The sequence below is a fragment of the Platichthys flesus genome, chromosome 21 (genome assembly GCF_949316205.1).
Source record: "Platichthys flesus chromosome 21, fPlaFle2.1, whole genome shotgun sequence".
In the NCBI taxonomy this organism is placed as follows: domain Eukaryota; kingdom Metazoa; phylum Chordata; class Actinopteri; order Pleuronectiformes; family Pleuronectidae; genus Platichthys; species Platichthys flesus.
Genome location: NC_084965.1, coordinates 16244293 through 16304760, shown reverse-complemented (window position 1 = coordinate 16304760; position 60468 = coordinate 16244293). Strand labels below are relative to the sequence as shown.

The 60468-nt window shown below is 42.6% G+C and overlaps 1 protein-coding gene across 1 annotated transcript; it reads left to right on the top strand.

Moving 5' to 3' along the window:
* The first annotated feature begins 6547 nt into the window (after positions 1-6547).
* Positions 6548-56172, top strand: znf438 (zinc finger protein 438). Its single transcript, XM_062379573.1, has 4 exons — positions 6548-6644; positions 39077-39177; positions 51414-53204; positions 53361-56172. Exons 3-4 carry the CDS (start codon positions 51442-51444, stop codon positions 53947-53949), a joined length of 2352 nt encoding a protein of 783 aa, XP_062235557.1. The 5' UTR covers positions 6548-6644; positions 39077-39177; positions 51414-51441; the 3' UTR covers positions 53950-56172.
* Positions 56173-60468: the final 4296 nt, after the last annotated feature.

Sequence of the window (60468 nt, the reverse complement as noted above, 5' to 3'; positions counted from 1 at the left end):
GGCAGCACAGTGAATATAAGAGAGACATTGTTTTTATCTGGCTCACTTTCCATTGATGAATCTAATTAATATACACCATCCCCCTGTGCGCAGATATGAATCTATACATGTCATTTCCATTACAAAGAATCAAATCTAAGGCTGTGTGGTTACATAGGCCCAATGGTGAGGCTTTGTGAGTGAATGGCATGTGGGTGGTATATGTTTGTGTGTGTGCTTGTGTTTCACTCTGTGATTGGCCACTGCTGTTTTCACTGGATGAATATGAATACCACACACCTACTCTTTTCCCACACACACATACACTTCCAGAACATCATAAAATCTTTCTCCGCACATGAATAGTGGCGGAGCACTAGAAATGAACATCGAAAATGCCAGACAATTACGAAGGTGCCCCTTTACTCAACCCCTCCATATTGAGCCCCGGTTGTCAAACAGATTGTCTCCGGTGCTCCGAGCAGCCAGTGCTGTGAAACAGTTTTCATTAAGGAAGGATTGCCATGGGCCTTAGGCTGGCGGCTTAATGTAATTTCACAGCTCAGTGTCCATGTGGCCACTGCGGGGTCCAACCACGGCCACCCACACCCTTACAAGAGCCAATGAGAGGTGTTGAAAGGGTGACGGGCCACTAGTAAGTTTTAGGAGTGGAAAGGGAGCCCCAAAATGAAATTCCAGCATGGGAAATGACTGCAATAATAACATAACAGCCAGTAAGGCTTTGGAAATAAACATGTGTAGAGATGGTGCTTATTTAGTGTTTGTAATGAAGTGTTCAGGAAGAGGAGGACACACTCAGTAGTGGGCACATTCAGTTACCAAATCAAGTGGGACTGACATATTTATATTATGGAAATTATCAGTGATGCAGCTAAAGATTTGGTTGAACATGAATTCTTCTAAAGCCTTTCCTGGCATTGTTTAAAACATCTGTATTATGTAAATGATTCAGCATAAATCTCACACCCTGAATCTAAGAACTCTGAGAGAACGTCTTTGTTGAGTAAAATTATACATGATTAGAGGATTGGAAAGATGTTTATCTAGCACAGAACTTGGTTTACATGACCAAATCACATGGTAGGATCTAACTCGGCCAACCCGTGTATGCTTATGTGTGGGCACATACGTTTTGTACACGTGTATCGTAGCCTAACTGTTTGACCCTGACCATCTCTTGAGTATTCACCCCCAAAATTCGGAGCCAAGTGTGCACCAGAAGCCCCTATTAGAAACATGTGGCGAGCATCGCACATCAAAACCCAATGTGACCTCTGGTCAAAAGTGAAAGTGAGATAGCTTAGTGTTTCATTTTTATGTTTTACAACTTGGAGAGTGCGAGAGGTCCTTGACCTCATGGCTCAGACAGGAGAGGAGGTCCAAAGAGCAACACAGCCAGCTTGAGTTTGACTGTTACAAACCATACCAATGCTGGGACACACACATACTTAACACAGCCTGAAAATCCAGCCAGAAGTAGAAAAGTGTAATTTATACCATATTAGAGTCAACACAATCTTTTACAAATATCTTCATCCCTCATACCCTGGGATCGGTCATTTTAAGGAATCTTTGTTCTAAAAAGAGTTAGATAAGAAGCTTGATACCACTCTCATGTTTGTATTGTAAATATGAGGCAAGTTTCAGGATATCATTAGGGGGCTAATGTTCTGGATTAGGCTGGGAGCACTGGATACCTGGAGTTATGTTGTCACTGTAAGGATGCCCGACAAACAGCAGAGACTACAGAACTTTAAAAAAGTTACGGGTCCATATGTAATCCTTAACAAAACCTCTTTTCAAAAAACTTGCTGTTTCCCCCTGGTCACAGTCCTTATGCTAAGGTAATAATGGTCAGTCCTTTGCAAAAAAAGTTGGATATATCTCCCCAAATATCAAAGTATTCTAATGGAAAATGTGATCTTTGTTATTTTGCCATGGGTTGAATGAAAATATCACATCTGCCACTTGAGGGTGGTAAACTATTCTAAAATTAGCGCAAAAAACAAATGACAAAAACAGAACAGAACCGCAAAACTATTTCCCTCATCTCCATTCTTTATGCTAATTTGATAGACAAAGGTTCATATTTTCTTCACAGACATTTTTAATCTCACTTTCTTTTTGAGTGTTTTCCAAAATGGTGAACTATTCCTTTTGAAAATCCCCCCCGAGTTTGACCAGATGATTAATAATGTGAGCACAAGGCCACACACACGGTGACATATGACTTTCATGATGTCAGGAAAATTACACCTGAGGCAACTCTACCATCTGCTCTTAAACCAAAGCACTAACTCATTATAATCACGGTTTGAACAAGGTCTTTTTAAATAAAAGAACACACAGTACAGGTAGGCCTATACGCTCTTAATCTACATAAAAAAAAAGTCTGGGTTAAAACAATGGATGACGCAGTAAATGAGTCAAAAACGAGATCAGCCCAACCTTCACATTATGAATCACCCACATAATGCTCATGCTTATTCAGTGTGTCCACTGAGGTGTGCAGCCTCTTCATTTAATATTTCCATAAGGTTGCATATGAGTGTATTGCAGGCAATCCCCGTAATAAGGAGGTAATGTATTCTGCGCCAGTGGCAAAAAGGTACGCTTGAAACATCCCTCACAGGAGCAGCAGTTTTCAACTTGACAGTGGACACATACATAATTAAGCCAACTAAAAAAATGAATATTTCATCTCGAAGCATTTTCATCTCCAAACATCAAAACACCTCAACGTCTCACACAATGAGAGCAAGGTAAATTACTTTTATTCACAGAGGGAATACGCAAGAAGGAATGCTCACTCAAAGTACCTTGCTTAAAAAATGTATCGGCACCGGGAAGGGACTGGAGGGCTACATCTTATACCACTTATTCAGGATTTTGCAATCATTTTTTTGTTTCTTAAGATGAACTGTTGTTTTAACAGGCAAAAAGAGCTGACTCTTTCGTATTATTGTTTCACCTAACCCTTTTTTCTGAACTGTAATTGTGCCATTATGTTATATTACAGTGTCAGATGTAATGCTTTGTAGCCTTATCTTGCTATAACTCATATCGACGTGTAATTCATGACATGTCATCCAAGAGTCGCCTGAGGACTTTTGGGGTTTCGGATATGTGGGCACATGCCAATGGAGAGGATAAATTATTCTATAACCTTGCAGTAGTTGAATTTTACTGCTGTGGTCTTTGCAAGTGCAGCTTTTGCCAACCTTTCTCCATTTCTGCGATGGCAAAGAGACTCTCAAATGTCTTACTTTCCAAAGAATAGGTCATAAATTATATTGCAGTTGCTTAAAATGCCTGTGTGGTGGGGGGGGGGGGGCTGCGTGCTGGAGAGAATTACTTTGACCGTCAAAGCTGACTCCAACTGGCTCCCTTTACACCTTCATAGATGGGAATTAACCTGCCACAGCCTGAAACGCTTTACTGAGCGCTGGTCGATACTGTCATTATCCTAAAGCAATTCTTAATTCTATTTGGCCCTAAGCTAAAGATCCTTGTATTGATCACAGAGTAGGGATGGCACAACTACTTTTTCTATAGCTAAGACCTACTTGTGCTGCTTATGCGGTCCCGAGCTCAATGCAACGCCACGCATATGCTACTGTTATTTGTAAACATATGTTTCAGAGTGATACCTGAAGATCTTATCAAGCGTTACAGGGGACAGATCACAAATGCTAGTGAGTGGCACCTTAGTGTTTCACCAAGGGTTACAGAAAGAAAGAAAAAAGCAGCTCTCTTTCATTTCCTGTTTTTGGGAGATTAGAAATATTGATATATTACTCGCTGAGCACTATCAGCATGAAACAGAGCCTCTCAGAGCAGCTGCAGTGACAAACACCTGTACTGAAGTTCCTGATTACACGTCTTTGTTCTCGAGGCGTGTGTCAGAGCTGCCGCTACCCGGTCTCCGCGTGAGTGTGTGTACGTGTGTGTTCGTGTGTGACAAACAGAGCGACAGAAAAAGAAGGAGAAATCCTGAGTAGCATGTATGTGAATGCGTCCTTTTCCGTCTATGTGTGTTTTTCCGTCTGTCATTCACTCACACACACACAAACAAAACACAGGGGCTGAGAGCATTGCCACGTGCCACAAACGATACGCCGTGGCCTGTGACAGTAGTTAACAGAACAGGACATGTGTAGCCCCAGGTGACTCAAATTGCAAAACTAACAACACCATGCTTCATTGCACCAGGAGCGTGGTGTGAAACACCAGCAGAAACGCTGTGTGTATGTGTGTGTCAGTTCACATGCATGTCTAGATGTGTGTGTTTATTGGTGTGCATTTGACTCAACTTTGCAATACATAATGCATTGCAATAATTAATGTGAACGTCATTATGATTCCCAAGGTTTCCTGAAGCATAAACAAGAACAAAACAATAAGAGAAAAAACTCTGCTTTGAGGGATAATCTACACAATGGGGTCTTGCTTAAAATCTTTAAATACCTTGATATATGAGGATGAGGTTAACACATGATTCATACATCTGTAGCACCTCCTGATCATGAACACTGTGACCAGGGTTTAGCTTCATCTATTGGACTGCTGATGAGAAGCAAATACCATACTTATTATTTTTCTGTATATGTCAGCCTTGCAATAGATGGATAGGCGGACAGAGGCGGCCTGTCAAGGGTATATCCTGCATCTTGCCTAATGTCAGGGATTGGCTCAATGCTCAAAGGATTAGCGGTATAGCAAATGGAAGGATGGATTTCAATTTCATGCTACTTATGCTTTTACCACATTTGTATGAAAAATATGTATACTTTTTACTTCACTACATAAATTGTAATGTATATGTCCCCGTTTGCCCCCAAGTTCAGTGTATGGCAACAGCACTGCTGTGCTGAATTATCTTGTGTTTAACTAAACTGTGTTTGGGAACATTCACTGTGAGCATTAATACAATTATAAAGCTCTTGAAGTTAGATTTTGACAAAAAACAATATCACATTGTATGGAGGAGGGTCCGCAGTGGCAGGAGTTTTGATCCTAAAAATAATAAACCCTATTGTATACTATGTATACAGTAGATATGTATGCGGGACATGTGTACAAACTCCATGTATGTAAGAAAGTGTATAGACACAATCAATCATGTATATATGTGTACATAATGTACTGTACTTATTTGAATAATGTAACTTTCTATCTTGCAACAATAAAGACCACCTATAAGTAAGACATAATTCAAATCAATATAAACAATGCTTGAAATTCTAGATGCATAGATCTGGTACCATCAGTGCCAATAACCATCTATTAAAGGATCAGGTGTCAGTCATGTTTTAACGTAATAAGTTGAGGTATGTCAAGAGAGGAAATATTTTGATGGTGCAGTTTAAATGTGCTCTACCTCAATTATTATACAAGAAATAAACTTGCTAAGTGGTAATTATCTGAAATAATAATAATCAAGTTTGTAATGTGTAATAACACAGGCCATTTCTCCATCAGTGATTAAAGATGCTCAGAATCTGTGCAGCAAAAGCAAAAGACTATATCCATTTGGTCTTTTTTTAGCGATTACAGCATTAATGTACAAATACAACATACATAAAAAAAATAAAAAAAATAAAGAATACATTCTCATACTAGGGGGTAACTCAAAATAAAATTCGAAATATGTATATCCCCAAAATCCCATTTGTTATGAACTGTTATAGTTTAGTAGAACATCCCTGACTCAAGCTGGATCCTACAATTCCCATAATGCAACATAATAGCATCATTTATCAGACCCTCCTTTCCATTTAGATGTCATTATCCTCAAAACCACAGGTTCCCTGGTGTATAATTCATTTGTCAATATTTATAACTTGTGAGCCTGACTGTAAAGTGTCAAACTGCCATACATGTGTAAATTCAGTGGAGTATGCCTTTAATTGGAAATTTGAATTCAAGATGTAATAAGATAAGAGAAAATAATTAAATATCAAACTTTATTTATCCACACACCAGGAAAATGCAGTTGTTACAGCAGCAGACAAGTCAGATTGAGGTAGACAAGAGCATGCCATGCTATAAAGTAAAGTGCAGTGGCACAGGATGATTGAACCATCAAGTAAAAAACAGTTTGAATACAAAACTTAACTGAATTCTGGTCATTTGGATATTGATGCTTCTTTAAGGTGAATTCTTTATTGTCGGTTTTTTGTATTTCTCTGACAACGTTACAGTAACGCGTTACTGAGCTTCTCTGACTCTGACAGCGCTGCTACAGGTTCCCACTCAGCGGCTCTTCTGATTGGCTGATCTGACCGAGAACAGTAGTCCCCGGGACTTGACGAGCCGTACCATTTCTGACAACAGGGGTGTAACGATATACTAACCACCGCTGGATGTTACTTCCTCGCCCGTTTAAAACACACGTTGTTCACTAAAACGAAAAATTGAAGCATACCACACACAATTGAATCCCGGTGGTTCTCATGCCTCGAGCAATGTAATTTGAAAATAAGTCGGTCATGTCCGTGTGCCCCTCACTGCATGAAGTCGACGGTTTGGTTCAAAATGGCTGAAGAGTAACAGATATGAGGATCGACGGCTTTGCCAGGTATTTGGGGGAAATGAGCCTGTGTTTAGTCTGAAGGCGTCCCTCCACATAACTGGGGATCCAGGTGAGACATGTTTAAAGTTAATCCCACATTTCCACCCAGCCCACCGCTTTTACACCGAGGAAACGAGGCCAAACACGACTGGTTTGCAGTGTTGTTACGGTAGCCTCTCCATGCAGCAGGAAGCATCTGTGGCTTTAACTCTTTACTAACAGAACGAACAACAGCTTCAAACTCGAATAGCAGTCGCCTCGAAGCGTAGGGGTCGAGGCAGGATGCACACGCAACACGCAGCAGGTACATGCATGTGGCTAACGTGTCACTCAGTGTGTGTGGAGCTAATGTAGAGCAGGCCTGTGGCTAACCCTGCAGCTGTGCAGCGAGTAAACAACGTCATTACTGTTAGATTCCCCGCGGTCAGTGCACAAACACACTCGAGCTGAAATATGTGCAAACACACGCACTGAACTGTCTTCAGCAACTTCCGCCATCAACTCATCTCCAAGACGTGCACCTGAGCATATTTACGTTGTGGATCTGTGCACCTCCGTGGAGGAGGAGTTTCGGAAGGGGTGTAGAAGTTAGTGATTCTCACTGAGCAATGCAGACTTGGATTGAGCACATGTCTCTACCTTAAACATAGTTTGAATCAGTATTCAACGTTTTTGGTTGCTGTTGTTTTCGTAGCATGAGCTAAAAGCAGCGAGGAAGCTGTTCCCCATGTTGGAGCACATGTGTAAACACATGGGCGTCACACCTGGTTCCATTCAGTTTTGTGCAGATCGGCAGAAGGTTTTGCGAAGCGTGAGAGATGATGCCTGGATATGTTCATTCCATGGTGTGTTTACTACTTATGGTCATTGTAGGACTTTGCAAGCAAGGTCTGTTTCCAGGGACTGTACTTACAGGTTTTCATCTAGTTTTATATAGCTTTCTCTACAACAGGTTATTCATTATCTATCTATCTATCTATTGTCAGGCGTGTTGGTTTATCCTAAATATGAGAAGAGCCGGACTGGTCCAATTTAAATATTTATTGAGATGCAATGAAAGTTGAACAACATAGCTATGGACAATTATCACAGCCTAGGCTAATTAAGTTAGCAATAGGTAGTTAATAATGGCCCCGAACAAAAGGGGTTTGATATAGTTATAACAGTAGATTTAATATGATTGGTTATGAAAGATTGAAGGGGAGTCACCGCAAATCAATTTGGTTCTCCCTTGTTGGTGCACAGGCATGTCCACGCCTCTTGGCACAGAAATCCAGGAAGTGACAAGAAGCCGCTCTCTGTGACGCTTCTACTACTCTGATAGTTGCTAAGCAAAATGTTCTCTTCATGAAAGGCCTTGACACAGCTGATGCCATGTGGGCCATTGGAGAAAGGAATATGATGTTCCTGCTATATTCAAACAATGTCCTGTTGATGTAAACATTAGGATCCTCGAAACCAAAACAACGAGACAAAACAATGTCAACAAAGTCACACTGTCCGACCTCCAGAACTTTATCAGACAGCTGCTTGAAATATATTTGGATAAGTCTAAGGGAATAATGGTTTAATACCAAAAGTTAGAATTCAGAACAATTATAAGATTCATTATTATCAATATGCAGCAAGGGTTATTTATAAATCATTTGAATAAAGGCCTTATATTTGGTTCAAACTGATCATGCTTCCCCCCCCCCTTTAGTTGCAAATAGTTTCAGTCAGACCCAAATACCAGCTAGAATTTGAAATCCTAACACTATCTATCTATCTATCTATCTATCTAGCTCTATCTAGCAATGTGAATATAGATTTTATCCATCTCAGTTTCTCTAACAAACCCTTATTTGAGTAATTGGCCTGAGGGTTGGGTTCTCTGAACCTTTCATCATCATAATTTTGTAATTGATGTTGCACAGCACTTAATTCTTTGGTAAATCACAAAAGATCGGATGTGCTACTTGCAAGTGTCCAACATGAACTATCAATTTTAAGGCAGGGGAGGCCAAGTGCATATTGTAAGCATTATAATAGCATAATATGTTTATATCTCTTTAACACCATTACAGAAAACCTTCCCAGCACCAGTCTGATGCACTTCGTTATCATCAGTGGACAATTAAATTGACTCATTATCAGCCACACTAAATAGTAGTGACTAAAGCCGTTTTCAGACATGACCTGTGGGTAAAGTCCAGAGAATTAGATACAGACTTTAACCGCAGTTGGTTTTTCACACAGGCACAACGCAAGCAGAGGTTCTCTGCACAGACGCTTTTACAACAGCATCAAATCCTCCGCAATAATCATTCAAGAGGTGGAGCAGCCGGGTAGAGGGGGGAAGTGACTGTTGTGTTAGAAACATCATGTGAGCGCAACTGTCCGAGTGAGACGCTCGGACTTTCCCTGCCTGACCTCCTAGTATAAAGTCCATAAGAAGTCAGTAGAATTCAATGTGTGAACACAGTGGGGGATCCCCTGCTGGATTCATCGCAAGTGATTGGGGGTGTGATGATGATGAAGATGTGGTGATAAGAGCTGAAGTCACTTCCTGCCACTGTTCGGCTGCTCTACCTCTCACATGAATAGTAAGGAGGATTTGTTGCTGTTGTGAACCTTTTGCTTGCATTGTGCATTTGTGAAAGACTGACTGTTGGTAAACTTCAAATCCAATTCTCTGGACCTTACCCGCAGGTCATGTTTGAAAACGGCCATAGTGTCAGCAAATATTTCAGGAATCAGAATCAGTGTTGGGTCGGTTTTACTCATGCCTCTCCACAGGAAGTAAACATTAGGGTTGAATGTTGTAGAACGAGCACAAGGAGCTTGGTGCATTTGTCTGGACAGTTGGAAAGCTTGCATAATATCACTTGGTCCGCTCTGACACTACGATTTAATGTGACTTGTAGAATTTGGGGTACTCCTCTACTCCTCAGTTTTAAGTATCACTGCCAGACTGAGATAAGTCAGTGGCCCTGCTGCGTTTCGTAAGAGAGTGAGACAATAACGATTGAACACCTACGATTTTAAAGGTTCAGTGTGTAAGATTTAGTGTCATCTAGTGGTGAAGTTTCATGTTGCAGCTGAATACCCCTCACATTACCCTTCCCTACCAAACATGAAAGAGATTCTGTGGAATCCTTTGAGTGACCATTAAAAACTCAAAAGGTATTTAGATTGTCCGGGTTTGGGCTACTGTAAAAATGGCAGCCTCCGTAGAGACGACCTACTGCTAATGTAAATATAAAGTATTTCAATATAAAGGGCCCATTCTAGGGTAAAGAAAACAACAATTTGGACAATTTAAATGAAACAGACTAGTTAAAACATATACGAATATTTTATATTCAATTACTGTCGATAGAACCCTTTCACATAAATCGCACACTGGACCTTTAAGTAATCTGGAATCTGATCAGCGGTGGTAAATTAAGATTGATTTTGGGGAGAGGTGAAAGAGAACAGTTCTCTATAGTCAGAGCCATCTCATTGGAACTAGAAATCTCTCTCTCTCTGTGGTAAAGGGTCTGTTCCAGAGAGTGTTCCTGGTTTTCCTTTCCAGATGCAACAATTTAGTATTTTCACTATCTTCAGTAGCCCAGTTTTTGTCACAGGAAAGGAACGTTAAAGGTCAGGAAACCTCATGTATCTTAGGTCCTAATGTGGGGAAAGTTGACGAAAGCAGTGTTTTGTTTTCATGAAAAGCTTCACTTTCACAGTTAACACTAGTTTACAATGGGCTGTTCGCACTAGAAAGACAGTTTCCATTAGTTTTCCGCTGTTGACTGAGGGTAATTCTATTTGCTGTGTGTCAGATCAGTTAAACAAAGGTCTGACTCGTATTAAGGAAACATTATTAAGACGTACGGAGAGAAAAACGGCTTTCACAGTATACAACTTTTTTCCTCTGTAGAAAAGTGCTGTCTCAGCAACATTTTGTGCTGATGATGTAAAGGGATTCACACCACACATATCAGCAGACACTTTTTAGAATTTGGTACAATGTTCACAAATCCTGCTCTAATAGACTACTATATAGATTACTAGTACTAACGTAGATACTTATTCAAGAAGGCCCCTTATTTACAGATTACTTTAAATATGAATGTAAAAAGTCAATTTAATTATATATGGATGGATGTTTTGCCAAGTACTTTTTGGTGCATACATTCTTCCAGTTAATCACCATGTGCTACTCGTCTCCCAGAAATATGTCTTTGCAAAGGGTGCTGACACCTTGGGGAGTCTTGCTAACCCTGGAGTAGGTACGTTTATGTTTAATCAGTGTTTCATAATTTAAACTACTTTCTTTATTCCTGACAGGATGGATATGTCATTAAAACTGCATGTAACCCTAACCCTAACCCTAACCCTATGAACTATCAAATATGGGAAATAAAATAAATATACATTATTACTAAAACGTTAACTGTATAAATAAATATGACATGTCCAAATTATGTTGAGAGCCTCTTTTTAGTTGATATAGCCCAATAATTCAGCCAGGCTGATTTAAAGTGGTTGCAGATATACTATTATAGGTGTCAGGCCTATATCTTGTCTGTTATGCTGTGTCATAACTTCACTAATTAGTCAATTGTCACTAATTTGATAATCTAATTTGATAATTAATTGCTAAATTAAATTTTTTGGGCAATATTATAAAAATGGGATAGTGTCAGATTCTTAAATGTGATCATTTGTTGCTTACACTGCTCAAATATCATAAAAGATATTTTTCACAGTTTTAGTACGTTTTGCAGACATAGCAGTTAATTGATTAGTTGAGAAAATAACCGCCAGATTAAATTCATAATGAAAATATTTGTAAATTGTCCTAAGGAAAACTTTATTGTCTGGATTACCAGAAGAGGTAGGGTATGCTGTAGGTGGATTTCTCGTTAGCTTCTGGTTAAATATAACCTGAACCATGCCACATGCCATGAGAGTGAAGTGGAAAAATATGGGTTCAGTTTTTTTTGGGGTGATCTCACCATTAAATGCTTTCAATGTTATAAAATGCCCCTCTACCTGTTGTGGCTGCTCTCTGTTAGTGAAGGTCAATTCAGGTAACCGGATGTCGTATGGTTCATTTAGGGATCAGCCTAATATGAATTAGTCGTCAGTTATGAAGCGTATAAAGCTTTGATACTGGCTCGGTTTCAACCGCTAACTTATGTTGCTGTTACCTTTTTGTTATTCCCTTCCAACATGCTTTTCACTTTCGTAAGGCAACACATTTTGTCAAGATTTTCTGCCGAGTCAGAACAGCTCCTTGCCTATAGATGAGACAGAAAGAGGAAGAGCCTTTCCACACACACACACACATACACAAACACTTACTACCCAGTAAAGGCCTTCTTCATCTTCCTGCTCACCGTGGGTAAACACCTCACACTTTTAAGGTTCATAGCATATGATTAAAAGAACAATTACACTGCATGATGATATTTATCAGCAGAATATGAGTTAGGCTGGCATGTAAACCTGGCATCCACTGTAAACACACACTATGCCGAATGACTGGAGCGTTTACTCTGGCTGCAGCAGCTCCAGTGTGGTTTCACATGTGGCGAGACATAGAGGGTGGAAGCAGGCAGAGGAAACTTAGATGCTTGTCTAACATTTCCGCTCAATCATAACCAAGATCATGTTACCATAACACACACACTCTCTCACAGACACACACATAAGGCGCCACTCATTGCCAGGCTTTGAAGTACTGATCTAAAGTCTGAAGCAAACTGAAAGTGTTCCCAAATCTTGTTGACATTTTACACTTGGGGTATGATGATGCAGCCAAACATTCAGTCACTCCGCATCAACTGTCTTGGACACTGTAGCTGCCACTGATTGTTTTTCTGGCTTAATTCTTGCTTAAAGGCATGCCCTACTTTTTCAATTATGGCTTCATTACTTCACGGGTGCAATATCGGCACTACACAGCTGAATTAAAATACAGTGCTCCCCTAAAACATTAGCACCCTGACTATTTCAGATCCTCTTTTGTGAGCTCTGGTGAAAAACATCAAGCTCCAGTCAATCAACCCATTTAGCCTAATTGATTAAAAGATTTTTTTTTTTGTTATGCCTAAATTCAAGCAGCTGATACATATCCCGTCTGTTAAGTGCTGCCCAAATATGTCAAGAGTGGAGAGTTGAAGAACAAGGAAAGTGCATCTCTAGTCTGAATAATGAATGGCGACCATATTGTGGATGGAAAAGGGAGGATGTGGTTCAGTAATAGTCTGGTGAATATTACTTTCTCTTCTAAATTGTTGGTCTTGCTAGACTCTTGTTTCCAAGAAAAGATAATGAAAATTACATGTGAAGCCTAATGACTGACTTTTACAGGATTTGTAGGCTGCAGGCAGCGAAGGCATGTTATTATATTAGGGTGCTCCTTGGAGAATTAGCATAGTTCCTGGCTGTGTTCCACTTCTAGCAAACCATTTTCTTTGCCGTGTTCTGGGTAATTTTTTTTCCTAGTGTGGTAACATCTTAAGAGGTTTATGTAGCATGGATATAACATTGCACAACGTATAGGCATTGTTACTGGCTGGTAGTGGTGAGATATGTTATTTTGCTTACTGTACTATGTATTTATGATACATGATACAGCAAGTCTCTTCTTAAAATGTTGTTCATTTTTTAGATGGAGTTAAGCAAAGGCCAGCATTTACAAATCAGTTTGTGGTGGAAGCACTTGCCCCTCCCTTGTTATCCCTGTCAAATTTCCCATGAGTAAGGCCCTTACCTCCAAACTGCTCCGTTAGCCAACAACAGATAGGACGATGGTTCCACTCGACCTTGTGCTCTGTGAATAAATTCTAAATAATATACAGGGTTTCCACTACGTTTATTTTGAAGTGGTGGCCTGCCGCTTCACAATTATAGCCGCCACTGCTTCAAGATTGGGGCAGACACACATTGGACGGACCCTTATGCAGTAACGGCTATAATCAGTTTTTCTCTTTTTAAGGCTTAGGTGTAGCACACAAGCTTTATGTGGAGAGCGTCAGAATTATCAAAATAACCAAATCACTATTGACTTTATTTGTCTATTCATTTATTGATATATTTATGAGGGGGTGTTGCTAAAACATTCTCGAGGAAACACTGATATAAAAAGTTCTGCCACTTGAGAGGTATTGCTGTCATGGCTTAGATATCATTTTCTATTTCAGTGCAACAGAGAGTTGATGATGTAATTGTTGGCAGCCGGAAAACATGCTGAGTGAAACCTATCAGTTAGCGTTTAGAAATGTGGCAGCACGCTGTTCGTAGGTTATCAGTGTATCCGCTGGTAATATTTATCAGAATCAATCCAATCAACATATAATCCAATGTATTAGCATTAAGATTACATCCATACTACCAGTTTTTGTTTTAAAACTAAAACAATCTATTTCCACATCGTTTTAGTTCTGTATTAGTAATAATCTCCATCGCCTCTAACACACCTGAAACATATATCCTGTGACCATTGACCATTTATATACACTTCTGCCGCTGGTGTAAAAAGGAAGTAGATTGTCTACTTAGCATTTGGTTGCTAAGTTATGGAACATACTTTTTAAGAGAAATAAAAATGGGGACATTCTTTGGGGGCAAGGATTTCTTTTTTGAACCGACAATGAGTTGGAACTGTTACCAGGGATTGTGAGCAATGGTTTGGTTTACATTCACTGCTGGTAATCAAGTTGTGAACGTAAAAAACAATCAGAAAGCGAAAGCAGCTGACTCCGTCATTATTCGCAAATGTATTTTTTTTTTTTGCCCATCCAGAGTACGATGCAGCCTTCGAACTAAAACAGGGCCGGCAGTGTTTCCGGACTTCTGTATAAGGTCTTTAAAACTCCAGAGTAGTATACGTAGCACCAGTGACTTAAAAAAAAGAAAAGAAAACTTAGTAGTACGGATGTGACCTTATTTGGTTGGGCACGTCTCTCCTCACTCTCACTCTCTTGGGTGTAAACTAGGTTTCGTTCAGCTCTAATCCCAGTTTTTCCCTTTAAGCATCTACTATACTGCAACCTGAGCTTATCTACACACTTTATGGCTGACTGAAGTAACTTGACTACTGCTAATGGCGCACGCTTTTATGTGGCTGCTGCAACACGCTGGGACTTCTCTTATACACCAGGAGAAACTCACTTCCCACAACTAACACATCATGTGAGAGTCATATTTACAGTAAGACTGTTGATACGTTATCGACAAAAAAAGAAAACAAGAAGGGATAGAGTAGTTATGAAGAGGTAACAGGAGGCAAGCAGAGAAGAAGAGGACAATTTCAACTGTTTAATTTCAAAAACACAAATAAAATTCTAAATATATTATTATACTAATATTATACTAACCCCCCCCAACCCCCCCATAGAAACCTCTTGGTCTATAGGAAACACAGACTACATTTCTATGGCTGGTTGAAACATATTTTGGCATCCATTGGCAGACAGGCCAAAGAGTTAATTTTGGACTATGGCTGTAGGACATGTTCATTTCTGGTGGAATGATTTGGCCCATGTGAAGAATGATACATCTATTTATGTCTGCCAGCCTAAATTTTTCAATTAGCTCCAGACATTTGGGAAAATCTAAGTCATTTTGGGCCTACGTGGGTTTATTCCGTCTGAGATAGGCTAAGTGAATTTGAAACCAAACCCACGCCTTGTCACTCCTCTGAGGTCCGTCCCACCCCTGCGGTGGGCGCGGCACGTGCGTGAAAGGCCGCAGAGAGGCATTCACTTTCATCCCCTTGTCATTTGGCTGCTTCCCAAATATACTGTCTCATTCTCCCCCTGCTGCTAATTTCTCAGCTTGTCCCGCCCACTGTCTCCTCAGCCTCTCATCTCCGTGCCCAGCTTTCCTCCAAACCCATTTGTGTGTCTCCCGCTCTTCATCCCACAGCTATGATTTAGGCGTCAGGGTTGCTCGCGCTCCCTCCCAGCCCTGGATCAAGTTACCCTAACATTACTCAGTCCTTCCCCCTGTTGAGGGTGCTCCATGTCAGGCATAGCGGAGCCTGCCTGCCTGCTCGCCGCCTGCCTCTCTGGACCTGCGGACTAGTGCAGTGCAACCACAGACGCCCCTGGTCACTGGAGTTATTCCAGTTATGGCACAGACTCTCTGGAAAATGATGCAGAGAAGTGAGTGGCGGGCGGCAGGCTTGGCTGCATTTTCAATTTCATGTGCGGTGAAGAAAACTCCAGCAGATGGGCTGCTTTCAGATGTTACATCAGAAATCTTTTGTGTTGTTTTAATTCCACACACACAAATCACAGCACTCTTTGTTGGCAGGGTTGTGAGCAACAAATGGAACCCTTCCCCGTTGTCACAAGTTGACTGGTGATTTGTGGAACTCATCGTTTTATGGTTATGTAATGTCGGTTCACTTGACGAGTAAAATGTCTTGTTAAAGCCTTCACCGCCCCACTCTCATAAAAGTGAGTGATGCGGGCGGTGGTTTGAGGGCCTTGCTATCGCTCTTACAGTACATGTCATGGGAGGGTATAGGAGTTGTCTAGTTGGCTTAGCCAAAGAATGACACCGTAGAAATTTCACTTGCTAGCTTGGCTTTATCACTTGATTTATGCTTGCTGAGTGACCTCTAAATCCAGAGAGCAATTGTTGGATCCTATAGGATTTATTTATTAGAGTCAGCAAAGGAAAGTGTATTCTGTACCTGCTTCTCTGCCCAAGTCCTTTTATTGAGTGTAAAGTTTTATAGAAGCTGCAGCATTGTCCTCCTATTAAGCCTGTTGTCGACTCGTTGTGAAGCCATAATTCCCACCCTGCCATCGGCAAGCTTAAAGCTCCTTTTTAATTTATTTAAGTCTGACTTATGTCCTTTGCAATGCAAGTTAACATGTACAGGACGGAGCGCTCAGGCTAGGCTAATCCTTTCTAATTGAAAAGGAGGCGGCGTTGTGGGGCATTGGCTTGTATGTCGCTCATCTCACTGCTTGTTTTACAGTAATGAGACATCTGGGGCCTGAGAATAGAGCTGTTTGTAGAGGAGAAACGGCTCTGAGCCTGAGGGCCTGCAGGGCTGTCACAGACAAAACAACAAAGCTGACTGCTTGTTTTCTCCTGTTTGTATGTGGGCATTTAATTTTGCCCTAAGTCTGTCTTGGCAGACTTTGCCATACACATTACTTTAGGTATCATTGGAAAGAATAATACATTTGGGTAATTTAGGACAAGGGTAAGAGAAGAGAGAGTCTGCTAATATTAGGTCCACATTCCTTACATCTCATTTCTTGGTCTGTGGTGTTTTTTTATGTATATAAAATTGTTGGTTTGCAAAACTGTAGGCTATATATTATTATGATTAATATTACTATATTCTGAATTGCAGCTCCAGTTCCTTTAAGTACAAGGTTTGGTTAGATTTTTGGGGGGATTTAGTCATAATTGGTGTGTATCTGTGGACTGTGCTGGGTGCAGTCTGAACCAATGTATTTCGAGTTTATCTTGACACACATGTTAGATTCTGCTTTACAGAGGTATGTGATTTTATGGTCCTCAAAACAACTGTGATAATCCACAAACTTTGTTAGAAACATTTGTTTTGGGATTTATTTCTACCAAGACACACCTGGATGTCAGTTGACTGTAGACTTTGGAAACTCCACACATCTACTGCATTTCCCACAGTATCCATTCAATCTATGGCGGTAGCTCTCACATGCAACAGATTCCAAATGAAAGAGAAGTGCGTGTGTGTGACAGATAACTGCATTGCATGCTACCTGCGGGTACGCTCACAACTTGCAGCGGTAATCACAAGGTCTGAATCTCTGCATGGACACCAACAACTTAATGAATGATAGCGCGAGTGAGCATGCGCAAAATAGAACTGCAAATAGCACTGAACACAGCTATAAATTGCAACATTGGAACAAAACACAAACTTAAAGAACTTGCATGTTAAGATGAGAAGTGTACAAAGTATTTGTGGTAGGTGAAATTAAAATATGGCAAACCACCACAGTCTACATGGTTATCGGGAAACACTGCTGCTACGTCTTTGGTTTAATCACTGTTTCTAGAGAGAGGATCTGCCAAGGTTTTCTGATCAATCAATTATAGTGGGATGAGCTACAACTCAAAATACTGTATCTGGACAGTAAAGACCTGAGCCTCTCCCTTATATATCGATATCAAATTAACTAACTCAATTTTGCATGACCTTTTTGCATCAGTTTCAAAATTACTTAAGAAAATGGTGGAAATGACCATCAAACCTTCATGCTCAACTTTATTACATTTAAAAAAATTGACTAAACCAATTATTTGATTCTCAAAGTAGTTTGTTGATCAGTCTACTAGTTGATACATTATTGTAGCTCTAATTCCTACTTTGTTTCATAACTGTCACAGTGTGGTTCCAACTTATATTTCAGCCTGTTAGCCTGGCCCCTGCGCAGCAGGTAGAAAGTATGTTGCTCACAAAAACCTTGGCAGGAATGGATAATGTCAGACCAAGGGATGACCTCATTAGTGGCGATTATGTTATGTTATCCTTAAACTGTGCCAGAAACTATTGTTAATTCTTCCCAAAGTTTATCGCAATGTAGCAACATTATTTGGTATATTATTACTCCGATCTACCTCTGGTTGCTCTGGACACAGTGTTGGAGCGGTAGCAACAATCAGGGCAGCGTATATTGAGGAGTTTCTTAGCTTTCCACTCATATTGCTGCATTGTTTTGTGCCTGAAGCTACAAGAAGCCATACTGGCCTCATATTGCCATTTTCACACAGTATTGGTGACCTGGCAGTGCATTTAGCCAGGTCTGGAGCTACACTCTTGATCCAGTTGGACATGCTAAGCCCTCTACAGCTCACCAGAGACCTCTAAATTACTGCTTTTCGCAACCAAAAAAGCACCTCAATGTTTGAGGAGAGATTTTTTCTTTATTTGCTTCCATGTTTTTCTGTCTCAGCAGCAACTACACACAAACAGAAATAGTTTGTACACCTGATATGTTTGCTTGTGCTAGCTGATCGTCTCTTTTGCTGTCAAAGGTAGAATTAAAATCTCTCACACATGCTTGCGTGTCCATGGTACTCCAGTGTTACTTAATGTTGTAGCCTCGTCAGGAAAATATACACTCACTCTGAAAGGTATGAAACAGACTAACCTTGGCAAAGACACTTGAGAGGCCAAAGGTTAATTCTAAACTGCTGTAATCCATTATTTGGTCGGTTTGAGAGCAGAGATAGCAGTTGTTCAGCATGTACCTGTCAGTACTAAATGATGCTTATTTCCTGCTAGAGGGAAGGTTGAGGTGGTGTAATAGTAAGCAGCTGCCTCAGCTGGACCTTACTTTTCCTTTTTGTCAGCGTGCTGTTCTCTCTTGCTATCCAATGCATGCCAGTACGCCTACTTTTGCCCAAGTTCTGTGCTGCCTCTTCAAGATACCAGCGGCTGTAGGTGGTGTGTAGTCATCACAAGAAAAGGCTCAATGCTCTTTGATGAGCGATAACTACCTGTGTTGGAGTAAGCAAATGAGAAGCATCATCGTTTGGCCAGCGAGTTCTCTCAACGCCTGCTGCTTATGACAATCCTGTTTATTCTTCCTACTCTCTACTTCCTTCTGTGATTAGCTAAATGATCCATTGATTGGCCAAGTCGAGGCACTGGGAGCTAGGGATATATATTTATCACACAGCAAGAGGAGCATGCAGGATGTTGCACTGGCTGTCCCTCTTTCATTGGAAAACGATAAACATAAATCTGTGGAATGCGTCCATGTGATATAAGTCTACGATGGAGCGGGGAGGCAGGGGAGGATAGAAAAGTCCGATCTGCTCTGCTGTCCTCGGGCAGTAGAATTGGAGAGCCGGAGCTCTGTGGGGTTTGCTGACATTTGAGGAAAAAAGCCCACCTTCAGCAAAGGCCGACCTGCAAATCAGTGTCAGGACTGGTGCTTTAAAATGGGGGTGAGGATGTGAGTGCTTCTGAGGAGCCCCCTCAGTAATGCAAAGGGACTTTGGATAGGGCAAGGTTTCTCGCTGTGAATCACAGCTAATTAACTAAGTAATTAAGATCAAAATCTCTGCTCAGAGTAGGACTGTAAATTGTCCATACATTTAAATAGGCCTTGAAAGGAAATCCCTCCCATTTCATGCAAGGGCTAAATTAAAGCATTCAGACCCGTTCCTCTCTATTATCCCTGCCGTGTGTCATACAAGGGACATCTGTTGAAAAGAGCGAGCCAATGTTACGCTGCGTTAAAGCCCTCTCTGCTCCATCAGAAGCACTGTTCATAATGCATTTGCTATACATATTTCAGGTTTAGTGAATTTATTTCAATAAATAATGTCACTCCAAGGACACGCTTCGATCTTTTCACAGTGGCCACGCTGGTGTAAGCCACACCATATTCTCATTCCTCTTGTGGCAAATGATAGATTAACAAACAGTTTATAAACAGGGCGCTGAGCATGTCTAAACTTTTATCATCACTATGCCAAAGTAACCTCTCTTCACGATAGATGTGTTTCCCAGTTTATTCTCCTGCTATGAGCTGCAAGGATATCTATGGGAATGGCCCTAACATTAAGGCTTACAGGGAATTTCATATAGTGGGCACACATTGGATATGATTCATTGCTGGGCTTAAGTACATTTGGCCTTTTCTGGTTGGCACAATTTAGGTGGTGCTGTCTTCTACTGGGTTGACTTTTTAAATGCCCAATCTTTTTCCCGAACTGCATATTGAAGTGCAATACTTCGTGGGACTTAAGAAGTACTTCATTGCTTTTTATCTACTCGTCATAAACAGCGAGTGCCTCAGTCGGTGGTTGGTTTACACAAAGTACACACTACAGTTTGTCTTTAGTAACTTTTGAAGTCCTTTTATTCGTCTTTTCTTTGACCAATGGTGTGGCTCTAGGATACCACTGCAGAACCTTCTCTTGTTGACCATCTTTGGATGGATTACAGTGAAATTCTTTCCCCAATTCCATGGTCTCTAGAGAGTGAAGACTTGGACAAACTGAAAACATAAATTACTTGGGATTTCTGCTTGAAAATATCTAAAACTATGATTTGGTTTATGAACTGATATTAAATGCTTGACGTTGAGTGACTCATTGTGGCCACAGTGAGACTTTGGGTGGAATTATTTAGAACATGTAATGTTCCTTACTTGTAATGATTTTCAGCCACTTTACAGACACTGTTACTGTGCCTTAAATAAGCCATTTAGAAATGTGGTTACTCTTGTGCATGGCAGATAAATCTTTGTTTTCCAGGAGGAATCTTTTTATGGAACAGAGGTTTCTCTAATGCCCAATCCAAGTGTCTCATTTGCATGACATTTTATGAAATCGGCATCCTGGAGGAAGCCAACTGTAATCTGATTACTTAAGTGTATGTAAATACACTGAAATTGACTGTTGTGCTACCAAGTGCTCATCTGACTTGTTTTAATCTATTTGAGTTTACCACATATAGCAACGTTTTAGTCATGTGCAATGCTACTTCTTCTCATGTTAGTATGAGTACTCTCTTTTTGCCAAGCTTGGTCACAGCACTGTGCATGAGCAGGCTTCTAACAGTAGATTCTACTGGCTGATAAGTGTTCTCTTCTCTCAGGGTACAAAGCAAACCCGTGTTTCCTGAGCTGTCTTGTGCAATTTGTGCTCAAGCCAGTGTAGTGCCAGAACATTTCCACTATGTTTCACCTCAGCCTACATACTGTGCAGAAAGACATGTGGGGTCAAGTCAGTGATGGGGAAACGGCAGCAGAGTCTATGTTGAGTTTGAGGCCACTACCTTTTTTCAGTGCTTTTGTTGTATCTCATTTGAACCCTGAGTCTTAAAGGGATAGTTCACTGAAAAATGAACCTAGATCAATATCTTCTCACCAGTATGCTGATGGGGGGATGGGTGAAGTGTTTGAGTCCACAAGACACTTCTGGAGTTTCAGGGGTAAACTGTACTCGAATTGAATGTCATGGCTTGCGGTCACTTGGATGACACTACAGGAGCAGTATGGAGACATGTTATGGTTTTTCTGTTGTTTTAATACAACTTAAGAAGGACTCACCATTGACTTGAATTGATTGGATTCTGCTCTAACAAAGTTTACCCCTGAGACTCTAGAAGTGTTTTGTGGACTAGAGAAGTGAAACTGGTTATTTTCAGCGTCTTTAAAAAAAGTCTTGATTTGAATCGCTAAATGAAGCACTTGTAAAAATCAAGTTCACTTATAAATGCTCACAGGTTTCCTTTCAGGTTACAGTAAAAAATACACCCCATAATCCAAATCACTTCCTCCTCTCTTTCCTCTCCGGCAGGAAGGGGTTACTCTCCGTGTTTCCTGTCCAATTCCCAGAGCTCTGGCTATGTTCTGATTGCTTTCTTGATGTTAAACATTCCCAGGCTCCTATAACCTTCTAGCTTGCCTCCACCGTCCAAGAGCCGTCCCAGGTGAATGAGTGGGCGAACCTCCTGTTTTTTAAGGATAAAATCTGCACAATCTTTTTTTCTCACAGGGGGTGGGAGATACGGGGACTGGAGGGGCAGGCAGCTGTGTGATGGGAAAGCATTCTTTCTTTGCATTCCGTCTAGTTGTTGTAAGGCTGTGGGAAAGCATGTTTTCCCAACCATGGTTCATTTCAAACAGTATTTCTTGTGCAGTAAGGCTGAATTCAAGCTGAAGGTTTGATTGTAATAAAAAAAAAAAGTGTGTAGACACATTTCAAGTGTGACGGAATAAATAAATATGAGTCAGTTAACTTGAGGAACATGCCTCTCCGACTCATATTTGTTGGTTATCGAGGTTAAGATGTACTTCCCTGTCGAACACCATCCCTCTATTTTTCCTTCCATGACTCCTTCCCACTCACTTCCTTTCCTCCCGAGACACCTGATCGACGGCTGAGTTATGTTATCACATCTGAGTCAGCACAGCCTTCGCATCAGTCATCAAACAAACGGGATCCAGATTGAGCTAACATGCCTGTGTGGAGGCTGTGCAGTGGATATGACCCAGGAGCAGAGCTGGGCCAAGCTGGACTATATTTAGCCCAGCGATGCACAGGCTAATTGCCCTCCCAGGCCTAATCATTTCCAGGCTCTGCAGCTCACAAACGACGAGAGGGGAGGCCAAACACCCACTAACCTCATGTTAAAGAGATGTCTGCATCAATGGGGCTGTCAGAGTGCTCAACAGACAAGACAAATTAGCACAATGTGCTTCCTCCTCATATGCTATTAGATGTTCTGTAAGCGGATTGGCTTGGAGAGTCCAGTATTGCTGTCTGCTTTAGTGTATTAATTGAATATGTTGTCCTGTTACTGTATCAGCAATGTGACGAGTCTTGGCAGCATCCTCTACAGGCGGCATTGCAAGGATGTCTTCGGAGTCTCCTTGCAATAGTATAGAGGCTTGCTAGAGCAATCAATTGCGAATGGTGAATCCCTCCACTACTGCCTCTCCTCTGTGGGTCCAACCTGCCCCCCCCCCACCCCCCACCCCCCCCCCACCTGAAAACAAATGCACCAGTGCCTCCACTACTCTAGTCTTATCTTAGCTGTGCAGTGGCATTGGTAGAAAAGTTCAGTTTGTGGTACTTTTGTTTCGCCATTTCCTGTGTGGTTCCTCTCCTGGAGTCTTTCCCCAGGGTATACAGGGTCACACGACGGCCTGGTTCGGTGGGGGGTTGTGGAGAGGGGATGGTAGGAAGAACAAGTTGGGTAGCCTCTGTCTTTTAATCACCCCCAATCTTCTTTTTCTTGGTCTAGTTTGCCAAGGCATGCTGCAAGAGTTTTTGTTCCAGGCCTTTTTTCATCATGCATACCTAGAGAGAGGTCAGGTAGACTGACAATTATGAGAATGATAGTATAGAACAATTTAATATCCTTTTACTGAAAGCGAGTTCATTTGCAGCAGAATGGTGTTATACACTTGATCAGAATGTAACAGGATGCTGACGCCACCATCCACATCTGGCACAGACATGGGCGTACTGCTTTGCTTTAGCCTAAGTGGTCACCATGTTGACTAAATTGTGGGTATTTAGTAGTCAGGGCGGTTGTATAGAGATATTTATTCACAATATGAATCACAGCTGCACTGAAGTGTAATACTGATGCCGCCCTAGCTCATTTAGAACAGAATAATGGCACAGGAATTGTGTTGTTGTCCATGCCTTTATTGTCTGGCCTTAAAAAACATTATGTAGAAGCTAAATCTTGAAACAATGTGCATTATGTCACAGATTTTGTGATCATGATGATGATGAGCTTGCTAGGATTAATTGGCTGTTTGATTGTTAGGTTCTTCAGGTTACTTTGATGGGGAGAATCAAGTATTGAATAAGGCTTATGGAGGCAATTCAGACAATCTGATCTGAAGAATAACAGGACATCGGGACTGTTCATTACTCAGTTTCTTTTATCAAAAATTTGCCGTAGGATTTTTTTAAGAGCTATTATCAGCCTTAACTGTTGTGAGGATATGTCTCGATCATTCAAACTCTTGTGTTTGAATGGATCCTAATTAGTCAAGACATAAAAGAGTTATCCTGAAGGTGGAAATCCGAGCTTGGCTCCTCAAAAAACTAACCTCAATTTCTTGTAGGCTGCAGACTGGTTAATCAAAAGGTGAGCTCAGAGCCAACGGCAGGGAGGGAGGGAGAGAGAGAATAAGTGAACTGTGCTTGTCAGCTTTTTAAACCCTGAAATTGATTCTTCTTCTGCGCTCTTTATTCTAATGACAAGCTAATCCCTCTTTTCCTGTTTCCCTCTGTTATAAGTAGAGCCTCTTATTTCCCCTGCCTTGCTGTGCAATGCTTCTGAAAATTAGTACTCATGATGACTCTGCGCTCTCAGCAATCAATTTGACACACCAAGTCCCTCCAAAAAGGTTACCTGTGGCAACTGAGGCTCGGTCACGTAACTTTGAATTTGCCTCCCCTGCCAATTTTTATTCAGCTAATTAAAGAAATGGCTCTGTCTGGGGAGTCAGCTGAATGAAATGTCAAAATATTGATGTTGAATAGTTATGTGTTTTCAGGGTATTTGGCATTGGATGAGGAGGTAATTTGCTGGAGGTAGTGCAGGGGGACAAGGGGGCCTGTCAGTCCCAGGGCTAGGTAAATGATATTAGTAGAGATCTGCTTATTTATGAGGCTTTAAGTTATTCATGTTCAGCACACTATCCACAAAAGCTAAAGGTTGGTTTACTGTAACCTGTAAGTAGGGCTGCTAACTAGGGATGGGCATAATTAATCAACGATCGATTAATTTATCATTAAGAATATCTTCGAAGACATCATTTTTCATCAAGGAAAACTATTGCATGTTCGCTATGTGTCGGGAGGTTGGAATATCCGAGCTGCCCTGAACGCACCACAGCAAGGATGTTAGCAGCTGGAGCAAGCAGCCCGGTGCCAGCCTCCACTCCGCTGCTCGGCTTCATGTCCGCACATGGACCCTCAGTCCACGCGGAGGGGAACCCAGACAGACCCGGGTCTGGGTGAGGGGTTCCGGGAGTGAGGACGTGACAACAACTGGACTTGGTCGAGAACCGTCAAATCGAGCTAGCTGTCAGCGGCTAGCTGCTGCTCGCTCATCGGGGCTAAAGAGTACAGCAGCGCATATTTTCAAATGTAACCATTTAACGGAACCCGTTTAACTGCCACAAGAGTTGTTCATCTTGTAATAAAGACCTCAATGAGGAAACACGCTGTGTTTTTCTATTTTCACTGCATTTGTATATAGCCTCTAAATAGTGAATTTTAATTCCAAAATATTAATGATTAATCGAAAATCGATCGTTAATTCTCCCGGCGATCGATTAAGACCATTTAATGGAATGCCCATCCCTACTGCTAACAGAGGATGTCATCAATTATGTTGTCATCCACTACTTTTAATATCCAGTCATTTGGATCATGAATCTACTGTTTTTAATGCTCTGACTTCCCCCCATACTACCTCATCCTCTTATCCAGCCCCAAAAGTATTTATACTTCCCCATATCTTATCCAAAAGACTTGTGTAGCCTCCTGCTGGCTGAATCAAACTGCTTCCTCATCTCCCTCTAAAAGCTATGGGTCTTAGTAGTCTTGATGTAATACATATTTTCATAATAGGTCAGAATACCCTGACAGAAGCGCTTGTTGGATGGTTGGATGGCTCAGCAGCGTCAGCCGCTCTTCTTGAGATTCGACGTCTTGCCTACCGTGCATGACTCGCAGCAAAATACACAATGAAAATGATCTTTCACCAAAGTTTCAATGTTTATCTCTTGAACATGTCACAAACATAGGTATTCCAAGCTCTTGTGTTTCTGTTGTGTTTCTGTTGTTCAATTATTTGTTGTAACGAGGTTTTTATTGTTACTGCAGGACTGGAGGATACACGGCTTCATACCATAGTGTCCCGACTTGCCATTTTTTCGTATAGCCGTACTTTTATTCAAGGAAATACAATGATCTTACCAGAAACCTCATGAAGCAGCTCCACTGCAAGCACACAGCAGACACTCTCCCCATGTGAATACAGCGACACACAACTGATCCACTGAGCAGCCGTCATGCAGCCAGTGTGGCCTGGGCGTAAAAGTCTTCTGAAATTTACAGAGATGATGGTGGTGGTAGTAAGCTGTATAGAGGAGAGAGAGAGACAGAAACTGAACTTCTCTTTTCAGCTTTAACTTTTGTTGTTTGCAACTGAAACACTATTAAATACCTTGCAGGGGAGAAAACGCATGTAGCTTTCCCTATATTTAAACGTTTGTCATGCCAGTTATTTCGCAATAAGGGCCTGCATTGACTACCTGGTAAAGACCGCCATGACCTTTGACTTGCTAATCTCTTCCTTTGAAAAAGTGTAAATGTTGGATGCCAGAAAACCATGGCCCCTCTTTTATAATTGAATTCGTGAAATATGTCATATCAAGGCAGGACATTTTCTGCACATATAAAACAATTTGCATGTATTTCAGCAATGTTGCCTTTATTTGGTTGTCACAGGTCAACTGAAACCAAGCATTTTAATATATATTCTGACGAGAAAATCTACATCAACAAAGTAAAAAAAATTGGTCTTGATACTAGTTTTTGGGAAAGTCGTGTAGTTTCTAATGTTAATGCCACTGTAGTTAATGTGAAATTAATGTATTTATCTGGATACCACTTATTGATTATTTTTTCATGAGGCTTTAGTCCTGACGTTTGACTTTAGAGAAGTGAATGTGTTGTTGGATTTTTCTGCCATGGTGATTGTGAAATCCTGGTGATAATGACTTCATATTGTTCCATAAAATACATCCATGGTTTTGGAAAGGACACCCACTCACACACCACCTTATAGTGTGTGTGTGTGTGACGTGTTTGTGTTCCGGTTGGCGACTGGGCAGGTCTGCGGTGTACCTGGCAGGCTATAAGGTCTCTGGGTTGCTCTGATAGTGCTTGTTCCTTTGAGGCCCTAACGTGCTGTGGATAAAGACACTGGCCGCGTCCATGGTCTAATCTCAGGCCAGCATGAAATGATCCAACGTTTCAGCTGCCAGGACCTGGGTAGGATAAAGATACACCCATAGCTTATTGGTTGAGCACCAGACGTGTATCGCAGGTTTGATAGCTGATAGCACCAGTCGTCCCCGCTATGGCTCTTTGCTGGCACACAAAGATGCCTGGATTCACCCTCCGAGAACAAGCCCACCCTTCCTCTCTCCCTTGTCTCCCCTTGATCTGCCTCAACTGGCTGCTCTCCCCCCAGCTTCTCTCTGTTCTTTCTGTGTCTCTCCCTCCGAAACCGTCTTTCTTCTTTGCCTTCTCCCCTCCCAGTTCCTTGTCAGATCCACAGGGCGAGATTTTTATCGCTTTTCTGGGAGTCCTGTGAGGGGAACCTTGAGGGTCTCAGTGGGATCAATTTAAAAGGGAAGCGCTTGTCTCTCCTCCTCTCCTTGGCCCTCTTGGCTGATTGGGTCCGCTCGCCAGGAACTCGCAGGCTTTTGATCTCAACCACCCCTCTCACCGCCCCCACCCCCACTCAAAGTTTTTGTCAGAGCTTGGCTCTAAAAATCTGTTCCACTTTCCCTAAAAAAATGTGGGCCCCATCCTCTTTTCACTGCACCTGTGAGAAACCAAGTAAAAGTTTTTTAAACCCACTGGGTGGTACTAACAATCTATGGCGTGATTGACTTCCCTTTTAAGATGTGTGAGCGGCCGTCTCTTCAGGTGGAGGTAAACCGAAAAGGACTTGTGTTCCTCCGGCAGCTTGCTCTAACAACTGATGAGAAGCTGCTCTGAGCTGCGATGCATAATTCACACGTTGTGGGGAATGGCTCTTTCTGTTACAATGAGGAGAAAAGGTACAAGGTGGTGCTCTCAAGCGTTCCCATGCTGAGCTGTGTTGAAGTTGCTCGTTCCTTTGTACGACATAAAGGAAGCATCATCCTGCAGAAAGGAGGACTGGTTTGAACTACAAAAACAAGAGAGGGTTGAGTTCAAGGTTGTTTTTGTTGGAAACCTAGAGCACTGTTAATGGATAATTCCAATTTATTAGAATCATGGGTATTGTTTTAATACTTTCAGCTATTATTTGGTTAAGAAACCTGAGCAGTCATAGGAAGAGAGAGGTTTGAAACAAGCCAAGCGTTAACTTGGATTTCAGTTCCAGCTTTTGGCCATACTTTATGTTATATTTTATTACTTTATACCTCTATAAAAATGGCAAGTAATGTACAAATGTACAACAAATGTACAACAAATTTGATCAATTCTCTTTTATAACTGTGTAAGGCAAAAAACAAGAAATTATTAACATCGATGTTATAGGATCTACTGCTCAGCTGCTGCCATTGATAAAAAGAGAGAGGGGATGGTTGCAGGGTCCAGAACTCCCTTTTGGATTCATCAGTCAAGATGTGTGGGAGATGAAAATATCCACTGGCTATTCATATAATGTACTAGTTAAAATATTAGATGAACTTCTTTGTCTCATATTAAGTAAATCAGGCATTATGTTGACTGCAAACCTCAAGACACCAGAGCAACGGTTTCAAGCATGCAAGCCGCTGACTACATTTTATTGGTAGAGCAGTCGCTGGCACCATGTTGCTTCATGACCTCCATGCAGTGTGGTTTAGACATTTGAAATTTAGGAAGAAGTGGAACACTGATATCAGAGGGGTGTAAGTGAAGACGAGACTGAGAGTTGACTGCAGGTTAAACAGTCAAAGAATTCACAAATTGTAACTCCTTCCTGCAGATTATTTGATACCCTGCTCACACCATTGTTTGCTCATGCTGCCTCATTGGACTCTTCACTCTGATGGCAACAAGCTTAATCACTGACTATTGTGTCTCATCTGCCGAACTTCCTACCCTACACTTCTCCCTTGGTTTTTTCTCTACTGACAGATGAAAATTGGTTGTGGGTTGAACATTATGTTCCTAAGCCTTGAATGACTACTATTTGATACTAGGTGGTACTGTGGTCTGTACCATGATGATATCAAACTTTGATGCACAGCTGTTACCCCTAATAGAATGATGTTACCCCTAATCTAATTGGTATTAGAGTTTGTAGTGTAATGTAAGCAGTTTGCTGAGGAATGGACAATAGAAACACTATCAGTGTTTGGACAGGAGCCAGGTCTTGTCACCATCCTCCTCCTCTCCCTTCTCCTCTGTCTCCTGCCAGGTCACTGGAGGTCACATAGGAGTTTGTCTAGTCCCACCTCACTGACCTCTTTACTCTCGGGAAAACTCAAGTCACGACTAAGGATTAAAATTCCTGGTAAATTCAGCCGAACCGCCCTACAGGTTTTTGTGCTTTCGTATGTCCAGACAATATCAAAAGAGCACCACCTATACTTCTTGCCAGTCCGACGTAGCCAACAACTATCCCCAGCTGCGGAGTTGCTCAAGGAGGACCTTAAAGGTTTGAGGAGGCTCAGTTGTGAGGGTCTGTCCCCAAAAAGCAAAGTACTCCTCATTTCCAGGGCTTTTGGGTCCTTCTGTGATGACATCATTGGTGTAGTTCTGCACTAATTGAGGTTTAATGCTAGAGTAGAGAGAGCAGGGCTGTAATTTTCCCGCCCCGGCCTGGAATAGAGACGACAGCTTTTCATGTGGTCCGGGCTAATTTAGGTTCCAGTGCTGCAGCTGTGGGACACCTCACACTTTGGTCCTTCTCTTTCTGCTTTAAAAATATAGAAAAAACTGCATGTTTATGAAGTAGAGAAGTTTAGCTGTGCCCAGTTTTAGATATACAAATATACAGTAGAAACGTCAGAATGTAGCATGAGTAAAAAAACATAAAAATCCTGATATAGAAGTTTGACTCAAAGAAAGTTTTGGTGATATGTTTTTCCAGTGCCTGTTGCAAAACCACTGAAGCCAGTTCTGAAATAATCCTTAAGGAAATAAATGTATTCTCCCTTCCACCTCTGCCTATGAGCTATAATCATTTCAAATGTAAAACAACATGTCAGCGCAACACAGTGTGGTCTATATAGGCATATGTAGGTGGAGGAGGAGTAAGATTGTGAGGGGGAAGCAGCTGTAATATGCAAAACAACATTCAGTGTGGCAATATGATTGTATGTCCACAGAGCCGGGGCGTAATGACATTCATGCCTCTATCCAGGCAAACACATGCACACCGACACAAACAGAGCTATACCTGCTCTTTATCCCATGCCCCATATCAGGGCCTGTGTAAACATCGGGCTCATTTGAAGTGCAAAACCTTAATCACCAGTGTAATCGCTGACATTGGCAGGCATGTTACTGGCCTGAGAGAAACAAGAGACGGCTTGGTGTAACTTTTCTTTTGCTTTTTTGTAAAAACATTTCTCAAAGCAACATTACAGTGTCAAGTTACAGCTCAGCCATGGCCAGTCTCTTATGAACTGTCAAATTTGTAGAGGGATTTAACAGTTCATAGAAGCATATGTGCTTCCTTTTTCATATGAAATAGTCAACTGAGTAACGTTGGGGTTCCAACTGTTAATCAAAGTTGTTTATGCTTACTACATAGAATCGATGCAAAGTAGTTTGTGGCTCAGGGACAGCCATTGTCTATCCTTAATTCCCTACACTGGTAGTCTATGGTGTTGGGAGCATTTGTGTGCTGGTGTGTCTGTTGCACTGCAGTCCAACATTCTAGTTGGCCCTGAAGTTACTATGCCACTGTATGTAAAACAATAGCAACTGAAAAGGAGCAGCTTATGTTGGGGTCGGTGCTAATTTACGTTGAACAAAAGTTACCTTCCTGCAAATCAATGCAACAAAGAAAAGAGAGAAGATGTGTGAGAAGATAATGTGTGCCTCTCAGTGGCTTGACAAGGACACAAAACTCACCTCCTCTTCCGTCTTAATCAGTTCATTATATCTACACCATACGACAAAACAAAAGCAATTCTCTTTTTTCTCGGGCCTATAAATGTCTCAATGTTCAGAACTTTTAGACTTTTGTTGTAGACGATTCCATCAGACCAGGCCCCCAGATTGATTAACTTCCTGGTTAGTGTGACAGAACTGTGGTGAACAAGAAGAATACAAAAATTGTATTCTTCCTGTGCATCTGTGTACATCTCTGAGCACAACTACGTCACAAGGTCGGATAAATTGAACTTCACTTTGCGAGAAGAAGAAACTGTTAAACAGCCGTAAGCTACATCTGTAGCTTCAATATTAGATAGTAGTAGACAGCATTAAAATACCGCCTTTGGTTATTATCTGATAAACCACTAACACAGTTTCTGCTATTGCTTTCCTTTCCTATAGGTGGGAGAGGTTAGTGACACGACTTCAGTTTTGTGCGGACTGCATCCAGTCTTTACTTGTCACGGCTCAATGACTCCAGGTCGCTTTAACGGTTTCAGAAAGAAAGCTGCAACCAGCATTACCACAGGCCAAGTAAACAGACCCTTCCAAACAGGCAGGTTTAGAACAGGCACTGAAATAATGTGCAGAACTGGTACGATAATAACCACAAGTCCCCCTTACAGTGAATCTTCAGCCTGTAAATATTGATATGTTTGAGCCTGTTCCTTGAGAAGCCCCCATTGTAAAAACAACTAATTGTGTCTATACTCATACTGTGTGTGGTTACGTATGCTTACATGCAAAAATCATGTAACGATATGAGAGTAATGCTGCTCACACTGATGTTATAACTTAATTTAATGTTCTGTTCTAATTACAGTTAAGTGTCTGCGTCTTTATCATTTAGGTCACAGTGACGTCTAATGTGCTGACACATGTGTTCCGTGATATAATTCTACTGAGAAATGCTTAATTAGAAGAATAATTAGAGGATTGATCAGGCCTCCTATCAGGGAGTTTGTGAGTTCAAATGAAAAGAAGCAGCACATGTCATTGTACATTGTGTAGCAGTGCTTCTCTAATCTACAGTGGCCTTGAGGTGTGACTTAGCAATGAAAGAGTGTTTTGTGATTAACTCTCAGCACATGTCACACACACACACACACACACACACACACACACACACACACACTGATCCTATTGTACCAGTCGTGTCTAGCTGGCCTCTGCCTGGGCCAAAGCCTGTTAAGTCCAATTCCAAGTGTAGAGGCCAGTAATGGGCACTGTCAGTTGACATAACAACCTCCCGCTCTGTGGCAGAACAGTGGACTCAGACTAAGACAGGGAGAACAGGCAGGTTCCTTCTGTGCTTGGTCGATCCTGGGACTATGTTTAAATTCACTGTTGAAATTTCGAGTCAGTTTCGCTTGTGTGTTGGCTACTTGACTTGTATTTGGAAATTTTAGGGTAAATTTGTAGTCAGAGCGAAATTTAAGTAGCCCTGAGCTCTCAAGTGTGGTTCTCTTTCTTAGCATTCGTTTCGATGTCTCACCCTGGGATACGCCCCTCGCGCGTATTCACAGAAGCACTTATTCAAATTCGCCAGCCCTGATAGGCTGGCAGTCGTGACGTCCGCGTCAAGGTGCCGCACCTTAAATAAGGTGGACGCGGCGTCACACGTCATTCAAACACCTCTTCTCGCTTCACGAACAAGCAATTTTCTAATCGGCGTTGATGCTAACTAGTTGCTGTCCACAGACCGGAGCTATCACCTCCATTGCCTGACGCTAGTGGAATAAACGCCGATGCGACTGCCTTCACCATAGGTAGTTGCTTCTATTTGATTAGCTAAACGGCACCGGGAGCCTGCGGTCACCACACTGCCTGCCACCGGAGCTAGCTAAAACAACTATCACTCCAGATAATTCGCTCCCCTTTAGCACACCAAGCTAAATGGATCAAGCTGCAAAGCTTCCTTCCACCTCGCAACCAGGCGATGCCCATCGCCTGTGCACCTGTGGAAATAAAATATCGAGCATGGACACTCACCAGGTCTGCTCCGCGTGTCTCGGGCTGGAACATGCCCGCGCCGCTGTCAGCAACGCGAGCTTGTGCGCCGACTGCGCCCGCTTCACAGCGAAGAGTCTCCGCCGACGACTAGCACGCCAAGCTAGCGTCTCTGAGAGGGACCCGATCCTTTCCAGTGCCACTACCGAGGAACCCTAACCCGGTGTGGACGAGGAGGACGCTCCCGAATCAGAGATTCGGCGCTGGGGCTCCACGCTGGATTTGCTTGACCCGCTAACGGAGCCACCCCTCATGTTGGATTATGAGGAGGAGGATGAGTCCGACGGTGGGGATTGTCTGGTGTCGGACGGTGACGACGAGGATTATGAATCCTGCTTTGTCCCACCTTCACAGGCTCTCAGCTCTCCAAGCCCTGCAAAGGGCTCAGTTGGGACGATTACGCCCCAGCCCAGTGGCGATATGCACGATGTGTGTAAACGCGCCGCAGAGAGACTGAAAATTCCATGGCCCGCGGTCGTGGCGGAGGCCCCAAGGTCCCGCTACGAGGGGAAGAAATTACCCCAAGCAAAGAGGGCTGCGAGACAACTTCTCCCGGTGTTCCCGGAACTCCTGGAGGAAGTTACCGCCTCATGGAAACATAACCCTTTCTCCAGCAAAACCACCATTCAACGTGCGTCTTCCTTGGATATTGAGGGAATGGATAAGCATGCCATGGCCCGCATGCCTCCCATGGAGCCCCTGGTGGCAGCACACCTTCATCCACGGCTGTCAGCTGCCTCATCCAGGGCCCCCACACTTCCCACGAAAGCCGATCGCTTCCAATCTGCCATGACTGAGCGAGCTTATAAAGCAGCGGCTTTGACGGTGAGGGCTCTCAACGTCACCTCCATGTTGTCAGCTTACCAAGCGGAGCTTTTTGACGACATAGCCGACATGCCCGAAAGTTCCGCGTGGGACGAGATCACCACAATCGCGGATATCTGCCTACGCGTACAGCGATGCGCTGTAGAGGCGGCAGGGAAGTGCATGTCGATGTTGGTGTTACAAGAGAGGACGAGATGGCTGACCAATCTGTCTGATAGAGAAAAGGAGGACATCCTGGACATGCCTATTGTCCCCGAGGGTGTCTTCGGCTCCGCCCTCGCCTCAATGCAAAAGCGCTGTGAGGCGAAGAAAAAGGAGGATGAGGCGCTACAGCTCTGCCTTCCGAGGAAAGCACCTGCCGCCCCCCCGGCAGACTTTCGCTCAGGTTGCCTCTAGGAGCACCGCTCCTGCTTTCCGCATCCCGAAGCACCCCAGGGCTCAACCGGGTGCGAACACCAACGGCCCCCCGGAAACGAAGCCCGCTTGGCCGAGAAAGCCCTTCTATTCCCCGTCAACCCAGGCTGCTCAACCGGGTCCGTCGACCAGTCAGCAGGCCAGGCGGAAGAAAAAGGCGACTTAGCCGTCAACCCCACCGCGAGCGGAGCTGCCACCCGTTCCCTGTTCACTGGCAGCCCAGCTATCACGTGTGTTAGGGGAGAAATTACCCAGTGCCACCCATCCCTCTCGGCGACGCGTGGGCCCAGAGCTCAGTTTGTGCGTCCCAGTAAAGAGGCGAAGAGACATGTTTCAGATGTGGGATTGTTCAACGCCACATCAATGTCTCACAAGCACGCACACAGGGTTTGTGTTAATAAAAAGTTTTCAACTGACGTATCCAGGCTCACAGCCGAGGGCGCAGGGTTGCAAAATCATAAAAACACAAAAACAAAACCAACGAAACACAGAGGTGCAGAGCACACAGTTGTTGCCCATAACACCACAAGGGGGAAGCAGCGTCCCACCTGTGGTGAAACATCCCGTTCCGCTCGCTCCGAGCCTATCAGACCGCGCATGCGCAGTGATACTCGGAAGTGCGCAGCTGGTACGGGCCCCAAAAGATCGTCTGTGTCAGACAGAGCTTCACTCCCCCCTAACTTTGAGGCTAGAGAGTTGGAAAGCATGCACAGCGTCAGAATGGGTATTGAGAACACTGGCCAAAGGCTACAGGCTTCAATTCGCCACAATGCCCCCCCGTTTTCCCAGCCTCATCACTTCCCGTGCGCAGGGAGAGTCGGCCCGGGTGTTACGGGAAGAAATATCAGCTCTATTAAACAAAAGAGCCATACGAATAGTGCCACACAGGCAGGGACTGTTTCTATTCGAGGTATTTCCTGGTCCCAAAGAAAGGGGGGACCTCATTAAGTCCCATCCTGGACCTTCGCATTTTGAACTTGTATCTCAGGAGATACAAGTTTCGCATGCTGACACACTCAACGCTGATACGTTTGATCCGACCGGGGGACTGGTTCACATCAATCGATCTGAAAGACGCGTATTTTCACATTCCCATTTATCCTCCGCACAGGAAATATCCGAGGTTCGCTTTTCAGGGCACAGTGTATGAGTATCTGTTACTCCCATTTGGCCTGTCACTGAGCCCGAGGGTGTTTGTGAAATGTGTCGACGCCGCTATAGCTCCCCTCAGGGAGCGGGGTATACGCGTGGCCACTTATCTGGACGACTGGCTGCTGCTGGCGCACTCAGAGCAAGAGGCTGCGGCGCACACGATTATTGTACTGACTCACCTGGCCGATCTCGGTTTTGTGGTGAACAGGGAAAAGAGTGTGTTAACGCCGAGACAGGAAATTGCCTTTCTGGGTCTCACGTTAAATTCACTGACCTACACGGCTCGCCTGTCAGCCGAGAGAGTGCGCACTTTCAGGTCCACTCTCTCTCATTTTGCCATAACACGTCGGGTCACGTACGGACTGTGTCTCAGGTTATTGGGACTGATGGCCTCAACAATATTGGTGGTGAGGCTGGGCAGGCTGTACATGAGAGATTTTCAGCGCTGGGTGGCTTCTCTCAGACTGGATCCTTCTCACTGGATAGTGGATACCATTGCATTGACCTACTCCAGCTCAGGCCTTCAGGTTCCGACTGGTTTATGGGCACATTCTACTAGAGGTCTCGCGACCTCTTGGGCCCTGTTCAAGGGAGTCTCTATCCAAGACATCTGCGCTGCAGCTAGCTGGTCTTCTCCCCTCACATTTGCGAGGTACTACAGGTTGGATGTCACATCCCCTGGCCTGACCCACGCTGTCTTGAGCGTGGGCTCCAATGTGGATCTCACTTTTAAGTGAGGGGGGTGCTGGTGGTCAGTCACCGAGATAAGCTTGTCTGGCAATACGGGAGTCTCCATATCCCATAGTGAGACATCGAAACGAATGCTAACAAAGAGAACATTAGGTTACTTTCGTAACCCCGGTTCACTGAGTAGCATGAGTGAGATGTCTCACCAGACCGCCCTTCTTGCTACTGGGGTGAAGCGAGAAGAGGTGTGCTTGTTTTGAATGACGTGTGACGCCGCGTCCACCTTATTTAAGGTGCGGCACCTTGACGCGGACGTCACGACTGCCAGCCTATCAGGGCTGGCGAATTGGAATAAGTGCTTCTGTGAATACGCGCGAGGGGCGTATCCCATAGTGAGACATCTCACTCATGCTACTCAGAGAACCGGGGTTACGAAAGTAACCTAAAGTTATGGAGACAAAGGAACCAAATTGTAATGTACTTTCGTTTCTGACTTAAAACTTGAAACAGTTGAAAATGAAAGGTCTCTACCTCTATGGGTTTTTGTAATATTTAAACAAAGTTCTTGTGTATATGCACATCTCCCAAATAATTTGGTTATCGTGCACCCTGTTTCACTTTCAGAAAGTATTGAGATTCATCCACCAATTGGACGTATTGTTTTGAAACAGTGTTTCCTTTAATTAGCTAGACCGTGGCAACCCACCATATTCTTTTTGTCCTACCACAGTTTCAACTGTAATCATAATCAACCAAAAAATAAATGTACCTCACATAATAACATAAAATATCTCAAAGTTAGTGTTTTGAACCGTTGATTCCTAATGGACCTGTCTGCAGTGTTTCTTGCCTTGTGCCCACTCTGTCTCTCCTCGCACTCTCACTCTATTGTCCAGTAAGTTTTTACCGTCCACACATACAGCCCAAATTTCATAGTTTCAACTTCAGCTGTTTGCAAATACGAGTGGCATTTTCAGTTCTCTCAACTGCGAGAACTTCGTCCACTCTCTTGTCTGCGGTCTTGCGTGTGGAACCAAAATCTCATTAGTCCTTGGAGACAGATGTTCTGTCAGGTTTAACTATGGGCTGTGGCTGGGCCACACAGCGGCAGTCGAAGACATGTTCTGAAGCCACGCCAGTGTTGTCTTGGCTGCATGCATGGGTCGCGTGTACTCGAGCAGGTTTTCTCCAAGGATCTTTCTGTCTTTATGTCGCCAGGAAGCACATCATAGCCTAATGCTCCACTGAGGGGATCATATTTGCCAGGTGATGCGCAGTGCCTGATATTGACGTATTTCTTTTGAGTTCTGCCCATGAAGTTAAAACTTGTGTCACACTTGGAGCTTTAAATAATGATGTGCACCTTTGCCCTGATCTTTGCCTCCACAAAGTTTTTGTTAAGCGATGTACAGAGGGTCTGTGGACTTCATGTTTTATATTATGTGTGTATTGACTTGCAGTATTAATTGTGGGACATTTTTAGACACGGAAGTGTGTGTCTGCGTGTGTGTCTTTCTAAACTATGTCCAATCAAATGAATTAGCTAAAGGTGTCACAGTCCAATCAGGTACTAGAAACATCTCAAGGATAAGTAAAGCAAACACGAAGCACCCGACCACAATTGGATGTCTTGAAACTTTTGTAAAAGAGAGATTTTAGTTTGAGATTTTAGTTTAACCAAAATTGCAATTAATTACAAGTTTCAGAAAACATGATTTAATTGCAGTTTTTGGTTATTGTGTAGATTGAAATGTTCAAACAAAATATACAACACAATGACTTTCAGTAAGCGAAGGGGTCTGAATATGTTTTTTCAGTTGTGTCATAGAGTAGGCTGTATTAATGTAAGTTGCTATGTTCATTTGTCTCGTGGTTAACATCCTGAACAGTGGTTTTGTTTACAATAAGCTTTTTCTCTATCTGTCCCCATCCTGGCTCATTACAGTCAGCTTGTTTAGAGAGCTGTGTTGTCTGATTTTAGTTCAGGCAGCACAAACAGCTCCTGCATTCCAGCATTGCGTGTCCTGCGCCGCCATTTTTCAATAATTTATCCAGACAACCAGAGTGATTATTCTATGAATATGCACAAAAAATTCCTTTCTTGTGCTCTTTCTCTCCAAGTTTGTGCGTGTCAGTGTGTGCTCAAGTTTGTGTGTGCGGGCACATGTGAGCAAATGCGTCGCTGTGTGTATGCAGCTCTTTTCCGCCTGAAACAAAGGAGGTGTCAGGGCGAATTAGCCCCCTTACGACTGAACGCCAGAGAGCTTAGAGATGCACCACAGGTTCTGCTGAGTCGCACATGAGCCACGGTGTCTGCCTCTTTCCCTCTCCTTTCCCTCCCTTGCCCCCCACGCTCGGCCCCTCTCCACTCCTGAGCTGCTCTAACAAGGTTGTTGGAAGAGGATAAGGCATGTTAAATGAATAATTTACACAGAGGAGCGCTCCTCATTTATTTAATATGGCTGGATCTGACTGAGTGGGCAGCCCGCGTCCCCAACTGCCGAGACAATGTTGGCTAAACGAGCGCTCGCTTGGCTTAATGGAGGGCCAAAGCGACAGGCATTTAGAGAGAGCATGGGGGGGGGGCCAAGAGTCAGAGTTTGTAGATGGTCTGTGTGTGTGCGCTTGTGAAACAGACCGTGCTAGTGTACAAATAATGTTGCTACTCAATATACTTTGCTGTTGCACGATTAGACTCTTTATAACTTGAATCAGACAGATCACATGAGAGACCCCCATCGCCTCAAGTGTCTCTAAATACTTCCTGGAATTTATGGAATGAATGATTGGTTATCACTATTTTTTACACAGAGTGGGATAAGAATCATAGTTATACATAAAGTTTTATTTATTGAAATAAATATGGTTTAATAATCAATAACATGCTAAGGAAACATGAACTAGAAAATATTATTTTTATTAAGGCATTTTTCACCATGACAAAATGTAACTTTAAGTGACAGCTGGAGTCACAAGTACCCACCTCCTTTGTTTGTCTGTGATTGTTGATGCTTGTCTTAATTTTTTCCCACAATTTATTCTCTACAGGGGGAGTGTGGAGAGGGGGGGGGGGGCAGGACCACAACTCGGGCACCACCCAGGAAGAGGAGGAGCGAGGGAGCAGCTGAGGAGGAACAATCATCAAGTTGGTAAAGACTTCGTAGTTTTGTCATCAGCAGTCTTAAGATATAACAGTACACTTTATAGAGCCAATGCAGCAGCTGAAGAACATTTACACATAATACAATTTAAATTGAAGCCAGAAAACCACTAAAAGATGCAAGATTTTACATATAGTGATATGATGAAAAATAGTAACTTTCAAGTGCATTGTAACAGCAAGAATGAAGACAAAAGATTTACAGAATAAAAACAAAAGGTGTACCTGAGGGAAGGTGATAAAACGTCTTGTGTCTGCAAAAAACAGCAGCAGTGTTTTCTGTGGTTAGTTGCAAATTTCACAGTGTTAGGGACAGTGGTTGTCATGGGACTGTTCTGTGGTTGCTTGTTCTATAAAGGAAAGATGTGTAAATGTCGGTCTTGGTTAATAATTAAGAGTCAGTCCTTGTGGTTCTACAGACCCAGAAAATAAGGGTCAGACCAATCGGGTTATTTCACATAAATCCCTTAAAATCCACTCCCTGACATCATTGCATGAATGTCCCTACTTTGTCTTCCTCGCTCTCCTCCTCCTCATCTTCCTGTGGACAGAGGTAGTACCACCCAGCAGGAGCAATACATCGCCACAGTTCCTCTCTGTGTGTGTGTATGTGTGTGTGTGCGTGTCCCAGGAGAATAAAATCCCAGAGCTCACACTGACCTCATTATAAAAATAGCTCATCTATCCAGCCATCACATTTCCCTCCATTTCCCCTTTCCTCCGCAATCTCTTAGATATACCGTGATGCTCTCTACCTTCCACTCTCCCCCTTCTGTCTCTCCATCAGTGTTTGTGCAGGACTTAACATGAGATTAAAAGCTTATGTATGCCAGTCCTTATAATGGCAAGGTTTCCCCAGCACCTGTCATTACCAATCTGGCCGTAATCTGGGATCATAAGATGTCTTTTAATCACGAAACATCTCAGAGTAAACACTAAAGGCAGTGTTTACATGATCTGTTAGCATTGTGTCCTGGTTAGTGAGTTGCAACAATCCATTCCACCATTTTTTGGGGCTTCCTCTGTTTTACCTGATCCATTGGCTCTCCTCACCCTCTCTCCCAGTGGAGCCAGATCCCCCCATTAGAGTGAACAGTGCTCACGTCTGTTTAATTTAACAGCAGCATCAGTGATCGTTACAGTCCGAGACTAGCTTTGATCCTGCTAGACAGTGTGTCCCATGCTTTTAATAACTCAACAAAGAAACCTTAGCTGATGCTCGATTTATGGAATCTCGACAGAATTAGAGACTGAAAGACAGGAAGAATTCACCTCTTTCCAAATCTTTAGGAATGAGACGTGCATTTAATGAAACAATTCGTCTTTTGGAGACTTAATTTAGCAGGAAAAGGGTGTTTGAGCTTGTTTGACACACTGTTGTCCATTGAGCCACTTCACTGGAGTGGTGCTGAAGCTCTTTAGGAATATACATAAATAATTATAGATAAACATAACCATATAGAGGTCAAAATCTGGATTGTCAAAAAAAGTCTATAGGGAGAAACACACATTTTTGAGTTGTGTGAGGACTTTTTTCAGAATGTTTTGAATCAATTGAAAGCCACATTTTCATAAGCAGAGTACAAGCACTTACAGGTTCATATCTCTAAATGCTGACCATTCAAATGACACAGAACTCCAAAGGCTCTATCAGGCGCTATCAGGTGAGCGAACACGTATCTGGCATACAGATCCTCAAGTTCTCCTGGATAGCCCTATTCTTTCTTCCCAGTTCACACTTGTACTGTCCTATTAATAAAGGCAAAATTGCTCCAAAAATGATTTTCTAAAAGACTGGATTTAATTTTGTGGTAACGCCTTAAAAAAATGTCTTTACATCGGGCAAAAACATGCACTTGAACAAACTCATACTAATTTTCTGGGCAAAGGTCAACGGCGCTGGGACTCAAACCTATTTTTGGTTTTAACTAAAGCATTCATACGCATTATGACAACATATGCTTGGGAACTTTTAATAAATTCACAACATAAATCATTAATCCGGACAGACGTGGATGTAAGCTGCAATTTGAAGGATTTGCGGAGGCGTACAACCTAGAGGCAGAAATTTGAGTTTTCTTAGCTGAGATCCAGCTTGTAAGATTAGGAGATGCAACCCTGTAGCTCAGAAATGTTGCAATGCCGCCCTTGGAATACACCAGGGTTAACTTGGTTTTTGCTTTCAAATGGAAGCCAAGTCTTTCGTATGACAGGTGTCAGAAAAATCCTGTGTTCAGTGCGGGAACTAAACATAATTTGCTCCACAGGGGATTCTAAAATTCAGTTCCAGGTGTACAGAAGAAGTAGTTTGTAATGCAGATTGTGGTTGGTGGTTGTGGGTTGTACAAGCCCAAGCAGTATCCTGTATGTGATGTTCAAGTTAGTCTGACTCACTGGATATGGATTGTGGGTATAAGCCCTGCCGACCACTGGGTGTCTTTTTTAGATATCATTCTCCTCCACTTCCACTTCTGGCTTGTTGCTGTTTTCAAATTTCCTTTGCTGTGACAAACAACAACGCTATACTAGTTTTGCAGGCACACTGACGCTGTGTCTTGGGCTTAGCCCTGGCAACGGCGATTGTGATTGGTTAAAGAGATGCAAACAAGCCTGTGTTTTTTTCACCTAGAACAGAAGGTTAATGGGTGTAGCCAGACCAATCATTCCCCAGCACTGAGGAGATAGGTCTGTGCATGCACATGTACAGACTAACATGGAAGACTATGTTCAAGGTAAGCCTAAACGGAAATTTGTTAGATGATGCAAAAACTGTGCTGTCACCTTGAATACATCTGAAACTAGGGCTGACTCAAATACCTTGAAGCTTTGACCAATGCTATGGTAATCAATGTCCAAATCAGGATTCAAAATCAAATTTTTTTTATATTCGCATTTTCATGTGCATTAGCAAAAAATATCCCATTAACTAAGAAATTAAAATCCTACATAATTTATGATGGATCAATGCTCATTATTTATTCCCAGTCAAGGACATTTAATCTTTGTGTTAGTTTTGTGCTTGATGGGCCAATGTTAGCTGAGTTTGGCCCTTAGTGTCCCTCAAAGGATAAGCAATATACCTAATGGTTGGAGGGATGGAATAATGGATGGATGGATGGATAGATGAAGATGATCACTGGAACAGTTTTCTTGTGATATTGTACTTCAAATTTCAACAGTGCTAGCAAGACATTGAAAAAGTCCAGTATTTGTAAAAACTTTCAAATTTGTGAAGATGACCCCAAATGAGTCGTACCATATACAACACAGATCTAAAAATAAGGAGGGAGGATTGTTTCAAAGTATTGTAGAATTATTAAACAGTACTGGATTACAGATCAAGTTGTTGCTGAATGGAAGAGCTGAAAAGCCTCAAGTTCATGTGTCAAATCTGTAAATCTGTTGCCGTATCACCCACAGTATAATGTCGCAAATGCAGAGGTTTATTTCCGCTTCACTGTGTAGACCTAAATAAGTTAAAGCAAGTGCAAGCATACTTGTTTGTGTTCATCTCTCCTGTGTAACATTACCTTCTCACCTGCATACCTAGCAGCTTATTCCCCCCAGAAGGGCCATCTTATGTTAAATAAGAAGAAGCTGCCTTGCATTGACCTGCTTTTAGAAGCCCAGGCTCACCTCAACAGGAGAACTGATGGGTTCATCTGCATATTCTTTTGATCTCACACTGGGTCTCTAGGAGCAGCCATCATTAAGGAAGTTTGCATGACGTTCTCTCTACCCTTATCTTGGCTGAAGCTCTACCACGTGCCCCTTGCTCGGCTAATGCCTTTCACCTCATCGCAGCCCTTTCAAATCCTGCTACCTTTCTACCGCCCTTCGATTCAAAGCCGCCCTCAGTTGGGTTGAAAGCCAAAACCACTCTTGTCTGTCCTTCACCGCTAAGCTGATGTGTTTGTGTCTGTGTTGTGTTGCCCTTGGGGTGGGTTACCTCCACCCCCACCCCTACCCCCTCCGTATCATTTCTTCTCCTCCCCACCTTGCTGTTTATCTGTCTCTGGGCTCATCACGTCCCTGAACCTGCTCTAATTAGCATCCCACACAACACTGTTTATTTACTCAGGTACCGACAGAAGGGGAGGGAGGTGGGAATGAAAGAGAGAGTCTGCGAAAAAGGGAGAAAGAGACAGAGAAAGCCGGGGAATAGGAGGAGAGGGGGAAATGATTGAGAGAATCAAAGAACTATGAGACTCTCTCATAGCAGATGCAGAGGTAATGATAGTTAGACAGACATGATGCAGAAAGTTGAGAAAGTGAGAGACGGAGAGCTCTCCCGCCTCTCTACACCTCTTCTCTGCCTTTTCCAGCGTTTCATCTGAGATGTAGAGTGCCTAAAATTAGCAAACTGGCAGCTTCCTCCCTTCCTTCCATCCAGGGCCCCTATTAGAGTTCTCCCAGTGCGTTGAGTGATCATTATGGTGGGACCAGGAATGCAGATGCTTTCTTAGTGTCCCAGTTGAGGTTGCAGTGGAATCACTTGAACTCAATGGGACCAGTAGCCCAAATCTGTGTGAGTGTTCCAAATAGGTTTTTTAATTTAGGAGTGGGTATATCACTCTAATGCATTACAACAGTCACTGCATGTACATCAGAAGGGATGGAGGAGACAATAAATACATGACAGACAAATAGAGAGGATGGGAGAATGGAGCTTGATATAAATTTAAATGGCTTATTTACCGCTCCTGTTAATTCAGGATTAAACATCTTTTATCAGAGATTGCCTGATTTAAATAAAGGTTATAGAGCACATATCACCTTTTGTTCTCTGATCCTGCTACCTGATGTGGCTGTGTCTTTAATCTTGCATCATATGTCCTACTTTCCGAGTCCTACCTCACATGTCAAACATCTGTGGGCAAACATCTGAGATTTATGCTTCAAACAAACTATCCTACAAAGCGGTGTCTGCCCACATCTGAAGGCAAAGGTTTGTCCTTGTTTCCGAAAAGATACCACCACAACCCCCCTCCCCCCTTGCTTATGTAATTGCAACTTGCCACAGACCAAGTGTGTGCCTCAAGAGAATTGAAATGTTTATCTTCAGTCAGACCAAGCTGCCTCTTATTGTTTGATCTCTTAGAATGCTGTTTTGTCAGGTCCAGCTCATGCTCAGTTGTATATAATTCTTTTGCAGAAATTATTTGTCTTCTAAAAAAAAAAAAGTTGAGGCATTCCTTTCTGATGAGGGATGAGACACCAACCATAAACCATATTTCTGGTTTTCAAACTAGACAGTTACAAGAAGTGATGGTGTTGTTGCATTTTTTTTCACTGGGGTGGAGGAAGAAAAACAATTGCATGAAAGAGTTTGGCCAACGATGTGCAAATTCCATAATTATTGATTTTCTTGAGTAAATATACACTGAAAAAAATAGCTTTTTCCAAGAACATGTTTTCTCTAAATGAATCCAAGAAAAGCACACAAAAACAGAAGTAAAACCTAGTTAGTTACACTAAGTATTTCTGATTAAAGTCAATGTTGGTATTGACAGTGTACCCCCTGTAGCAAACAGACTTTAAAAATAGCTTTTTGATTTCATTGAGGTGACAATACTTACTTAAAGGTATTAAACCAATGTGACCCAGTTGACAGGGATAAATTGTTTGTTTCCTGGTCCGTCCCACATCTTCAGTCTTTATTTTAAGCATTTTTATCAACTTCAGCTTTGGCACAGAAACACAACTTTGTATGTCTGGCATTTTGTGTCATACGTCCACCTGTATCTTTGTTTTTGTGTCTTATCTGCTTTTGTAGTATATTGCCAACATGTCATAATTTCCTGCTTTGTTCCTGTTGGTCACTCAGAAAAAACTGATTGCAGCAACTTCCTGACATCAGTGACACCGCACATTTGTGAAGCCAAATATCTGCCTGGACATTTTCACATTCAGCAGCATGGCATTTTAAATCCGCCATCCTCAGGAGCTGTTGCACTGAATGATGGCCTACGGCTTTTCACAACCAAATATCTTACTTTGCCAAATGCAAGAACTCAGTCTTAACTAAAAGGGTCCAAACCTGCTGAATAATTGAATGACTGGAATTTTAGAACTATTTGGATTTTTTTTCACTACTTCAAATGTGTACTTGTATGTTCCCAAACATACCTCCTGTCCCATCCTTCTGCTGACTTCTGACGGCCTTCATCCCTCTCCTCTTTTTCTCCTCCAACCCCCTTCCTTCCCCCCCCACTCTTTAGTGCTGTTTGACCTATTCAGAAGGGTCCAAATGTCACAGCAGAGGAAAAGGTCAGGTAAAGGTTTAGTGTCGAGCAAAGTCTGGTTGGCTAACACAGTGCTGGCTGCCTGAGGGGGGAGCACACGTTAACACTTGAGACCTTGAACACACACCTCTACACACTCACACACACCGCTGTCGCCTCTGCTTCACGTCGACGTCACTCAGCTCCGAGCCGACAGCCATGTCATCTGTTTGCATGTGTCTCTCCGTGTGCACGCTCATATGCTCATTTGGTTTATCTAAGAGCACGGATGATTGAAGGCGTTACAACTTCCCAGGGATGACGCATGGCCTTGTTGGACATCAGGTCAGAGGTCATTGGTTGTCAGGGGTTTACAGCATCCTGCCTTCAAAGGCATTCGTTTTTTTACTGAGTGTCCAGATTCTCACCAGTGACCACTCTTTGAAATCCTTAAGCCAGTGAATGTTGTCTGCTTGACTGGAAAATATTTATTTCTAGAAAAAAGTGTAAGTACAAATGAACTTGATTAGATCGTTTATTTGATTATTTGTAAGACGCAAGTCAATGAAGTCAAACATCCAGAGTCTCATTTCACCTTATTCTATAAGAGGAATGGCAGTTTAGTCGTGGGATTTCTATATCGATGAATCTACATCCACATGCAGGGCAGAGCAGCAGGATCCTAATTGGAATGGATTTCTTCCCTGCATTGATTTTTCTCAGGTGACAGTGGATGACATACGTTTGTATGTGCGTCTGTGCGCATTCCATGAATACCATATGTTGCCATAATGGTCTCTCTTGCATCACCTTTCACTGTTTGTCGTTTGGTGAAAAGGTAGATGGAGCAGCTGGACACTACCAAACTGCCCATCACTCTGTGTGTGTGTGTGTGTGTGTGTGTGTGTGTGTGTGTGTGTGTGTGTGTGTGTGTGTGTGTGTGTGTGTGTGTGTGTGTGTGTGTGTGTGTGTGTGTGTGTGTGTGTGTGTGTGTGTGTGTGTGTGTGTGTGTGTGTGTGTGTGTGTGTGTGTGTGTGTGAGTGATTCAGCAGAGCTCTGGGACAAAACAAGGACCTCTGCAAACACTGATTTCATTTTCCCCATGATCGCCCTCGTTTCAGACCCCATCTCCTTGGAGCGTGCACACACTCGTACATGCACACAACCATACACCTTAGGCTGGAGCGCAAAGATGAGCAGTTAGCATGCTTGCAGGAAGAAGCAATCGACCACAGATAACTCTTTGGTTCACTCAGGAGGAAAGAAATAGTATGATCTCATTTCCTCTTGGACTGCTGGATCCATGCGATGCTGCTTTGTTTTATTTGTAATTTTTTTTATCACCTTTCTCACTCTCTGTCACATTCATTAATCCCACATGCTGTGTATGTGTGTTTGTGTGTCGGAGAGAAAGAAGGAGAGAGGGAGGAGGTAGGTGAAAGATGGCCGCTGGACATGGCTTCTCACAGCCTGCTGGCCCCGACCCCCTGTGAATTGCCCTCTTATCTAGCCCAGATCCTGGCCTTTCATCTGGGCTAAAACCTGGGGGAGCTTGGCCTCTGCTGGGTTTTTAGCCCTCCCTCCCACATATATATGAACACACAGAGAGACACTCACTTCATTCCAGACCCCCTCTATCTCTAGGCTCTTTCTTTGAGTCCCAGATGAGAGTTGCTCTCACCTACAAGGGAGAAACCAAACCTCACACCACTCTGCACCCTGCTCTGCTTTTTTCAAAACACTTTAAACTAGATTTTCTTTATCATCACAACAGAAAAGAATATTCTGGACCCCCTCTATCTCTAGGCTCTTTCTTTGAGTCCCAGATGAGAGTTGCTCTCACCTACAAGCTCTCACCTACAAGGGAGAAACCAAACCTCACACCACTCTGCTCCCTGCTCTGCTTTTTTCAAAACACTTTAAACTAGATTTTCTTTATCATCACAACAGAAAAGAATATACCTTTGCTTTTCTTATTGTCCACTATGAACAAATGCTGTCCAGGGGCTGACATTTCCAAGTGGAATCGTTTTTAGTAGTGTTTTTGTTTTTTTTATCCAGCCACAGACTTAATACAATGTGGGAGCAAAATGTTGGACTCTGCACTTCCAATGTTAGTTGGCAAAAAGCGAGACAAAGTGGAATCAGAAAATGCATCATGGATGCTACCAAACACACCACGCTCTGTGCTTTTGACATTTAACAGAGCAACGCATTCACCCTTCACAACACTGCATTACTGGCGAACAATAGGCAGGTTGTTTTGGCAGGTCAGCCCTATGATCTTGGCTGGACCACCTCTTCATGTGACCCAGGTCCTGGTTTTTAGGGCGTAAGCTGAAGTTTTTGTATGTGTATGTGTGTGTGTGTATACATAGCTTTGTGCAGTTCATTTCATACCATTCCATTCCAGGTGGATGCCTGGCCCGTCGCCAAACTGCCCTCCTGCTCAACCCTGACCCGTTTCCAGCGTAAACAGCAGTTTCTCACCTCTCACCCCTCCGGCTTTACCTGATAATCTGTCTCTGTGGATCACCCCCAACCCTTTTTTCTACTTTTTCTCCCTCAGCCTCTCACATTCGCTCCAGAAACCAGGTTTTAGCATCACCCAAGTCCCGACCTCTGACCCCATTCAGATTAGAGTGGCTGGCGTTTCAAATCCAGCGGCAGATTGAGTAGCATCTGTGACCTCCCCTTACATTTCTCCCCTAGCCCACTGTGTTATTCCAACTCTGAACTGAGACAAGGTCAGTCAGATTCCTCTAACATCAAAAGTAAGACATGGGTTTGCAGTAGAAAGCGTTTTCATTTCAATGAATCAGCAGCGCATCTTCTCAGCCATGTAGGCATATTAGTGAAGGTAAACCACCAGGTTCAACAGTTAAGAGCTGTTGATCCTGCCAAACTCAGCAATTAGGTGAGAGGAGATGATGAGAGGTGTTTTTTTATTTGTTCTATTTATACTATGCACCTTAAGGATGGCTGCTGAATTTCTTTGCACACTGCAATAACAATAAAAGTATTCTATTCTATGTCTTTATCAGGAAAAGTCTCCATCTACCATGGCTTTCAGGAAACATTAAATAACCTTGTGTTAAATTATTTGTATTTTCCTCAAACCACCATTTCATATGTTTAAAAAAGGAAATTTAATCAGCTACGTCTGGTGAAATCCAGGTACCAACCAAACCTGACATTTTTCCAATCAAGTTTCTTCCTTTGCTTGAATAAAATAAGAATCGCCATAGGGTAAGCTGCCCGTCACTGGTACATCAACAAGTAAACAAACCCTTCCCAACTCATCCTTTTTCCATTGTCCTCCCCCTTTTCTTTTCCTGCTCCCATGTTGCTGAACCTGTGAAAGAGATTGTTCTTAGCATGCTTATTATGCAGAAGGGGGAATTCACTTAGAAGAGCATCCCATAAAGCAAAGTATAAAAAAAGTGGACACACAAATGGTAATAATGTAAATTGAAGCTGTAAGGAGAATAGAAAAGGGTAGCCTATAGAGCTTTTTCAAATATTAATATTGTCTGGCCTACACTGGTAGAGGAGACATTGTCATTTCCCCATTCGGTTGATGTACTTGACGCTATGTCATCATCACTGACACTCACCTGTTGTATCAGCGTACTTCCAGTAGTTGATTTAAAGTGTGTGGGTGTGTTAAATCTGTTTCTTAAGAACCTCTAGATGTCTGTGCTGGTCTGTTGTACCAGAATACCAGATGTTCTAGGATCAGTTACTAACTTTCAAATTGTTTCCCAATCCAAGTAAATAATTTTCTGTACTACAGTTTTTTATGTCATAATGTCTGAAAAGGTTTGCATGCTTCACATAAAGGCGTTTGAGGACTATTTTGGAGTGTTCTGTCATATCTTTTCTTACCCAAGTCACATGGTTGGTCCACTGCTTTGTTCTGAAATATATCAGAGACTTATGAATGGATTCCCTTGAAAATTCTATCAATCCCCTGACTTTTCCTCCAGTGCCACCACTAGATAGAATTTTCATTTATCCAGCGACATATCTCAACAAAACAGTTTGACTGACAAATGGTCCAAAGACAGTCTTTATGTCGGAGGTGAGTAGGGTAACCAGAGGTAAAGACGTTTTTAAACACAGGGACAAAATAGCCACATCAGCGAAAAGGTTTAAATATTTGATCACTTTGCTTGATAAATGTGCTTATTAATAAGAAAGAGTGTTGAGATCATTGGTATTTTATTTGTGTTTCTTTTCTTGTCTCCCGCTGTTGTTGAATGACAAAGAATTTCTTGAAGTTTTAATACCAATATCAAATGGATAGAAATTCCTTAAATATTAGATGTGTCTAAGTAATACACTTCAAACAGTGCTCCGCCAGTAGAACTACTACTTTTCCTGGTGGAATGAGACAAACACATTGTCAAGCTAAAACTTGTATTTGTGTGGTGCGAAGTGGTGTCAGTTAACGTCTGCAGAATCATGTGTGACAAATGGATTACAGGCCTACTAGCTGCTTCTCCAGCTGTTGATACACCTTTCTGTTCCCCTTAATGTCACACTATTACTTTCAAATGGTAGAATTCATATCCATGGGTTGCTCTACCCCATTCTCCCACTTTCTACATCCATAGGAACATACATCCCACAGTTTTATTCCACTATGTTTCGAGCCAAAGTCACAGTCAAACTGGAATCAGCTATCCACACAGAGGAGGAATATCTCCAGTTTTATGGAGTCGTAATGCGGTAGGGGTACAGTATAAATAATCTCTCCCCACAGAAACACTTCCAGCTGTTAAACAATATGCCCTTTGCAGTTTTTCTTTTCATTCTTTTTCAGTGTATAAAGCTTCTTGCTCAGACTGCTTTGAAAATGAATACATGTTTTTTTGTAATGAAAAATTATGTTTTTGAATATTTGCCTTTTGTGACACCTCCAGATTGTTTGACTCTTATGCTGATTAATATTAGAGGGGAGTTGGAACTCTGCCTGTATCAAACCATGCTTTTGAAACTCGGGTCATAATGTGAAATTCAAAGCGCTGAATGTGTTTACAATTAGACCATTTAAAGCATTCCACTGTAATCTCTCCCTCCTTTTGATATCAAGATACGGTATTGATATAACTAAAGGGAGTTTTGCCTTTGTTTTTAAAGCCATACCTGTGGCTTTTGATTGATGGATGGAAACTGCTCGGTAGATTGAGGTAATAAAGACTTGCTTAAAACCTCACTCTGAGGTTATAGTTTCTCTGTAGAGTTCAGCAGTATTTTGTATCAACACAGGGAGTATGGTGAGACTCGGTTTGGAAAGCCTTATCCCCTCTGGGTAACCATGAAGTATTATTTGTGAACAAGGGATGATCCAGGGCTTTTTGGGGGGGCATCGTCATTGCCCATCGGCCAGACTGCAATGCTGGTCAGTGGAGGGGGAGATGACAAGGGACCCCCTCTTCATCTGGTAAAGATTCTGCCGTTGGGCAGCTTTCATGCTCCACTGGCTGATCCTTGCAGGAAGTGAGGGGAGGTACAAGAAGCCCCCCACAGAGTCACAGCATGTACCATGGCTGCATGCTGAGCCCAAATCAAAGGGGGCAGTCTGCCCGTAGCCTGGGGGAGAGGGAGCTTCTGCTGTATGTGACCAGAGACATTGGTATTAGGACAGCTTGTCACACTTGTGCAGATGCCTGTATTTTTGACAGCGCGGTTGCTTCTCTCCAGCTTAGGTTGCACATAATTGACACTAAAAAAGACCTTTCGCCGTGAGGTCAACTTTTTTTGTAAAGACCTTGGTAGCTTAGATTAAAACAGGAAGTTATGTTGCCATCTCGGTTTGTCTTATAAGGTTTGTTTGATCAAATGGATCCAAGACTTCAATTATGCTCGCTTTGCAATTGCTGCAAACTGCATTTGCAGTTTTAGGTTTTGAGGTAGAAGGGTTATTTATGTCTTGAAGGGTTAGCTAGTCTCAGTGTAACTCCTTATACCTCTGTTTTTTGTCTTTGTGTTTTAGTTGGTAGCAAGTGAGACCAGACCTTCAGATGAAGAGCCTTCAGTTCCGGAGCATTGCCCCTAAGGCTCCGGCCGTGGTGCCCTCCCCCTCCCCTGCGGTCCTGTCCTGCCAGCCTCCCTCTGCCCTCCCCGAAGCTACCACCGGCTCCAGCCCTAAGTCAATAATTGTACCCACCCAAAACTATGCACTGATGCAAATAGCAGGTCAGGATGGCACATTCTCCCTGGTGGCACTGCCCCCTTCTGTCTCCTCTCAGACACCACAGCAGCAACAGCAACAAACCCAATCAGTTCAAAAGAACCTCAAACTGCCCATTCCCAGATACCAGCCAGTGAGGAGTAAGGGGACCACAGATAAGATAAAATCACCACTGACAGTTGCTAAGATGAAAACGGCCGCCATGGCTACTGTTACATTGCAGGCTAAGGTGGCGGTGGGTGGGGTATCATCAGGGATGAATATAAAACAGGAGTCCAAGCACACAAAGGAAACCCTAATGCCCAAAGAGGAACCTTCAGAGCAGGTAATTCTGATTGACCCAAGCTCCTCTGACATCTCCGTCACAGCACTGCTCCCAGATAATGCTGTCCTGTATCCCAGCTCTCAATTGGAGCGAGCACCAGATGGTCCTGAACGACCTGCGACAACTGGTCTTATTCAGAACCTTCAGTATCCTCCTATTGCTGTCAAAAGCTCCCTGGGCAAATCCTTAGAGGAAAGTAAGACCACATTGAGGCTGTGCCAATCTAAACCCACTGCACCCCAGCCCCAGAGCAGCATCACTGTTCTGTCTCCAGCCATCTACAGCAAAGCAGTCCAGATTATACCGTCCCCACCTAAGGGTAAACTTCCTATTTTGCCATACGCTAAAATAAAGAGTGCCCTCATCCCAGCTGCCAAGCTCAGCAATTTGTCCCCTGAAAAGAAGGGTTTCTCTTTACAGTCAGGGCACACCAGCCCCATAGATCCTACACCCAAGACCCTAGAGCCAGCTGTAGCCTTGAGTCACAACCACGGGTCAGACTGTGATCTACAGACCCAGGCAAAAAACACTTTCATGCCTGTGTTGGGGATCCTCCAGAAACCACCTGGCAAGAAGCGAGGGAGGAAGAGAAAGACAATTGAAGACATCTTGGCATTTGAGGCCCGAAAGAAAAGGTCCTTGTCGTTCTTCCGTAGAAGGGTCCCAGAGAAACCTCAAGCAGGTTTTCAAGGCTCCAAACAAAAAGAGGTTGATATTTCAAAGAAGTACCGGAGCATCCGACCCAAGCCACTGTTGGTTATGGAAACAGTTCCCCAACTTGTTAGTTTGCCTGCAATTGCCTCAGATGGCCAGGAACAGGAGCTAATACTTGGTCACCAGTTTCCCACCACCACCACAACCAAAGCCCTTGACTATCCTCCACAACCAGCCCCAGTAGCCCTCCATCTAAGAGCTGCTTCCCATGCTAGAGTGTTCATAGGCAGCCGACCACTCCACCGTTGTCCTACTTGCAGCCGCTGTTTCCAGTTCAAGCACCACCTCCAGAGCCACATCAACAGTCACACCAACAGTCGACCCTATGTCTGTCCAGTATGTCGCAAAGCCTACGCTCACTCTGGCAGCTTGAGTACTCATATGAAGCTTCATCACACTGAGGTGCGTCCTCGTCGGTCTCTGAGTTGTGAATTCTGCGAGAAGGCCTTTGGATATGTGGGGGTGTACTTCAGTCATCTCAAAGAGGTCCACAAGGTGGTACTGACTGTGGAGCCATCCATCAGCCACCATGAAGATGACATGTCTGTTGAGGGGTAAGATTATTATCTGTTGCATTCTACCAAGTTTTTTTTCTAACATTCTGTATATTAAACAGGTAGACAAACTGATGGATTGCCCAGCATGGCAACATTTAACAGTGATAACAAAGTGATCAGAAATGACCATTAGCCACTTCTTTTTCTCTCCAGGACTCACTCCCAAGTTCGATCTGATGGGCAGGACCGTGAAGACCCTGTTGAGTTGCAGATCAAATGTGGTCGCTGTCAGGCGATCACTCCTACCTTTGCTGACATGAAGATGCACCTGCTTTATGTGCACAGAGAAGAGGTCAAGGTCCGACTCAATGATGGGCAATCTGTGCGGGGTTGCCGTGAGGCTGAGAATGAACTGGTAAAGCATGCTGCCCACTACTGGCGGCAACTCAACGAGAAACGCAACCTGGTTAAGTGCGGCAATTGTGACGAGGAGTTTATCTCTTTCTCCAAACTTAAGAGGCACATCATGTCCCACCACCGTGAAAGAGAGGGCGAGGATAGTGGGGCTATCTCATCACCAGACAGAGGTGGAGGACTTGGTGTCCTTGCAGCAGGTGCAGCCTTCAACTGTGTGCTCTGCAGTGAAGTGTTGGACAGTAAAGAGGAGGTGATGGAGCACTGGAGGAGTTGCCACCACTGTGAGCAACCTAGCCTGCTTTGGGGTGCCCTGAGCTCCTACTCTGGCCAGGGAGAATGTGAGGCGGATGGGGATTTGAACACTCCTGCTCCAAGCCCACACTAGCCAGCTGAGCCCTGGGATGGGCATGGAGCCCTCCACCATGGCTCCTCCTCACACACACTTGGTCCTAACAATCAACAGCACAGGGATAAAGAGTCTCTCTTATGATTTTCAGCACCAGATTCATCTTTCACCAGCTGAGGCATCTGATTTAGTCGAAAGGAGGAAGAAAAAAAATCAGGCCTGTGGTGAAAATTTATCTTGTGTTACATTTCATAAGAGATGTTCTCTTTAAGCCAGAGAATCCAATTTTATAAACAATATGTATTTAATATCCTGTTCCAAATTAGATGACTATTTTTTTCTACTGCTTATTTAAAGGTTACTAAAAGGGTAATTTATAACCTAGCTGACACAGTAAAACTGTTCAATGTTCATTTCACCCAAACACTTCCTGAGGTATTAGGCCATGCTTTAGATTTGGTTTCATGTGCTCAGTATTTCTCATATCTTTGCTGAGATTTCTGGCTCCAAACGAATGGAAAACTACATAGTTCCTACAAGTTCCAAAATAATATTTCTTTTGACATTTTATGTTTTTTTTAAAGATGGTGATAGTAGAGAGGCGATAAGAAAATGAAGGAGACAGAGATACGGCTAATGTCCTTGGTTAGATTTAAACCAGAGATGCAATTCATGACCCCTAAACAAGTTCTTTTCTTGGAGGAAATAAGCTGTTCTCCTGTCGTTTTAAATGCTGTGATTTCCACAAACCAGATTCCAATAGAATTCACTGTGTCGGAGTATATGGCAGGAATCTCCGAGATTGGCATCTTTGTCCCTAACTGAAACTACCACACTGATGTGCAAGGTTGAATACCACTCTAGAATAGTTTGGCAATACATGTATATCTTAGGATAGATAGGATGGACTGATCCATTAAAATACTGAAACACGTCAGCGAAAAACAAATCAGTATCTGAACAATCCTATGTGTAATATTCCTCCTGCAACAGAAAACCAACATTTTGAGTCAAGACTTGAAGTTTCAGAGTCTGAAGAAGAGCAGTATTAGGGTCCTCTGTCAACTCTGGCCCATGAAGGAACACTTTCTTAACCAGCACCCGAGAGACATCCTTGTGGCCTTCTGAAAAAATAGTTCATATGTATTGTGGCTTATCATCAGTATGGTCCTCTGTAGGCCCAGTTTTATCTGTTTGACTTGTTGATTAATGCCTATATGTGTATTCTATGATATGCCAAGGGTTTATTCACACTAGTGATTGTAGAAGTGAAGCTTGTTAACCACTGACGGATTACTGTTAATTTAGTAAGTACGCAAAGGAAACCATCAAATTGCCTACCTGTCGTTGCCAGCTCATGTACGCACTTGTGGAACTGTGTGCACCCAGGCTCAATTATTATAGTTAATATAAACCGTTGTCAAGTCCAGAAAAATATGCTATTTTATATTATAGATTAAGTCAGATCTTTTAGTATATTTATGCTTGTGGTTGGCCCTTAAAGAACCAGCACTGAGACATTGACTTCTTTGCTTCTTCTAATTTGGGGTTGCTTAATGTCTTGTTTCTCAGTGGGGAGGTAGGAAGTAGCTTGTGTGTGTTTATCTTTCATATAAAGAAAAAAGTATCACAGGGTCAAGTGAATGTACCTGAATGTTTTAAAAACCCTACCAAAAGTATATGCTATATAGACTTATTCTATAGATAGAATATATAGATATATTGAGAAAAAAAACATATATATATTTACATAGAGTAACTAGTGAATCAGCTGCTTTGTTCTGTCACAGTGGAGGAGGGAAGCAAGAGATGAATATATATAATTGCCAAACCAGGCAACAAAAGCCATGCAGTGCTGTCCTTATGTGTCTGACACAAAGCGTGGGACTGTATATGAAGGGCAAAGCACTGATGTGTACGTGTCGCACTGAGTGGGGAAACTCCAGTTTACTGTACTACTGTTCATTGAATACCATGGTGTTCATCAGTGACCTGTCCTTTGTTTTCATGACCTCAACCGAAACCAGATGTGACAGAATTAAGGTTCAGACTCTTCTTTCCTCAGTTAGTTGAGAGACTTACATGACTGTCAGCACAAGACCGAAAGTGAAAAAAAAAATCCCAGGTTTGGTGATAAATGTTTTTGGCTCAATTGTTGACTGTGTCAAAAAAAAAAGAAAAGACTGAAAGTGTTTGTGTTTGTGAGTGTTTGTGTTCCTAAAGAACCTGATGTTTATCAGAATAAAGATATGCTTTGTTGAAGACAGTGTGATGGTTTCATTAGACCTTCTTTACTCTGATTCAAGAACACTTACCAGAGTTTTAATGTCAGATGTCCAATATTAAGAGGATTGATATCTATGAGTGTGTGCTGTTTGTTGTGGCTTGATTGAATTTAAGTGAATTGTTTTGCCTCTTGAACTTATAAGATAATATGTTTTATTGATCCCACAGCAGGGAAATTCCCTCGGTACAGAAGCAGACAAGTCAGAATGAGGTAGACCATGCTATATAAAGTATGCTTTTATTAGACGCCTGAAATAAGGTCTGTGGTTAAAACAAGTTCAAGACATTCGACTCTGCGACATCAAAAATTCCACTCGTGAGTTGAGTATGAGTTTTATGGCATTCATTACAGTGAAATGAAAAAAGATTGTTTACCATAGTCTGCATTTATACCCTTGATGTGTTAAGTCACTGTCCCTCAAACTATAACAAACTGTCTATCCTGCAGAAGTAGTATCCATCAGCAAAGCTAATGACCAGTTGGAGGCTTATAGTGAAGCTTAGTTGAAGTTGTGAGTGGTATAGCTCGTTTATAACTATGACATTTTTTTTTTCCCCTTCTGCTGATTGTATTCATGGTTCAGAAATCACAAAAGTGATGTTATTTACTGGATATTGTCATCCCTGAACAAAAACCTGTCTCAGAGCTGAATCTGCAATGTTCCAAAAGCAAATAGAGAAAAACCCACTGGTGTTCTGTCGAGGGAAACAGAGTGTGCTAACTTCTGGGTTGCCCTACAAAAAAAAGAAAAGCACGTCATCCCTGCACCACTCTGTTTGCACTGAATACAAAGCAAAGCTACAGCTGACGGGAATGTCATTACTTATGCAGGTTTCTGGTCATAAACCTAAGTACTGGACAAATAAAAAAAATAAAAAGTAACCTCAATACAAAGATTGGATCATAAATCGAATAATTCAAAACTGGCATTTTCAACTTAGCAATTAAGGATTTACAGCTATAGTAAAAGCTGAAATATATAATGAAGCCCCTCGCATATACACAAAAAATACCCTGCAGGCATGAATACCTCATCTACTGGAGCAAAAGTCAAAGATTGAGTGTAGGGGTGAGGTAGTTAAGGAGATATAATCAAAACAAACCTTTATCTTAATAGCAATTTAAACGCAACAATACAGCAAGTGTAAGATCAGGAACAGTAAATTAAAGCAGGTAGACTTATGAAAAGAATTAGGAAAGTGTTAGTCTACGAAGGTAGGTCCTCTAGCAGGCTGTTCCAGAGGTGAGCACAATAGATGCTAACTACTGTCACCCCAGATCACTGTACCGATCAGAGGAGATGAAGAGAATAAGATCTATTGATATTTCTCTGTGGAAAGGTGCATAATGTGTGCAGTGTAAGGGTCAGAGCAAAGTGGGTTAGCCACAGGGCTTTTAAGAGCCTACATATGCCTCACCTCTGTGCTCCGCCCCTCCCGACAGACCTTCCATCTGTCCACTAAAGCATCATAACATCCTCATCCCCACAGATACGGACGCATAAATGTTTGCTTTTGGTTTTTAATGCAGATTCCTCTTTCATTAGATAGACCACACCGGAGCCACAATGCAAAACACTGCTTAAAAATGCAGCAGGGTTATAAAACACATGGGTCGCAGACAATTTCTTGGAGACTGCTGAGGTTCGGTTGCCATATCTCTGAGAGGAGCTTTAAAACAATAGCTGTAACCCTAGTGATGGCTTCATGTTTAATAAATGGAGATGGTATTAATAATGATCCGCTCTTTTTTCATCTCTGCCAGCTCATTTAGCTTTCTTCAACGCAAGACGAGTTAGAATCCACTCTCTTTCAAATTCCAGATCACAGAAATAACAAATACTCTTGCTTCTGTACTTAAGAACCTTCTTTAGGTATCTGTGCTTCCCCTATTAGACTTTTTACTTTAACATGCTACATTTTAAACAAATATCTGTACTTTCTACTCCTCACATTTTTCAAACATTTTAATGGATTTAAGGGGAATTATCTGGTTTCTTTATGTTTAGCATTAGTGAGCCCTTTCTCTAACACAGAAAAGACAATTCCTTGTTGTGTATCAGTGCATATCATACACAAAATTGTTTTTCATTTTATTTGTATAGCCCATATTCACAAATAACAATTTGTCTCATAGGGCTTAATAAGGTGTGACATCCTCTGCCCTTAAGGAAGGAAAAACTACCAAAAATCCTTTTTTAACTTGGGAAACAGTGTAGGAGCCTCAGAGAGAGCCACGTGTGAGGGAGTTGTGTGCAGAGCATTTTACAAACAGACTTTGGTCCAATCGAGGTTAGAAAACGTTGTGTTTATCTTACCTGGTTTATCTGCGGTGAAGATTTCATAGTCTAAGTTTTTTCTTAAATGAAAGTGTTCACTTTGGACATATATATAGACATTTGAATGATTTACTTAACTGTTGTTATTTTTTTCATACTAGTCTATTTCAGAGTTCTGCAATTGACTCAATCTTTAGACCCAATTTCACAACTTTCCAAAATAAAAGCTCTGTAATTCAGCTCAATATAAAGTGTTGCAGTCCCACATACAGAGAGAAAGACAGATAGAGAGATGTTTGTAGAATTATTGAGTAGATTGCTTTTGAAATTAATTTGAAGTAGGAGTGGTTTAAGCGAAAAAGTCCTCAGTCCTCAGAAATGTCCCTCAGAGGGGTACTGTTTTTAATTTGATACATTCCATGTTAATTTCAGAGCCTGTGCATTTGTACGTTTGCTCTAGTAAAGAGGTAGAATCAGTACTTATATTTTTACTTGATTCGGTATTCAGGCAGATATGAATGTGTACCTTTATCTCCTCTGTAAAATACTCAGACAACAGAGAGACATATAATAATAGTTTCTATGCCATCAGAACCAAAGTCGCTCTGAATAGATTTGAAGGCCCAGCCCTAGAACTCATTGTCACCCCAGTGTGGAATGCAGGTCCACAGGTCTAATTGATTTTGAGGCACATGACCCTGCATCAAAGGTCAAAGGACACATCTAGAGTGATTTCTGCTGTTAGTCAAACAAGCAACAGGCCCATCTCCCCGACACAAAACAAGCTTAGCTGAGTTTGCGTCAACCCCAAAACTTCTCCAAACGACTTTACAGGGGTTTTAAATGAGAGTGACTCAACTTCAGGTGGCTTTCAGCTCCGGCAGAACACAGAGAAAGCTGCGACATATCAGGCCCAATCTAGCGTCACCATCGTACAACATCGAAGCCACAGATAAAAAGGAAAGCCCTATACAGTGATGCATATTTCCCTTTAATCAGAGCCAACGTGTAGCACAACCGTCACGCTGCACTCCCACCTCACTGTGGCTCTCAGGGGGACAGGGGAGATCAAAGCCACCCCCCTGCTTGTACATGATCAGTGGGAAAGAAGGAGAACTGGGGGCTGCTCTCTTTCTTTCTCCCGTTCTTGCTGTCTTTCTTTCGATCTTTGAGTAGCATCTCCTTCAACACTGGCATGGTCCTGGAAGTATTTATACTGAACGAGGAAGATGAGAGACTCACAGTTGCACTGCGTTCCTTTTCCTACTCAATGAGACATTCTGGACATGTTGGGGGACTGATACCAGAAGAGGTGTACCTACTTGCAGTGGGGTTGACATCTTCCTCAGTCAACCTAGAAAGACAACGATTTTTAGTTATATGGGCCAACGCTGGTTGTGCTCTTAACAAAAACACATGATCTCCGCAGTGGTTATTTATACGTTATGTCCTGCTTTCTGTATGCTGGGCCAGCCCTTGCCTGAGCGCTTCAGATATTTTGCTTTTCTCATCTCAACAAAGAATCTCCTGCTGCGTTGCTCATATGTGAAAAAGAATTGCCAGAGAAAGTCCGGACCCCATTGTGCAGACATTCTCTACATGTGTCTCTTTCATTTAACCCTGCCGAGCAGACAGAAGTTGCACTGAACTCCGCAGATCATCCGTCTTTTCCTTGGAGGAGGTGCATGTGTGAACCCAAATGTGAGGCTACGGATTATGTGCAGGCTTTGTCCGCCTGGCCTTCTAGAATAGATTACGTAGAAACTCAGGTTCTCTGTCAGCTTCTAACGTGCGACAGATGCAAAGATGAAAAAAACTGGAAGACCCCGACGATGATGTCAAGAGAGTTTGTGGTGATAAGAGCTGACGCCAGTGTCTTTGTGTTGTCAGGTAAATCATGTGTCAGAGAACCGCCTGCTGCATTGTGTGAACGGCAAAATCTGGGTAAACTCCTTAACGAAGTCTCCACACTTACCCGAAGAGACAAAAAGAG

Coding starts and splice junctions, on each gene's coding strand:
- znf438 (XM_062379573.1), top strand. CDS start 51,442: ATGAAGAGCCTTCAGTTCCGGAGCATTGCCCCTAAGGCTCCGGCCGTG. Junction 53,205..53,360: donor GATGACATGTCTGTTGAGGG/GTAAGATTATTA, acceptor TTTTCTCTCCAG/GACTCACTCCCAAGTTCGAT.